The sequence below is a fragment of the Ixodes scapularis genome, unplaced genomic scaffold (assembly GCF_016920785.2).
Source record: "Ixodes scapularis isolate PalLabHiFi unplaced genomic scaffold, ASM1692078v2 PGA_scaffold4__175_contigs__length_147842914, whole genome shotgun sequence".
Lineage (NCBI taxonomy): Eukaryota > Metazoa > Arthropoda > Arachnida > Ixodida > Ixodidae > Ixodes > Ixodes scapularis.
Genome location: NW_024609879.1, coordinates 17455113 through 17520037, shown reverse-complemented (window position 1 = coordinate 17520037; position 64925 = coordinate 17455113). Strand labels below are relative to the sequence as shown.

The window sequence follows — 64925 nt, the reverse complement described above, 5'->3', positions numbered from 1 at the left end:
TAATTGCCCGTAGATCCATGTTTGGATATTTCTTCGAAACTCGTCTTGAAGAACAATAATCATATCTAAGACGACACCTACCTAGGCTACACACAGATCATTCTTAAAAAGTTTAACATCTCTACCATAAATAGCTTCGGCTATAGTGCGCTTCAAATATGGCACAAACGACAGTTGTCAAAAGCCCGTCGTCCTTCCTCGCACTTCGGAAATTTATTTCTTTTAAACCAAGCATGCCAGATGAGTGAAATAAACGGTATTGTCTTTCGCAAGGAGTACGACACCGCATGTAAAAAAGCGAGAAAAAAAAATTACGAATGTACCTCACTGCTTGAATCCAAATGAAACCGCCCGCCGGTCTTTCGAAGTTCAACGAACTTCGAACTTTTACTCTAAAAGGTCAAAGCATGTCGAACTTTTGACTTTTGAGGATTTGAAAGTTCGACAACTTTTGAATTCTTTAGATTAATAAGGTCGAAAGTTCGAAAATGAGCGAATTTTTTAGCGTAGAAAGTTCGAAAAGTCGAGAAGTCGAAAAGTTTCTAACTTTTAGTGCAAGAAAATCGAAAATTCGAAAATCATCGATTTTTTTGTTTACCAAGGTCAAAAGTTCGACAACCATCGAATTTTGCAGCGTAATAACTTCGAAATTTCGAAAAGCGTCGAACTTCTTAGATTAACAAGTTCAAAAATTCGACTTCTGCAGAATTTCTCCATATGAAAAGTTCGAAAATCGAATCTTCTGAACCTTTCGAACCGCTTGATTTGATCATCGACCTTCGGTTCGAAAAAAGTTCGCGGCATCCCTACATATAATCGGCTCCAGATCAAGTGGCCGTTTGTTCTGGCTTCGTGTTGAGGGGGTAACCGCTGCTCATTTTTCTTTAATTTTTTCTGCGACGTCGACTGCGTCTGGTGAGAGACGGAGGACTGTTTCACAGGTCATTAACATCAGGGGTTCGTTCTAAGCGGTATTTGCGCACAGTAGAAAAATTGTTGCGTCGCCCCTTTAGCCAGCTCAAAAATAAGTTTGTATCATAACTAAATTATCATTAATATACTTTGTGATTCATTATATTTCTAATGTCGCGTCATGAAAAACAATCTTTGAAAAAACAAACATTCTCGTATAGTTTACACCACGTAAAATTTCAACGTTTAGACATGTATCGTCTGCCGACTAAAGACCATTTCATTTAGCGGTCTCAGGGTGGCGAAATGTTAGACCGCAACGCCCTCTCGACACATCCGGGAAGTTCAGCAGGTTCGGCGGGGGTAAAAATGAGAGCGAGGGCACACGCCCGACTCGATAAACCGGGAGGTTGCCGTTCTCCATGTTTGGGCTGTACCGGCAGGCTGTTTTGAACATCGAACTCTCGCTCGTGGCTGCCGTTGTGATGTGGTTTGCGTTCCTAGAATATTTATGGCTACTCCGAAATCAGCCTTTAACGCTCTGTTGTTTTATTTCAGTAAATGATTAACTAGAGTATGTTTGTTCCGTTACTTCAATAGCAATGAAGCCAGCCGGCACCTCAACCACTGCGTCCATTGCACCAGGAGGGCACGTTTTTATTTATTATTCCAGACTCCCTCTCATTGTCGCTAAAGGCCTACACCAGTACGACCTTCGTACAGTAAAATAGCTACAGCAACTGGATTTACTTTTCGCCGGAGCGACCGGCCACTCTGACACAGTTTTTCCTTCTTTTCTTTTTATTCGCACGCATGTAACATGGACACTAGACTCGGTTAATCTTTTTGTTGAGCCTACCATTACACGATAACTTGCATATAAAAATACGCGCATCTGCGCTTGAAATTTCCAAAATGACGCGATTTTAAACCGAATTTTGACGTCAGCCGGGCGTTGGGTACAGCCCACTCGGCGGAGCAGACAACGCCCGAGTGGGAAAAGGAGGGCAATTTTTCTCTCTCCGCTCTTTCTAGTGGAACGGTCGATAGTTCGGAAAATACGTACGGCTCTAAATCTCGCGAACCTTCACACACTCTCTCTCTCTCTCTCTTTCTTTCTGTCTGTCTGTCTTCGCAGTTAGTACACTTCGCACCAAGCATCTCTTTCCACCGCGGAGCTGACAGCCAACGCCTCCTAGATAACAAGGCCGTAGGGCTGAATCTTTGACGTCAACTAAAGTAGCATACGGGAGGCACGGAGTGGATACACGTGCTCCGTCTGGCTTCGGCTCAGATTCGTCTCCTCACTGATTGGAGACGAGCCTAAGCCGAACTCTGACGCAGCACTCGTGCCAAATCAGTAACCTGCGTTGGTCTCTTTAGGTGATGTCGAAAATTTAGCCATAGGGCCTTGCTATCTAGAAAGTGTTGGTCCGGCTCTGTATATTTCAATGCGGTAAATGAGGAGTGAATGCCCGTACCATTATTTCGTCACCTTCAGGGTTTTCCTTTAAACAGAGTGACTAAAGCGTGGCACTGCTGTTTATCTATGACCTCTGCGAACCTCCAGGGTGCATGGTGGCGATGATATAAACGTGTGAAAGGAACCATGTTGAATTTAACCGAGATTGGGGTGGAAGAGAAACACAAAAACGTACAAGGGACAGAAAAAAACATATAACGACGTAGTTTTGGCCCGAAGGCCCTTTCGGGTTCTGTTGGTGGTATTAGGTATGAGAAGTGGGAACTGTGTTTAGATTAGAAGGGGAGAGTAATCGTTTTGTTCAAGTTTAAGAAAAGAGCCTGTAAGGTTCTCCCCATTCTTCCATTGCGTGATGGAGACTGGGCGCTTGAATTATATAGACTTCCTCCTGTGTTGGCGGTGATAACCATGAGTCTTGGACTTTATAAAGAGATGGACTAAATAAACTAGTCAGCTGTTTCAGACGCCGTCCCGTCTATTAACGTGGTAACGCTTAGAAGCTCGTGTCAAAACAATCTGGCGTCGGCGTCGGTGTGAACAAAAAATCCCATAATACAATGCGCGAAGTCACGTGCGACGTCACAGGTGTCTGTGACGTCATGACCCTATTGACCTTCCAAATTTGGTGGGAAACTTTTTTGCTAAAATCAGCGAGAAATTTTCCTGTCAAATTTAGCTAAAACTTTTCCCGCCAAACTTAGCGGAACCTTTTCCCGCAACTTTTGGGGGGAATCTTTTCCGCCAAATGTAGCGGAAAAATTTTGCTACCATAGCTAAACATTTTTCCACCAAAATTAGCAGAAATTCACCCCAAACTTTAGCGGAAAATTTTCTGCTACATTCAGCAGAAACTTTTCCCGCCAAATTGAGCGAAAATGTTTACCCGAAGATTTTACGGAAAGTTTACCCGCAAAGTTTCGCGAATTCTTTCCGCTAAATTCACGACACATTTTTCTGTCAAATTTTGCAGAAAATGTTTGCTAAATTTAGCAAATAATTTTTTTGCCAAATTTAGCGAAACGTATTCTGCTTTATATTTACCAGATCATTTTCCCGCCAAACTTAGCTGGAACTTTTCCCACGAGATTTAGCCGAAATATTTCCTGTAACATTTAGGGAAACAGTTTCCGCTGAATTTAACGGAAAAGTTTACCGCGAAATTAGATCTTTCCCTTAAAATTTAGAAGAAGAAATTCCCACCAAGTTTGAAAGGAAAGTTTTGTGATGACTTTTTCGAAAATCACATTTTCCTGTGATCTTTACGACCTTCAAGAAGCGCCTTAGCTGCTGAAATTGAAGTTTACTCTGAATTAAGTCGGGATATGCAACATAGTGCGTGACGAAATATTTTAGGAAAAAAAAGGTACTCATGTATTGTTGTAGACATGGCACCTGCCATCTTTAGATGGATGGTAGGCGCGGCTCATGACACATTCGACAATAAGTTCGTAATATGCCCCACCGCGATTCGAGGGACTTGACATATGTAGTCCGGCATTGCATATTCCTAACAGCCGTGCTAGAAGTTGATCAGGCAGCCAGACTGGATGATGAGTACGCGAGTGAACGACACACGTGCAAGTTCACGAGAAACATCTACTCGATGACAGCAGCCTCTGTCGCTGATTAACAACCAAGAGCTAATACTTAAACTCCCCCATCAAAAGTGACAAAAAACACCTGTACCTTTAACCTGCCAAGAAAAAACAAATAAAAAGGACACTAGGGAAACACAAGATAGTGTCCACAAGGCCGTTTCAAAAACCCCTTCCCCCGCCCCCTCCGGCGCCAGTCCAAACTATTGTTGCGCACTGAGTTTAAGATGGTCAAGATTTCAGAATCAGAACCCTCTGGCGGAAAACTGGTTTAGAGGATTTTTAGGACGAAACAGTGCACGCCATTGGAAGGAGATGAAAGAAACGCTTTTGAACGGCCTTTGGAGCAAACGTTAAGCAACATGGGCGCACTGGAGAAGCCCAATCTAGGCTGCTGCGGCTCAATAAAGCCAGCAGGATCTTGGTCTCTTGGCTGAGGGAGTGCCTGTGCTCGCATGGAAACGTCCTTGCGCTGTTTCATGCTAGGACCCCCTGAACCTGCGATTTCTGAAGATGATTTATTGCGATCGTACCGAGCTTTGCCGTCACAATTCTCCGCTGGCGGAACCACTCTGGCTCTAAACAAAAGGTGAGGTCTGAGTGTAAAACCCGGATGACGTCAACGTCATTTCGACAGTTCCAACTATGACGTGCCATTCATACACAGTTTGAAAAAAAAAAGTGCACAAGAAGACACCTAGAGGCGAACGTACCTCTGGGACTATCCGTTTTGTCTTTTGTTGGCATTTGACATATGCGTTTTGCTCGTACCTTGTTTTCTGTTTTGTGTTCGATCGTTTGACTCCAAGTTTGCATTCGGTTCAGCTTTTCCCGGGAGTCTGACCACCCCTAGTTCCGTAGATTGTTATGGCAAATTATTTTTTCCAAGGTTAAGAAATGTATTTGAGGAACTAAGTACAATATAATGAGACATGTAATGAAGATAGAGTAGCACATACTCTAGACTAAATGCATTTAAAAGGTACCAAAATACTACCAAACGTATTTAAAATACATTATCGGCACAAGTCCGGATGAAGCCTACACAAACCAATCGGTCACAGCGCCGGTACTTTATTCCGCGCACGAAGCTTGGTTCAAAGCTGTGCTACTTTCAGATGGGAAATTTTTTCAAGCATCGAGTGCACTTCTAGACATCCTCCGTGGCACCAAAACAGAAAGTAACAAAAAGAAAAGGGATGCTGGGGTGTTTTACCAGGACGCGGCAAAACACTGTAGTATTATTTATATATTTGCTTTCTTTCTTTTGGGAAAGGGGGAGGCGAGTGGGGAGGGTATTAAAATTAATTTTATTCTTATGCAAAGAAAGATACCTTAATATTCTTTACACGTGCTAATAAATAAATATAACTCTAATTTGAAATCAATCTGCTCAGCGTTTGAACAGATTTGACGCTGTTTTCTTACAACTGCAAAGAAAGAAAAAAAATCATTTGGGAACTAGAATTCGGCCTTACGGCTAAAACTCAATAAACTGATGTTGTGAACGCTGTTGCGCATTCGATTTACCCAAAATAATTATATAATTTGATGGGATTTAACTTGCAAATGTAAGCAGATAAAAATAAAGGTTTTAGATAGCGAATAATCAGTGGAGTATCATCTACAATATTTAAAGTAAGAATAGACGTAAAAGTCTAGAAGCTGGGAGTGAGTTTCATGAAAACTGCGAACGACTAACCTAACACCAATGAAAATTAATGTTTTACAATTCTTATTTTTTTTTTCAAACCCGATGACTATAATTATAAAGAAAATTACCCATAAAACAAATAAAAATAAGACTGACACTTGGGGTGTGGAATGCTGCACTTCGGTTCGGCCGAATCTCGAAAGCATTATCATTGGAGAAAAGCTTACCGAAGGAAAGCAGTCCCACTTTTGTGCCGGTCCGGAGAAATGTTGATCACCAGTCTTTTGACGCACACGGAGGAAAACTCACCTTGAATAAATGTTTCTGCAAGGTGGTCGTTATCAATTGAATGTTTATTTGATAAAGTGAAGAATTTGTTTCCAAATGCTAGGATCGGGTAGAACACTTTCAAGGCAGCAAACAAGCTACATGCGCGTCCGTCACAAGCAGGTATTTCAAAGAGAGCTCTGCTTCAGCCCTCATTCAATTCTTGCCTAGCCTGGTTGTAAGAAATATACCTTTTATTTGCCGATCAAAACAACTTAAAATTGAAAGAGTATACCTTCTTAAATAAATTGGTACATATTAATATTTTAGAATTTCATTTATTTATTCAGTGTGGGCTACTATATACGTAGGGTAATTTCACATATAATCATCTAGGAACAACTCAAGTTAACCATTCACTGGTTATATTCCTCAAGCCTATCCTCTATTTACAGGCAAATAGAAAACTTCATGTTTGTCGTGCAAGCCAAAAGTCTATGGTATACATAAATATTTCTTTGCTGGTAAAGTGCGTCACAACTCATGCCCTTATGGCACCCAAACATACTTCAGTTGGATTAACGTATTTTAGTCTGGTGAAGGCTAGATTCACAAACTCCGCACATGACGGTTCTGCGGTGAGCCTTTCTCCGGTGAGGATACCTCTGGTGAGCATTTCTCCGGTTAGCCTTTCTCTACCGCCCGATTCCGGCACCCATCGCCTGCAACATTTTTGTTTATATAGGCAAGAAAGCTTGATAACACGAGCGAATGCGCAGAACAAGGTCACCGACAGCAATTATGATCTGCCTAAAAGCCCAAATGAAATGTAGGGAAAAACAAGTACGGGTTTCTTAGAAAGACGGTGTCTTCTTTCGTATATAATGTAGATGTTAGTGTGTTTTTCGCGTTGTTGATTTCACTCAGTGAGTGAAAACGAAATTTATTTTTGTTGTTTTTAGCCGGTTAAAGCCAACACTCACAAAATAGACGTGTACATGTATGCACCTGTCCAAAAAGCGCTCCTAGGCAGCCCCAATGTTGCTGATACTGATGCGGTGGTTCGACTGTGGCGTACCCTATCAGCTAGAAATTTTCTGTCACTCTCTTCGACTGTGGAAACCTGCTCAGCTCGATTTTCTGCCTATCTTTTGCGGTTTTACATTCGACGTTTTCTGGCCCCTCTTGAAAGTTTCCACCTAATTTTTCTGATGCATGCTGCGTGTACCCTTTCTGTGTTATCTTCCATTCTGAGAAGTAAGGCTGGGAAGTGCCTGCCATTCAAGCTTTTCTGCTCACAAGAAACGAAGGAGGGGAAGGACGTCGAACGGCCCTCGACGCGATTTGGCGAATAATGACAGCTGCTCTCCCCCTTCCCAGAGATAATCCGCGTAGGGTCCTTCTCAGTCATAGCCGAAAATAGTTGTTCGGATTGGAGTCAATCGGGCCCGTCCCTTTGCCTTGGTGCAGGCTTGAAAAAAGGAAGCTCTGCTCAAAACGTACCCCAAAACGAAGTCATCTTGGACTCCGTCTGATCGTCAAGATGTGAATGTCGTCGACTGTGACTGTGTTATTTGAGATCTTTCTCAGATAAATTATTTTCAGATAACGCTGCACTGTCTGGCACGTACAATATATTCGTCGAATGTTAACACTTGCTAAATTGTATGTCTATGTCCTGTCCATCGGTAGACACGTTATTTGTGAGCGTAAAAAATGCATCCCTTTCGGCTATCTTCTGATGTAAACTTTTTATGACAGGTAAGTGCTTTGTCTTTTGACACGCGGCTAATCGGGTGGCGCCGTTAAAACTTAAAGTAAAAAAGACAAAAACGACAACGAACATTCCAGTCGCATTCATTCTCTCTGTCGCGCGCGTACCAAACAAAAAAAAAGTTTTCACTTTTGGTATTTTTTTTTTTAAATGTGCACAATGTCTTCTTTATGTCCTCGGGAAAATACATACACCATCAAAAACAAAATACCGCGGGAAAATACGAGAATTTAGCGCCAGCAGGGTTTGAAACTGTGCCTATCGTAATCACAGTCCACTCTGTTAAGGTTAGCAGGGACGCCGGTGAGTCCAGCCTCAAACCCAATGACTTGGCTCAAAAACAGTTTGTTGCCCCTGGAGTCAAGTGTTTCTTGGAAAGGTGTATAGGTGGTATTCACTGAGCCTGCAAGTTCGATTTTGCCAGGGTGCGCCACCGTCTATCCGCCATCTTCGAGGTCGCGGTCGCGGTTTGACTGGCTTGGATTGGCGGCGGTCGTCCGTTGGTAGTGTGTGCTGCTAATTTCACATCTTTAAAGAAGCTTCGTTAAACGGAGAGAAAACAAAATGTTTATCACGGGGGCGGGACGTTTTAATTTTCTTGTTGCCGCCGAGTACCGTGTATAAGGCCTGAACCGCATGTAAAAAATGTAGCGAGCGACGAGACGAGACGATCGACGGCGACCGCGATGAGACGACGACGGCCCGCTTCGCTGTCGCTCGGTCAGTCGCGCGACGAGGCAAAACGCATAAAAGCGAGGGGAGCAAACGACCAAGGCGATGAGCAACAATTTCTAGAAATCCAAAAACGGAGCGACGCGACGAGCGACCATGAGAAATCTCCGTCGCTCGTCGCCGACTCCTGTCGCTGTCGCCGTCGCTCGTCTCGTAGCTCGCTCAATCACTTACCACGGTTCACCCTTCATTGTCGCTCGTCGCGTGGTTCGGTTTTTGGATTTCTAGAAAACTTAGCTCATCGCCTTGGTCGTTTGCTTTCATCGCTTTCATGCGGTTTGCGTCGTCGCGCGAGTGACCGAGCGACAGCGAAGCGGGTCGCCGTCGCTTGTCTCATCGCTCACCAAATCGCTTACATGCGGTTTTTAAGTTGTTTGGGCTAATAAAAATGCGCCGCATCTTTCATTAGCTGCGCACTCGGTGCGCCGCGCTGCATGGTATGTTTCTGCACAGGAACGAACACCGAAGGCAGGATGTACGACACGGAGGCGATGGAGCAACGCGTGGTTATGTCCATAGTGCAGAAAATCCGCTAGAAAGAATAATAATAAAGAAAATAGCAAAACAAAACAAAGAGTAATCACACCGTGCTACAAAAGCACCAAAGTAAAAAACTCAGTTCTTGCAAAAGAGCTCTACCACCGTGGGCACGGTGCGCTACAGGGAGCGCTGCATGGAGCCGATGGAGCAACGCGGCCGCGGTGGACAAGTTCGATAGCGACAAAAACAAACTGAAACACACACAAAAAATATTCCTATGGCGCTTCAAAAGCACCAAAGTATAAAAATAACCCATAGTTTCACCCAAAAAGACCTTTCAAGTTGTAAAGTGCTGCTAAACCACGCTGAAAGGTCCGGCCAGACGACACCTGACACCTACGTGGGATGGAAAGAGACCTCGAAGATGGCGACCGTGGTGTTCGATGCCAGCGCACCTTGCGAGTGACGTCAAGTAAAAACGCGTGTCGGGAGTATTGAAGGTGACCTTGCCATTTGTAAATCAAAAATTAACGCAACAACGGAGATTGAGACAAGGGTAGAATCCGTTCTCTCAGACATAGCACTTCTTCAGCGTCGTTCGGACGATGCCGAAAGTCGTTCCCGTCGACCTAACCTACTTTTTTTTGGGCTAGAAGACGCGGCCAGGGAAACATGGGCGGAGTCGGAGAAACTTGTTTTGGACGTATGTAACGATGAACTTGGCATACAGACTAACCCCGATAAAATAGACAGGACTCATCGGATTGGCAGGTTTAACCCAGATAAGAAAAGACCTATCGTCGTAAAGTTTGCTTTCTTTAAACATAAAGAAGCTGTGCTACGGTCATCCTGCAAGCTAAAAAATACAAACATTTCTGTTGGCGAGGATATCCTGAGAAATGTACAGCTTGCGAGGAAGAAACTGCTAGACTTCACCCGTACACAGGAAGGTACTTACAAACTTCGCGTTGACAAACTGTTCGTAGGTGATAAACAATATCTTTTTAATTATGAAACTTGCCAAGTCTATGAAGCTACCACCTAACTATCCAGACATAGCTCTGATGAAACTGCAACTTCGAAGTTAAAGAAAATCAATGATAACAAAATACCAAGTTCACTGTCAGTTTTGTTTACCAATATAAGAAGTGTTATCCGCAATCGCGATGAGCTATCATCAGTTATTGATGCGTCATCCAGTGATGTTGTTGCTCTAATTGAAACATGGCTTTCCAGTGCTGTCCGCGATTATGAAATTTTTTATTGTACTGACAGTTATGGGTTTTTTCGTTCTGATCGAATTGATAGACGTAATCGCGGGGTTTTAATCGCAATACAAAGTAACCTTGAATGCCATCATGTAGATATAGCTACATCACTAGAACTGGTATGCGTGCGTTTGCAGTCTGTCTATAGATATGATATTAGAGAGTTTTAGTAATACGTATAGGAGCAAACGCACTCCCCATACGTTAACGTTAACGTTGCGTCGTCCACACTGCGCATGCGCCATACGTACGTACTGCGGCGAGCCTTGCGTACGTACGCTCGCTATCGATTTTTGCGAACGTACGTAGCAATCCCCTGCGTGCCATCTCGTTGCTTTCGTCGCGCACGGGAGAGCGCGAGACTAGTCCAGTTTGAAAAATGGCGGCGGTGAGGCAAACCAGAGGAAGTACTACGCGCATTGTACGGGTTCGTTTTACCATTGAAGATGACATCCTCCTCCTCGAAGAAGTCAACGCGTCGAATCCTTTCGAGTACCCACAAAGATGGGTGTCGATAGCCAAAAACGTTGGCGACGCCGTCGAACCCAAAAAGGTGTTTACCGTGCAGTCGGTACAAAAAAAAAAAAAAAAAAAAAAAAAGGACAAAACACGTACACAACAGGCACACGGAAACACGCACTTCCGTAACAAAGTGAGGAGAAACGGGGCTTTGCATTGGCTTGACCGAATACCCGCCTTGGATTGTTTGATGCAGTTTACAGGAGCACACCTATATGGCGCTACAAGTCTTTACGTATGCGTTCTTCTTCCGCTGTACTAGAAGTGCGTATTCGACGCGCTCCGTAACGTTCCGTCGACGCAACGTTAACGCTAACGTAGGGGGTTTGCGTTTGCCCCTATACGTATTACTAAAACTCTCCATTGTTGTGCGCGTGCTATCGTCCTCCCAACGCGACAGCGGAATTTTGCTCCAAGTTACACGATACTTTAAATACAATTTTGTGTAGATTTCATCTTGCGCCCATTTTAGTGCTGGCTGACTTTAACTTCCCCTTATTGATTGGACCGGTGCTTTCCCAACAACTACATGCCATTCGCCCGCTTACTCTGATTTTCTTGATATTTGTTCTGAGTTTTCTTTTTCTCAACTTGTTACTGAACCCACTCGCATTACCGATACTACAGCCACTGTGTTGGATCTAATTCTTTCCTCTGACCCTAGCCTCGTCTCTTCCATAACCCACTTACCAGGAATTAGTGATCATTGCATTCTACACTTCAACTTGCATAGTCCAATGCGTATTTCGAATAAAAGTACTAAGCAATTCCGTGATTATAGTAAGGCAAGTTTCGACGCAATGAATAACGAGTTAGCTGCCTTCATAGATGAATTCCTACTTTCTTTTTTAAAACGTTCGGTCGAAACTAAACGGAACATGTTTAAAATAAGGTATATTCTCTAATCACATTGTTCGTTCCATGTAGGTCTTTTGTTTCGAAACCACAGTCTCCTTGGTTTAATGTCACACTGAAACGTCTTTCTAATAAGAAGAAACGTTTTTCCGTGCTTCGAAGTCCTCTGCCCTTACTTCTCGTTGGGATTTTTACAGAGAAGTTTCGAACTTCTATAGGAATGCTGTGAAAGAGGCCAAAACAATTTTATTTTAATGTATCTTTACCTACCATGTTATCCAATAGCAACCAGCAATTTTGGTGTGTTGTGAACGGCCACCAAAATACTGTTCTCTCACTTACAGGGGATGACGGTCTAGATATTCCGAGCGAGCACTGTGCATCTGTACTAAGTCATATTTTTGTGAAAGCGTTTTCTAGTGATGTTGACTCTGATTGCGCCTCTTATCCTGTTTATAATTTCTTTCCAATGGACCCGCTTGTTTTTGATTATGACGAGATTGTAAAACAAATCGATGATCTTAAAGTGTCCTCGTCGCGTGGTGTTGATAACATGAGCTCTAAATTTCTTAAATCTACAAAAGTTTACATTTCAGTTTTTCTTCTAAAATTTTCGAACAATCACTTGACCTTGGAATTTCGCCGGAGGATCGGAAAATAGGAGAGGAGGTTCCACTTCATAAATCAGGTAACAAACATAGTCCTCTTAATTATCGACCCATTTCCTTTACTAGCACGCCCTGTAAAATTTTAGAACACGTCATTTACTCTAATCTAGTTAGTTTTTTAGATTCTAATTCTTTTTTTTTTCACCCTCGCAACATGGTTTCCGGAAATTCCTGTCATGTGAAACACAACTTCTAACTTTCACTAATGATCTCTTTTTCATCCTTGACCGTGGATCTCAGGTTGACTGCGTCTTTCTCGACTTTTGCAAGGCCTTTGATAAAGTATCTCACCAACTACTGTTCCTTAAGCTTGACAAATTTAATATTGGTCCTAAAGTCTTGTCCCGGATTAAATGTTTCCTAACTAATCGATCACAGTTTGTTACTACCAATGAGGCAAATTCTCGCCTCAGTGCCGTCACCTCTGGTGTTCCACAGGGGTCCGTTTTGGGAACCCTTCTGTTTCTTATTTTTATTAATGACTTACCAATGTGTGTATCACCCCATACTAACCTATTCGAAGATGATTGTTTTAATATATCGTGAAATTACTAACGAATCCGACGTGGCACTTCTTCAAGCAGATTTATGCGCGGTATCAGAATGGTGCAACTTATGGCAAATGACTCTGAATACTAACAAATGTAAAACTACGAGGGTGTCTCGTCGTAACACATCACCATCACCATACTCAATATGTAATATTCAGCTGGCATATGTAACCTCTTTCAAGTATTTCGGTGTTCACGTCACTTCTAACCTATCATGGAAAACTCATTCTGATCGTATAATCGCTAACGCAAATTCAATGCTTGGATATTTAAAAAGAAACTTTTCCTTAACTCCTATGTCCCTAGAAATTCTCTTGTATAAGACTTTAATACCTTCAAAGTTGGAATATGCCGCAGAAATCTGGGATCCAGGTCACTCAACGCTTATAACAAACATCGAAGCCCTGCAAAATCGCGCCGCACGATTCATAGTCTGCGACTATCATCGCACCGCAAGAGTCTCATTTATAAAAACCGCCCTAGCCCTGCCTCTTCTTTCCTCACGTCGGAAAATATCTCGTCTATGCCTCTTACATAAAAGGGAGTTGTAGTAGACCGTTTCCTCAGCCCGCTAAGCACCCGGATAGCGCTCCGTAATCCGCCACAAGACCTTGAACTATGCAGACAAGGCTAACGGAGCGCATGCGCAGCTGCGGCATTTTCTTCGGGGATACCGTAGCGGAGGAGAAAAACGATCTACTACAACTCCCTAAAATCTATCATTCCAACGCCTTACTGAAAAACAAACTATTCATTAGCCCCCCCCCCCCCTTCATTTCTCCCCGCAATGATCACAAACTTAAAGTTGGCATACCTCATTGTGAAACTTCTGCTTACATCAACTCTTTCACTCTTTCATCCCTAGAACGTCATCTGAATGGAACCACCTTCCCGCATCATAAGTAACTATTTCATCAACAGATTTATCTAGAAAAACTCTAACTACTCACTTTTGCTAGGATTGTGCCGTACTAACATTTATAACCAAGTCGCCTTGTTTGAATTTTATGGAGAGCGAATATTTTATGTCCACTCCCTCTGTAATGTCCCTGGGCCCTGAGGTGATTGAAATAAATAAATAAATAGGTGAATGTCACCTATAGTTTCGTCGAGTTTCTAATACCCTTGTATAGATTTCAATGGATGACAAGCATGCGCATCTTGGAACATTTTTGCAAAGTTATAGTTAATTAAGGCGGTGAGTTCATACATGCACACTTCAGACAGCAATGATAGATATATATATAGCGATGTTCTCGTACGAATGGTGGCTCAAAATTTGTCATTGAACGATTACTTTGAAGTACCCGATGTTTTTTCGGAATGTATGCTTTTTTTGACGACTCGTAAGATAATTCTTCACGAACACGGCAGCTAGTTTTATGATAAGTAAAAAAAGAAATTGCTCGCAAAATCTGCTGCTTAAACCTTCAAAGTAGTTTAAACCTTCATGTCGTCAGTAAGGAACCGTCCGGGCTTGTGGCGCAACCATAACGCGTCTGATTACGGATCAGAACATTCCATGTTCGAATCCTGGCAAGCTCATAGTTGCTTATCTTCTCGGTTGATCGATCAAAAGTTAATGCGATCGCGAAAACGTGATGAACATGCCACATCTGGAAGTCCATAGACTTTATGGCTCCGAAGTGCGTCGATTTTTACATGTTTTCTGAAGGAGCAGGTGATCTGAATTCTTCTGACTCTTTATGTCTGTTCTCTCATTTTCGCTGTTTTATTTCGTCGCAGGACTTCGTAAAGAATCGCCCGGCTGCTTTTCTTTTTTTTAAATATTTTTTAGTTCTCCTTTATGCTTTGTCACCTGACGTCACTGTCACGTGACGTCAGAGTGTGACCCGACGGCACGCGATTATCTGAAAGTCACGTGGTACGGTCACCTTACGTCACTCCGCGTCGCGGTATTGCGTGACGAGAGGTCAAGGTGTGACTTGACACCACGTGACCATCAGGAAGGCGTGCGGTCCGGTAACCTTACGCCACTTGACGTAACGCCAGGCCACATGGCGTCAGAGTATCACGTGACGTAATGTTGCGATGTCACGTTACGCTATCGCCTGTGGCTACAGTGTCCCGTAACTTGCGTCACGCGACTACTTGACATAACGTGACGACATCACGTGACGTCACACTGCTGTCACCGGAGGCCACATTATCCCGAGAGATCCAATAACCTGAGAGTTTCCTCTTTTGGGACTCATCATCGTTCCAGAGCAACGGTCAAACATCGACGTCAAGGTGGACAGCGTGACGCCACCATCTAGACACCGCCGTTGAGGCTACATCCGAGGCTCGGGCTCAGAAAACCTCACGGCTGGAACTATAAATGCTACGCATTGCCACTTGCGCCACGCTAGTGTTAAGCTCAAAGTACCCTACTCAGTAATCAACGATTTTCTAACGTTCCGTTGCGGATTCAGATAGGTCGCGCCCTCATGGCCTGACGGCTAAGAGATCGTTATGCAAAACCTGGTATTGCAGCTGGGTAGTAAACTCGTAAATATAGGGACCAATGACACAAAACCCGATTAGATTGTTCTTTAACAAAAAAGGTATCAATATCGTGTTATTAAAAAATGCGGTTTAATACCCCTGGTGTGATTTGTTAATTTACGCAGTCGACCCTCGAAATAATAGCTCACGAAGATGTTCGTTTTTTGTTCTTGTAAATAAAAAAAAAAAGAACTGCAAACAAAAACAAAAAATTCTGGTAAACACTTTTACAAATGCATACATAGTTGCATCTTATGCCTAACTGTCAACTGGGCTTGTGGCGCAACGGATAACGCGTCTGACTACGGATCAGAAGATTCCAGGTTCAAATCCTGGCAAGCTCGTTGTTACTTTTGCAGTCGTTTGGCCGATCACAAATTGATGTAAAATAGTCCTCATTCAAAATTTGAAAAGGCTGTTGTACGCGTCTGGAATATGTTGCTCTTTAAATGATTTCTAGATGCGCAGACGCATTGTCCTTATGACCCTTTGTCTGTTGGCCCCAGTTTGCTTTACGAAAATAAAATATCAGCAGCTCCCTTCTTTTGTTTTATTATTTGAGTTGCCTAGCACGCTTTTTTATGGTGCTGTGCTCTAAAACAAAAACGCCGCCTGGTTTTGAAACTTCACCTTGTTCAGATATGTGGGAGTCATGGTTAGCTACAAGGGTGTTTCTTCCGAATTCATCATAGACAAACGAATACCAAGCTAATATAGCATATGTTATTCTAAAACATATACCAGCGTATAGGCCGGAGCATGAGCCGCCTACCCACAATCTTTATTTCAAAATAACCCTGCAGGCATTGCATTATATTACATATCATTACGTTTAATTCTATCGCATTGCATTGCACTTCACATCATTGCGTTCTGTTGTATCCTATTGCGTTATATAACATATCACTTCTTTGCATTGTACCGCATTGCATTACATTACATAATATCATTTCAAGTTGTATCGCATTGCACTACATTGTATACAATTGAGCCGCTGGTCTCTAGTGGTAGATGTGGTAGAGCTTATTATTCTATTTCTCTGTGCCTTCTTGCTCTAAAAGGAACCCTTCCGGACCTGGAATGTCAGGGTCATTTTAGCCGCAGTAATGTTTCTCAAATATTATTTTACGATTGCTGCGAGAGACTTGATTTTCGGGATAACATCATTTTCGAGATTTTACTACTACCGCGAGAAACTGATCAGGAGAATACATCACTTTATGATAACGTATGTATAGCGTTCCACTTCCAACCGCAAAATGTTGAGATCGTACAATATTCCCGAAACCCCCGCAGACTTCACAAAATTTGCGAAATACCAAGCCAACAAAAATTAAGTTGTTTTCAGCAACCGCGAACCCCACCCCCGTTCTCAACGGAAAGTTGGTACGCTTGCGATATGAATTCAGGCGAAGAGGTATCATACCGGAATGACATCTCGAAAAAAAATTAATAAATATGAGACTGGCGGGCACAAAAATGCAACAAACACCGTGCCTTGAGTATTTCGTAATTTCCGGAAATTAAGAAAGCAACCAGGACGTGATATCTAAGCAAAGGGCGTGCTTGAGGTGAGCTTGCACAGTGTAGATTGGCCTTGCAATCATGGCCGCAATTGTGTGGAATTGTCTGTAGCTTGCACCAGACATGTAGTCTACGATCTCTGTCGTTGTGCATCAACTGTTTATGTATGCAACGCATAGATACCCCGGCCTGGCAACCAGCGCCACTGGAAGAACTGGGTGTGATCAGGGAAGTGGCTGGCATTGAGGCAGCCACTTCCCTGATCGGAACGGCGTTCCAATGAACGGCGTTCCTGGAACGCGTTCCTTTTAGGAGGAACGAAGGAATGCCGCCGTTCCAATTTTCATCCGTGGAACTGGAACGAGAACGCGTTACATTTTTACTGGGACGGAAAAGGGAACGGCGCTCCTTTTTTTCGTCCAATGGGGTAATTTGTATTTTATTTCTAAGAGGGCAATTCTATAAGTATAAAAACCATATCTTTACAAAGTGCAGAGTCTCGTTAAATTTTTGGTTACTTGGGGCTTATTTTGTGTAGTCCTCGCTTGGTAACAGCCAGGTGCAGGGGAGCTAGTGGACCTTGATTATTTTTGCAGTGCCGGAGAGTGCGGTACGAAACGCAAAACGTTTAGTCGAAGGAAAAGACACAGAAAGAGGGACGTTTCTAGACTTAGCCGTTTTCTTTTCTTCCACGAATACTCATCCACCCAGAAATCTAAGGCCCGACTACAGCCATCACTGAACTTCCACAAACAGACCTACAGTTACAATAAAAGGACAGGTTAACTGACATCAAACGCACCCTTGTATCCCGAATATTCGTCACTTAAATGATACAAAAAAAATTGGTCTTTACTTCTCCCCTTGTCCCCAATCTTCACACAGAACAGCGAATGTACACTTCATGCAGAAGGACTTGTATTTTTCAAGACTGACCTTCAAAAGCCGTACCCCTTCTTTACCTGCTCGTCTTGCGGACGCCAACATCGAGAAGCAACCGTTGTTAAGTTCGAACAAGGTACTTTGTTAGATTGAAACGTGTGAGGTTGTGGTCAAAAGCTCGTGCATTGTGGGGTAACAGTACATTTGGCTCGTCTGAATCGCCCATTCCAAACAGGAATAAGGTAAAACGCTGAGATTTTTGAAGGTGAATATATCAACAAAAAGAACCCTGCTGTCGTGTGTCTTCTTCTCCTGTTGCCCTGCCATCACTGCATTTAAATTTGTATGTTGTTAATTAATGAGAAAGATAAAAAAACTTTGCTGGATCCAACTAATTATGGTAATCAGAAAAATGCAAATGTAATGTAGATGTAACGATACGTTCCATTTTTTTAACTGTAACGGGAACGAGTTCCTTTCTCACAGAAGGAACTTGTAACGGGAACGCATTCCAAAAATCATAAGGAACGAGGAACGAGGTTTCGTTTCCTTTTTTGAGGAACGTGTACAACACTGCATTGAGGCATACCAAATGTCCCATGTCTGGCTGCTCAAACTTCATACCGACGTGGCCAAGCTCAAGTTGGTCGAAGCGGGGCGGCTCGTGGTCAAGGGCCGCACATGCCTCGTCGTCGACCCAACTAGGCAGGAAGTTCGAGTGAAACATTTACTGGGTGTCGTTCGACGTCTCAAACGAGAACATTCGAAAGGCCTTCGCGGATTACGGCAAAGCAAAGGACGTTTCCTACGACCGGTGGAAGGTAGCTGGTTTCGAAGGCGCCGAGTCCACCACCCGGATTGTACGCGTCGTACTCCGGGAGGGAGTCACCATCGAGCGCCTTCCGCATTAGTTGCGTTTCGGAAGCGGCACGGTCCTAGTCGTGGTGCCTGGACGAGCTCCGATCTGCCTCCGGTGCCGCAAAACTGGGCATATCCGGCGGGAGTGCCGGGCTCCTCGGTGTTCTGAATGTCGCTCCTACGGGCACGAGCAGCAGGACTGTGTACGCTCGTACGGACGAGCTGTGGTACGTGATGCGGGCCCTCCTCATGGACGAGGAGGAGGCAGAGAGAGCGGCGGCTTTCACTGCGACTTCGACGAAGCATCCCACCCCGGTTGACAAGGGCGGCCGGCCAGACACCGGCCCGGAGGAGGCGAGCGTCGTGGGAGCGAAGCAGCTGGAGACTGCAGCCCCTGCTCCAGCTGTTGAAGACTCGTCGACGTCTTCTGCGCCAGAAAGCGATGCAAGGGACGTTGCCGCGACGGACAGCGAGCCCGCCGTCTCTGGAATGGACCTTGACAAGACTGCCGTGAAGCGTCGCCATGAAGGAGGTGCTGAGTTATCTCAAGAACGGCGGCAACGACAGCTCGAACGGAAGTGGAGGGTGGTGGCGGGGTGGAAGGGCGTCGACAGTCCGCCGCGGTCTTCGTCACCGCATTCCCACGAGAAGCTGTCCTAATAGGCCACCACTGTCCGAGAGGACTGCCGTGTATGAAGACGCGCCAAAAGGGTAAGCTCCGTACGCTGAGCCTGGTCCCACTTCACGATAATCACGTTTGAAAAGCCGGTACGCATAGCGACCTTAAGTGTACGGGGGCTCGCTGAGAGACGAAAGCAAAGACAGTTGTATCGTCTAGTTATAGAGCAGGACCTCGACATCGTCGCTTTGCAAGAACCGAAGGTCGAAAGGGAGGTCCAGACAGAGCGTATGGTGTGGCCTTTTAGTGCAAACTATGACGTGTGCGTCAGTCATGCGGTAGGAACATCAGCAAGGTGTCTGTTGTTAGTTTGCGCGAGCCTGGGAGCGGATGTACAAAAGGTTACGGCCTCAGAATCGGTTCGACTAAAAGTCTGTGATCTGGCCTTTTTGTCGCACGAGTGGCGAGTCATTTGCATTTACGCGCAGAACACAGCCGAAGAACGGAAAACTTTTCTGAAGATATATGGTCTTTTTTTTTAACGGAGCGTATAGTCATCATTGTTGGCGACTTTAACTATGTGCTTTCGGCACGAAATAAAACGAGTACACTTCCGTTTAAGGATGCAAGCACGGTTGTTTTAAATGAATTCTAAATTACTGTGGGTTAGACGATGTTGGGGACTGTTTGGGGGACACTAGAAATGTACGTTATACTCACTTCCAAGGGTCAAGTCAAGCCCGTTACGATAGGGCATATATTTCATTAAAACTTCTTCCTCAGTGTAGTGAAGATCGTGTGACGCCCGTGTCATCTAGTGATCACTGTTTAGTTTTGTTTACACTTGCTAGCTCCAAGGAAAAAAAAAAAGATTTCTGTTGGGAGCTTTGGAAATTAAATAGTGAACTCATGAGTGACGATGATATCATGGCCGCTGTCAAGGATAGCTTAAGAGGAATCTTCAAAGGGGAAGCGAATGACTACGCTTTAAATGGGAACAGTTTAAGCAAGAAATAAAATTAAAGCAATGGATAGAGCGAGCGCGATAAAGTATAGAGAAATGAAGAAAACTAGAATTTCTTCTGCCCAGTAATCTGGAGTTACTTATCAGCGAAGAGAGTCGTTCGCCTGGTGTTTATAACGATGGCATAAGTACTTTGAAATCTAAGTTGGAAGTTCCTGATAAGGAGCGGTACCACGGAGCACTCTTTAGAGCGCGAGCAGGAAAGTTGTTCTGTGGGGAAGCGCCGACGAAAATACCACTAGTGGCTGAGAAAAGGTACGCTGGCCGCAACGAGATTGCCGAAATTGAATATCGTGGGGCCGTTACATGAGACCGCGCAGAAATAAAAAAGGCTTCTTGTGAATTCTACAAAATTTGTTTTCTCACCGAACCTTTGATTTAGCGAACTTTAAAGCGAGTTTTTTTTTTTCCTATTACCGCGGTTAAACAGTGAAACAACTTCCTTTGTAGAAGCTGAGATTACCGTTTCGAAAACGCTACTGAGCATTTGAATCCTGGAAAGTCGCCCGGCCCCGACGGCCTAACCGCGGCCTTTTACAAGGTGATTAAGCATGAAGTTAGTCCGGTATTGTGGAGGGCAGTGGTTCTCAAATGGGGGTCCGCGGACCCTTTGGGGCCCGCGAGGGCATTTTAGGGGTCCGCGAAGCTCTGCCTCATCAGTCAAGCCTGGTAATAGAAGTTCTTTTTTTTTTTTTCAAATTGAGAAGAAACGTTCTAATTTTGGTGAATTTTCTCGTGTGTATGTCGATGATAGAAGTCTACTTCACAGCAGCCCTTAGTTATATCCATTTATTAGATCATTATTATACTTAACCTACACCTTTCCCTTCCCCTCAAAACGAACGGGGTCCTCCATCATCTCAGCCGATCTACAAGTGATCCGCGAAACATCAACGATTGAGAACCACTGGTGTAGAGTTTACGCTGAAGCATATGAGCGTAAATTACTACCGCCTAGTGGCTTCACAAGGGAGGGGGGAGGGGGGGGGGAGGGGCGGACCGCCCCGGGTGCAGGGCTCAGGGGGTGTCCCGGTGGGCAACGAGAGCGGGGACGGGGGGTGTCGCGGTGGGTCACGCAAGACCGGGGCGGGGCGGGGGGGGGGGGGGGGGGGGGGCGTTGCGGCGGGTCACCGCTCCGGGTGCCACTGACCCTCGTGACGCCACTGCTACCGCCGTCCTTTTGTCGTTCCCGAACAATACTCATTTCCAAAATCGAGGACAAGATAAGACTTAGGCAGGTGTCGGCGTACAGTCCCATCAGTCTAACAAACGTTGATTATAAAATGTTTATGGAAATTCTAGCTAAAGGGTTGCAATCAGTGATAACAGACATAGTAGGGCCTCACCAAACATGCGGAATTAGAGGACGGACCATAGTAATTAATATTCATGTCGCCACAAGTGTTCTTGAGTGCTCTGACTGTATGCAACGCGTGGTTGCTATGCTCCAGATTGATCTGGAAAAAAGCGTTTGACCAGGTGTCACACGAACTTTTGTTCAAGGTGCTAGAACACGTAAATGTCAGCACAGTTCGGTTCGAGGATGTACATATGGCGTAAAAAAGTGCTCCACGAGTCTCATTATCGACAAAGTTGTCAGTGAACGCACTGAAGTGTCCCGTTCTCTCCGTCAAGGTTGTCCCTTATCACCCCTCCTTTTTGTATCTAGGTAGAGTCTTTTTGTTTAAGTATTATTAGATGCGAAAGTAGTAGTGGGTTTAAACTGCAATCGTGCGAGGTAAGATTGTCATTTTACGCCGATGATACCGCACTATTTTGTGTCGATAGAGGTGGCATAAGCGAGGCAGTGAAGCTGTTGAAAAACTTTGCAAATTTAGCGGTCGTGCTGTAAATTGGCACAAGTGTTTAGGTTTTTGGCATGGAGATTGTAAAGCAAAGCCTAGTATTTTCGAAAACGTGAACTTGGTAACTACACCAGCCAAATAATTAGGAATACCGTTAGAAAATTATCGCCACAGTGACCCATACTGGCAAGCGTAGGCTCTGCATCTTCGAGAAAAAAACGGAAAAGCGGAAAGGGAGGGATTTGTCGATGTTTGCTCGTGGCACGGTGTGCAATTTGTTCTTTGTCTGCAAACTATGGTATGTGCTTCAGGTCATGCACTGCTTGAGTATCAACGTGGAGAGATTACATCGTGTTTTTGCTGTTTTCACCTGGGAATCCACCTGGGTAAGAACAAGCCGCTCGATCCTTTTCAGGCGCGTGCGCGTTGAGGGACTCTCCTTGGCGCACCGACTTTTGCGACAGGTTGTAAACCGCTATATTTTTCCTCGTGACGTGAATACACCTTTTCTGCGCGCAGTGTGTCAGGTGCGCCTGGCCAGCTCATTTCCAGAGTTTGTCGTTTCTTCTGTTAGTTCATGTGAAGGGGGAAGTTAATGCTATTTCTGTGAAGTGGTGCAAACGACTCGTTTTTTTTTTTTCTGTACACGTTTTTCCTTAGAATATCTGAGCGGTGTGTCTCGGAAACAATTGTACAGAGACGTTGTTGATGTTGTCCTCCAGTTCCACTGTATAGGTCTTTATATGTCTTTGGGGAGGGGCAAGATGTCCTTTAGCGAGTTAAGAAGATGACAGTTTCGCCGAGTGTTAAAACGTTTTTCTTCAAATCACATACTTGTGTCCTGCCGGTGAAGACATGGATGGATGATACGGGTCTGTTTGTACCGTGGGGGGTAAATTGTTTACTGTGTCGAAAACCGGGACTGTAGAACACGTCTTTCTATATTGTTGGGATGGGATTTTCTTTTGGGCGTGCTGCAACGCACATTGAAAAAGGAGTTTCCGTGGGATCCACAGGGTATCCGGTATATAAGCAGAGAAAATGATAATATTGTTCCTTACGGTCCGGTTATGCTTTTGGAACTACACAGCATCTGGAAATCGCGCACAGCAGTTCGTCATGCAGAAGTTGATGCTAGGCCGGTTTCTGATTACTTTTGTGTTTGCGCAACGTCACTGAGGTGTGGAGAGCGCAGGAGTGTTGCCCGGATCGGGTGCCTGTTCTAGAAGAAGCACTGCCTTTGAAACCTTTTTAACTTTCTGTATGTAGTTTTTGTTTAACCATCGTGTCTGCTTTTATCATTCTGTACCTAATTTTGTTGACACCTATGCCTGGCAATAAAGAAAAAAAAAAGAGCTTGTGGTGCAACGGCTAACGCGCCTGACTATAGATTAGAAGATTCCAGCTTCGAATCAAGCTCGTAGTTGCTTTTCTTTTCGCTTGATCGATTAGCAATTAATTCGCGCAAAAAACTTCTATGGACCTGCCAGATCTATATGTGTTAATGAAATTTATGGCTCTAAAGTGTGTCGATCTATACATGATTTCTGAATGCGCAGGTGATTTGAATTATTCCGACTCATCGTGTCTTCTTTCATTTTTTTCTGTTCTATTTCGTCAGAGAACTTCGCGAAGATCCCCCGGTTGCTTCTATTATTGTTTAGTAATAGTTTTATTTGTTTAGCATGTTTTTGCCACCTGACATCAGGGCGTCCCGTGACGTCATAAAGTTGCCTGACGTCACGGGACTATCTGAAAAGCACCTGGTCCAGTCGCCTTACGTCACTTCGCGTCACAAAATCACGGACGTGACGTCGCAGTGTGACTGGACACCACGTGGCCATCAGGAAAGCACGTGGTCCGGTAACCTTACGCCACGTGACGTGACGTCAGATCACATTGCGCCAGGGTATTAGGTGACGTGACGTTGCGATGTCACGTCATGGTATCCCTTGACGCTACGGTGTCATGTAAGTTACATCACGTGACTTATAGGCGCCGACTACGGGGGGTTCGAGGGCCTCCCCACCCCCGCCCCCCTCCCCTCCTGAGTGTTTCGGAAAAGCAAGTACCATCGCCTCCGGAACCTATGGGTGCACCTCTTTAATCTCATTCGTGCGCCCTGGTGCCCGCACATATCGATAGCTGGCGTCCAGTCGATAAATAAAACTGTATCCATTCACCAGCCTTGGTAACTAAGTGACCAGAGCTGGTGAGTGCATACATTTTTTAAACTATTCTCTCAGTCCTGTTCGGAGACCCTACGTAGTATTATCAAATACGATAAAGGGCAGTGCTGAAAATTCCTCCGAAAGCCATTGGAAGTAGTCGTGAATGACAACAGTGGCACCTCTAGCGGACCTGCAGGATACGGAAGTAGAAGACATAATACGTTTTGTAAGCTCCATTTTGTTTTCCCAAACGCTGAAACAATTCATTACGGTCAGTGCGCGTGAACCACGGAATTCACTCATCACAACTGCAATGACAGATAAATTATAGGTTCACAAAAGGAGACATTTCTTTAGGTATCATGCAGTCAGCATGCTTATCATACGTTATCCAGGGGATTACGCAAGTTGGGGGAGGCCCCCCTCCCCCCTGGCAAAATAAGAACTTTCCGCCCATCGTGACTAGTTGACATAACGTGACGATATCACGGGATGTCGCACCGCTGTAACGAGATGTCACATTATCCCGGAAAATCCAATGACCTAAGAGTTTCCTCTCTTAGGAGTCATCATCGTTCCAGCGCAACGATCAGACACCGATGTCACGGTGGACACTGTGACGCCACCATCTGGACACCGCCATCAAAACTACATTCGAGGCTCGGGCTCAAAGATCCTTACAGCTGGTCCTATCAATGCTACGCATTTAAAGGGGCCCTGCAATTATATTTATGCGTCTACCTTTTTTGCGGTTTCCACGTCCCTCGGGGTTCGGGCAAGTCAGCGGGCACGGAGAGATAACTAAATATCAGTGCGTCATATTTTAACTGGACGACGCGGAAACCTCCTCCACCTGCGGGGGCGTCCCGCGGTGCCGAAAGCGCGCGAAATGTGACGTCTTTGGTCCTGGGCTTACTACTACTCAGAGCCGCTAAAAACTCCTCTTTAATCGAAATTCAAAATATAAGTGGCGCGAACCGTTTTAATTATTTGCGGAGGAAAAGGCAGCGCATACTAGATAGGGGTAGTGGGATCAGGCGTCGACGCGATCCGACCGGTTTAGAGCGTTCCCAAGGCTTGCGCCGAGCAGCTATGGCTTGCCGTTTAGCCTATTAGCGGCATGGTAGCGTCAAGTGCCCCCTGTTCTGAACTGATCTTTACCCCGTGTTTGCTGTCGTTTGTGGCCAATGAAGTGCCATGTGGAATTAGAGTTTACCCGCGCAGCAAATGCAATGCGAGCCCCCCTGGCTGCCCGCTTCATACAGCCTAGCCAGAACAAGCTTTAGTGGCGCCCTCTCGTGCCATCGACACGGAGTGCGGCAGCCGTTACCGCTCGCTGTGCTCACTAACCCTCCGCCAGTTCACGGCCACTCAAGAAACCAAGGACGTCATGAAGGAGGCTTCTTTTTCCTTGTTTGTAATTTCAATTTGCCTATATTTTTTTTAAATAAAGCTAAATTCAAGGAAAGGAAAGTTTAATGAAGGTACTACGTCCAGTGCGCTCAGGTTCGGCTCAAATTAAAAACCAGTAAAAAGGTCCTTGCAGGGCCCCTTTAAGGAACATATTTTGCTGTCACTTGTACCACGCTACTCTTAACCTCATAATACCCTGCCAACTAATCAAATATTTTCTGATTATTATGTGATTAATGCAAAGGTGCAATCGAGCTGGACAAATATTACGATAATCCCTAGAGAAGGGGAACAAAGGACAAACACAAGGGAGAAACATAAACTCATTTCTGCTTGTCCTTGGTTCCCCGACTCCAGCGATTCTTATCGCTGGAGTGCAAACAGGAGTTAGCATAGTAGACACCTTCAAATGGAGATACATAGTTGTATCTTATGCCGGACTCTCAACCGGGCTTGTGGCGCAACGGATAACGCGTCTGACTACGGATCAGAAGATTCCAGGTTCGAATCCTGGCAAGCTCGTTGTTAGTTTTGCTGCCACTTGATCGATCACAAATTAATGTGACCGCGAATAGATGATCAACCTTAAAATTTTGAAAGAGCTCATAAACGCGCCTGGAATCTGTTGCTTTAAAATATTTCCTGAAAGCAAACGCGCAGGTTTATTGTTCTTGTGACCCTTTGTGTGTTCGCCCAGTTTGCTTTGTGAAAATAAACGATCAGTCCCTCGCTTCTTTCGTTTTATTATTTGAGTTGTCAAGCACGTTTTTTTGCGCTGCTGTGCTCAGAAACAAAAAAAAAAAAAAAACGCAGCCTAGTTTTGAAACTACATCTTCTTGTTCAGACATCTGGGAGCCAAGGTTAGCTACAGGGTATCTCCTGCGAATTCATCATAGAAAACAAGAATACTAAGCTAATGAAGCCCCTACTGAAAAAAACCATTTGGCGCCTGTATGAAAATAAACGGGTCCATACCGTTAGCAGTTTAACCATACTGGTCACCAGTTTGTCAAAGGGGTCGCCCGTATGGCTCAAAGGGGTCCCCCGTATGAGCCATAACGGTCACCTATTTGGACAAACTGGTCACTCGTTTGGCAAACGGGTCGCTCGTCTGGGCGAATGGGCGACTCGTTTGGGCAAATGGGTGACTCGTTTGGGCAAAGTTGTCGCACGTTTGCTCAAACCGGTGACCATGTTGCAAGCTGTACCGGTTTAATCAAACGGCTCTCCGGAGCCCGTTTGATATTGAACGTACAGATCAGCGGCGTGGGCACGCCTAGCGTTTCAGCCGTGGCAGCCAATGTTTCCGGAAGGCTGGGAGCGCCGGTTCATCGATTTCAGATCGTCCGCGTAATGCAAGTAATTATATTTCAATTGCGCTGATTTTCCATTATACTGCAACTAAAACTAACACCTTTTTTTTTTTTTTTTTTACGTAAACGCGCGACGTTGGTGAGCCGATGTTTTTGACAGTACTTTAAAACTTTGCCCATCTTTGTTGCCTCAGTTTACTTATTCAGCTCGAATCTCTCTCGCAGAAGACGCGACCGCGTGAAAGAATGTACGTCTAGACTCCATTTCACTTTAATTCAAGACGTAGCGAAGGTAGCACGCGTACACGCGGCTGCAAGAACATAGAGCATTGCGACAGCACGCCCGCCGTTTCAGCACTTAAACTACGAGCTCGCGCTGGGCACTTTCTTCGCTCGGGCGCAAGCCGAGCTTCTGGCCGCCCCGCCGCCATTTCCAAGGTTCGAGCGTGCTAAAATGCGCGCGCGCGCTCGTCTGTTTTTTCGAGGCTACAAAAACAAATCTCACTGGAATGCCTGGGGAGAGGGAGAGGGGCTGTCCCGGTGGTCCAAGCGCCTTGACCTCGCCCCCTCCCTCCTCCCTTGTCACCCCTGTCACGTGACCCACAGCAGCGCGCGAGCTACACGCTGATAAGCATCGAGATCCGGAAGGGCGCGCTTTGCAGTCGCTTTTTTCTTTGTCTGCTTGTTGTCAGTTGCTGCTCGAAGTTCGCTCGTCCTACCTGCTTTAATCTGTCACCTAACCCTGCGGTCTTATTGGGATGTTTCTCGACAACGTATTGGATGTGCATTATAGCTATCAGTGATCGAAAAGTCGCACGTGTATATCGGCAACGAGCGATTCTTCAAAGAAGTCGCAAATTCTCGCGGTTTGGCTGGGTTCGGCAAATGACAGCTTGTGCGCCGCATCGTGTTGAAACTTCCAAGGAGCCGTTCCCTCTCGTTTGTGTTTGTGTGGTTGTCTTGCTTTGACCGTGTCGACAAATATCACGGATTACATCTTTCAAGTCCGCTATTGTTATTGTAAGTGCACTGCAACCTACGTGTTGGCAACGATTGACCGTTCTTCTATGCGTACTCTTCCAGATTATCCATAGAATTATGCAGCGCCTATTTGCGCGGCAGCCGGGAAAATAATTTCCCCGAAAGTCTACCTGTATAGTCTTCACAGATCGCTCGCACGTTTGTACTTGTCTACAGAAGAGGTAATAAACTTCAAGGAGAATTGAAAACAATCCTTTGTGTCGGTTTTCCTGTCCATTTACAAGCACCTAGGCGAGCTCATTTGCTCTACGTGTTTTCTCCATGTTATAAATACGTTTATGAGTTTCGAGACGTCTTAAATATGTTTAAGATAACCAACCTCCCAGACGATACCCATTTAGGGCTAGCGCGTAATTTGCCAATTCGAATGGCACGTTCAAACGTGTGGTCACGTGCCAGGTCAAACGGGTACTCCTATCATACGGGCGCCCGTATAAAACGGGCACCTGTATCAAACGGGTACCGTTTCGAACGGGTACCCGTATCCCATAATCACGTTTGATCCAAACGGATCGACAAGTTTGATTCAAACGGGCGACCAGTTTGCCACCCGTTTGAATTTCAAATGTTTTTTTTCAGTAGGGGCATATTTTAATCCAAAACATATGCCAACGTTTAAGCCGGAGCACAAGCCCCCTACCCCCGATCTCTATTTCAGAATCACCCTACCATGGCATTGCATTCATTACATATCATTACTTTACATTTTATCGCATTGCATTACATTACATATTACGTTAAGTTGTATCCCATTGCATTACATTACATTACATATCATTACTTTGCATTGTATCGCATTGCATTGTATTACGTATCATTCCTTTACGTTGTATCGCATTGCATTACATTGCATACTATTGAGCCGCTGGTCTCTAGTGGTAGATGTGACAGAGCCTTCTATTTTATTTCTCTGTGACTTCCGGAAAAACTCTTCCGGACCTGAAATGTCCGGGTTGTGTTAACAGCAGTAATCTGATTTAAAAATTATTTTAGAAATAACTGCGAAAGATTTGACTTTTGCGATAACTCCACTTTCGAGAATTTCGCGATTTCAGAACTACCGCGAAAAACTGATCACGAGAATGCATGCCTTGATGGTGACGTACGTAAAGCGTTCCATTTCCCAGCGCGAAATGTGGGGGGGTCGTACAATGTTCCCGAAACCAGTGTTGGATCAAATACTCAATAAAAGTACTGTAAACGACTTATTTTTCGCGGGCTCAATATTTCGCGATTTAGGCCAAAGCTGAAGTTTTGTAATAATTCGCGGGTTATAATTTTCGCGCCGCGCTGGGACCTCAATATAGATTTCAATGTGTTCACATTTTACTGCAATTGTTGGCAGGACTTATTTTTTGGGAATTGCAGCAATTCGCGAAAATTATGTCCTCGTGAAAATTAAGTCGTTTACAGTATTTAAGTTACTAAATACCTGCTTCATAAAGTGTTCGAAATACTACTGAAGATACTATGACTGTAACGAATTTGAGTAGAGTAGAAATACTTAGAAATGTAATGCAATTGCTTTTGAAGATGTTTCCGCATTGTGTAACTCGTACCGACGGCAGTGACAAACACAGATATACAGTTGCCGAAATATGGTTTATTAGCATAGGCAACAACACAAAACGGAAAAAAACATCTTAGGTTTTTTTATGCAGTCAAAGCATACGGAGCAGAATACCACTGATACATGTTACAAAACATTTCTGGAACAAAAAAAAAAAATAGGTCGCTTTAGCTATTCGCAACTTTAACGACCTATAAGAGGCGCGCTGGTGCCTATCGAAATGGGTTTCATTTTGATGACCGTCGTAGAACAGCAGTAAGAGGCGGGGTCTGCGACGCGTAATTAAATCTAGTTTTGGTTTATACGAGCAGCCTTAGTTTATATTTTCCGAGCGAGGAAGATGTAGGCAAGCACCTTTCTTATGAAGACGATCATCCAGCAGCTAGGGAGCGCGATTCTCACACCGTTGTACCACCATCGCTGAAAGTTAGGAATAGTGATATCGCTGAATATCACGCCCTGCGGCAGACCTTAGACGCATCGTTTAACTACAATCCATATTCTCTATATGGGGAGTTCACTATAAACGAACTTAGGATACGGAAATGAGTGAATAGATAACAGAGATATCCCGGATAATAGCCACGGCACTCGTTGCACCTTCTCCAAGTAGACTGCGTTCAAAAAGGCACTCAACGTTGGGAGACGCGTTGTTGGCATTTTGAGAGGTTACCCTGCTTGTAGTTAGTTTTCTGTCATGGTCTCTGCTTATCAATGTTCGCTTACAGGCAGTGTTTGCGAGAGCAATAAGTGCCAGACTGACGGCAAAAAGAAAAGAAACAAAAAAAAAGCTCGACATTTTGTCAAATATACAACAACAAAAAAGTGTCTTCTCTTTGTGCCCACTTTTCATTTTCTTCTATTTGTTATTTTCTTGTCAATGAAGTCTGCATTGTTGCGAGTCGTTTCCCGTTCTGTGTTGCGCCTAAGTGTAGCAATTTTTACTTCCGTAAAACCACCCCTTTTGTTTGAGGATTTTTGCGGGAAACTTTTCCAAAAAAAAGGGCTTTAGGAGGGCGAAGGGGAAAACCTTTATTGTACAAATTGTCGTGTGAAATATGAGTTACACCCGGCACGAAGAGATGTTCTCACGAGGTCAATCTAAGTCATCGGAGCTTATCGGAGCTAGCAACAAGATTTGGTTGCTCAAAAGAGTGTTCAAGTTTGCCCGTGCCACGCCCACGACACTTCACAGCGCTTCATACTGAAAAACTGGAAAAATGGTGGAATGTCAAAAAAGTCTTTGAGATAATGAGTATAAGATACTCAGAAATGTAATTAAAATACAGTATCAAATACTCTCGATCAAAGGTATTTGCAAGATACCAAGATACTTAAAAAATATTTTAGATACAGTATCTTCACTAGAATATTTGAGATAGGAACTAATCAGAACCGATGGAGACTTCGCGAAATTTGCGAAATGCCAAGCCCACGAAAATGGAGTTGTGTTCAGCAACCCCGAACCCCACACCGTTCTCGAAGGAGAGCTGGTACGGTTGGGATATGAATTCAGGCCAAAACAGCCTGCCGGAATGACATCGTGAAAAACAAATATACTAATGGGACTGGTGGACACGAAAATGCGACAAACAATGATTTATATTATTTCCTAATTTCCGGGAATTAAGGAAACAGCCAGGCTGTGATATCATAGCGAAGGGTTTGGATGAGGTGCGCTTGCACAGGGTAGACTGGCCTTGCAATCATGGCCGTAGTCTTGTGGAATCGTCTGTAGCAGAGATCGTAGACGTTCAGTCTACGATCTCTGACGCGCGGTCACGTCACGTGACAGGGTGTTACTTCACCTGACATGACGCGAAGCGGTCGCGCGGCGTGACGTTGGACCCCGGCCTGGCACCCAACGTTACTAGATCAAGTAACGTTGTCGACATCGTGACGTCACGGGGCACCGCGACTTCGCACCATGAATCATGTGACGCCGTGATGTAAAATAACGGCACGACGTCACACTTCGATGTCACGTGTCCTGGCATGGCCTAGGGCACTTCACGTAGTCACGTGACCGGTAGTGCCACCAGCCACCTGACCATTCGACGAAGAGTGACGCCAGCTATGCTACCACGAGACTCACTGTGTCGCGCCGCTAAACTTAGCAAGACGTTAGCACCCTATATTTGGCCGACGACGGCACGGGTCGGCGACGGCGACGCGGCAGAAATCCCCAATTAGATTTGATTAAAATACATTTCTAAGAAAAAGACAAAAACATAGACGAACATAAAAAAGATAAGCTTATGATTCTAGATTCTAGAAATAGCGGTGAAGATGGACGTGCTCTCTAAAAAATGTTTGTGCGTCTACTTTCACGCACATAACACGGAGAGCCAATCACCGTAACCTACGGAGGCAGCTCAGCAAATGACAATGCCAAAGCATATGTTTAGACAAAATACGCAGTCTGAGTTGTGACATTAAGCAATGCAAAACGTCACGCGTGCATTGCTTCATGTCACAATTCAGACTGCGTTTTTTGGTGTAAACATATGTTTCAGCATTGTCATTCGCTGAGCTGCCTCCGTAAGTTGCGGTGATTGGCTCTCACGGTGTTGTGCGGGAAAGCAGACTCACGGGCTTTTTTTTAGAGTGTGGGCTGATGAACTTACAACATCGTCTCGGGTGTTCACGATGTTGTTATTCTGTTGTCGTCAGCACCCTGCTGCCGAAACTCATAATATAGTAGGATGGAATCAAATGTAAAAAGTTTCTGATGGCCAAACACAGCATAAAATACAACGTAGCATAATAAAAAAAAAAGAAAAAAAAGAAAACCTGAGTAGTTGATGCCAAGGCACGGTTGCAGACTCTCAGCGCCCTCGTGGCCTAACGGATAAGGCATCGGTCTCCTAAACCGGGGATTGTGGGTTCGAATCCCACCGAGGGTAGCTTTTTTGCGTTTTCTATGAGCTGTGTCCGTTGGAAATCAAATTATTTTGTGACGCAATTCTGGTCTGGCTCCGAAGTTTAAAGAACAACTAGCTACACTATCTGCATTCAAAGTTTTATACCACTCAATAGTAAGCTTTTCTTATTATTTTTTGTAGAAGCTCCACTAGAGATCACAAATACAGGGTGTCGAACCGGAACCGAACCGTAAGTTTTAGTCGAACCAGAACTGAACCCAAAACTTCGCCGCCATTTTGAAACTGAATCGGAACCGAACCGGAAAAATATAACGGTAACCGGTTCAAAACGGTTCAAGAATAATGTTTTTTTTTTTTTATTTTGTTAGTATCCCAAAACGAATATTTGTGAATAAAAAAACTGGCAGCTCTATTTCTATGTATTGATTAAATCGCCATATTGCCGCGCGCGCAGCTGGCCAACTAGGCAGCGCGCGCGTGGCCTAACGGTTATCGCGCTTGCCTCCCACGCGAAAAGCTAGGGTTCGAATCCTGGGAGTGACGTGTCTTTTGTTTATTCCTGCAATTTAGTGTTCTGGAGAATTCGAGAATCATGTTGCTTGTTCCAGGCCCGAATGTTCTACGCGTCGAAGTTTCTGCGCCGATTATTCCAGAAGACCACTCATGTACATAAGGGGCTCCGCGTGGCGAGCCACAGTGAGTCTCGCCCCAGCGCTCGATCCTGCGGTTTCGCCGACTTCGACGCCCGCGACGCTTTGTTATTATCTTTTGTACTCTTTTATTTTTGGCACAAGTTCGCCACATTAAACATTTATTTCTTCCTGTTCATCTATTGTTTTTGGTCACCACCCGTGAGATATTGGTGGAGGTGCGGGGTAACGCATGCCCGTGCAGCGTTCCCCTCCGAGGGTTCGCAGTGCAAGTCCGACGCCAAGCCCACGAAGAACCGACGAAGGCACTACCGAGATCCGGTTCAGTCGTCGCACTCAAGGCCTACACCCGGAATTCGGACTTCTGCCGCCCAGGACCAAGCAGCCAACGAAGCCGACGATGGCCGACCAGTCGCCGACCCCCGCCGCTCCTGCCGTCGTCTACCTGCCCGCCGCTCCCCGTACGCCGACTCCCTTCCACGGTGAGATCCATGAGGATGTCGAAGACTGGATCAAGCACTACGAGCGTGTGGCGCGGCACAACGGATGGAGTGCGGAGCAGTGCCTCCAGAACCTCTACTTTTCGCTGGAGGGTACTGCGAGGCATTGGTTCGAGAATCACGAGGCTTCGCTTACGTCGTGGGACATCTGTGTGGCCGAGTTGCAGCGGACGTTCGCCACCCTACACCGACGGGAGAAGGCAGAAGATCTCCTCCGAATTCGAACGCAGGGCCCCGACGAAAGCGTCACAAGCTTCGTAGAAGATGTCCTCCGCCTGAGCGCCCGTGCCGACCCACGAGCCACAGACGACAAGAAGCTGCGGGTCCTCATGCGCGGGGTGAGAGACGACATCTTTGGAGGCCTCGTGCGCAACCCGCCGGGCACCGTCGAAGCCTTCGTCACCGAGGCGACAAACATCGAGCGCGCCCTCCAAGCGCGCGCTTCCCACTACCAGCGACATCCAAGTGTCGCTGCAACCGCGCTGCTTGGCGGCGAGAACGCTCCCGGCACGGACATCCGCGAAATTATCCGGGAAGTCGTCCGGGAAGAAATCCGCAAGATGCTCCCCGCTATGGATCGCCCGTCCTCCCTGTCGCTCGCCGAGGTCGTGCGAGATGAAGTTCACCGGGCCTTCCAACCTGAGGTTCCGATCAACATGACGACGCCAGAGGAACCGACGTTGAGCTACGCTGCCATAGCCCGACGACCGCCGCAAGCTCCCAGCCAAGCCGCAGCGCCATCCCGAAGAGACGCCCCAACGCCGCAGTATCCCCGACGACAGGAACATCAGGCGCACGTTCACCCAGACCGACCTGCGCCGAGGAAGACAGACGTCTGGAGGACGGCCGACCGACGCCCGCTGTGTTACCACTGCGGGGAAGCTGATCATGTGTACCGCCGATGCCCATACCGACGACTCGGGCTGCGCGGATTCCACCCAAGCGACCCGCGCCCCAGGTATGGTGAACGCCCTCGGGAGATCGACGAGTACTTGCGACGACCCCAGTCCCCCGAGCCTGCGTCCCGCCGAGAGTTCCGATCGCCTTCACCACGACGTCCAGCTTCGCCGATGCACCGACCCCGACGTGAAAGCCTGTCGCCCCTCGCTCCACGCCGGGGAAACTAGGCGCGGCAACCCCTGGAGGTGGAGTTGCCGAAGACGACCGACGCCAAGATCCTCCACGAACGTCGGAGGGCCCCCACTCGAACGCTACCGGAGACCGAAACGACGCTCCTGAAACGGTGTCCAACAACCTAAACGTCATCATCGACGGCCACGACGCATCGGCACTCGTGGACACCGGAGCAGACTACTCAGTCTTGAGTGGGAGGCTCTCTCGCCGCCTGCGAAAAGTGACAACGCCGTGGGAAGGCCCTCAAATACGAACCGCCGGTGGGCACCTCATCACACCAGTCGGGCGATGCACTGCTCGCGTCGAGATCCACGGTGAGACGTGCCCTGTGAAGTTCGTCGTTCTGCAAGACTGTTCCAGGGACGTTATCCTCGGAATGGACTTCCTCTGCGAGTATGGCGCCGTCATCGACCTCGGAGCAAACCGGTTAACACTACGAAAACCTGTATCACCACCGGAGGAACCCATAGCGACGTCGTCTGCGGTACGAGTCCTCGCAAGCCACGTGAACTTACCGCCGCGGTCGAGTGTTTTCGTACCCGTCGGGATCACCGAAGCTTTCTGCGGCGAAGTTCTGCTCGAAGGAAGCCTCCCGTTGCTTCTTGGAAGAGGAATAGGCGTCGCAAGAGGAGTTGCTGAACTTCAGGATGGCCGCACTGTGGTCCTCGTGACGAACTTCCGAAATGAAGCGCAACACCTCACAAAAGGTACAGCCGTGGGCCAGGTCGAGGAACTCCGAAACTCCGCCGCTATCGCCGCCATTACTGACGAATCCTCGCCACCTCAGCAACACAGTACGTCGCCAGCGCAGCTCGACATTGACCCTAAGCTTCTGGGCCTGAAACGACGACAGCTCAGTGACCTCCTCACCGAATACCGCGACTGCTTTGCCACGTCGTCAAAGGTGCGCCAAACCACCGTTGCGAAGCACCGCATCGTTACCGAGGACGACGCGCGGCCTGTGCATCGGTCACCGTACAGAGTCTCCGCTAAAGAAAGGGAAGTGATCCAGGAGCAAGTTCAAGAGATGCTGAACGACGACATAATCCAACCTTCAAGCAGTCCCTGGGCCTCTCCAGTCGTACTGGTTAAGAAGAAGGACGGAACACTTAGGTTCTGCGTGGACTACCGGCAACTGAACGCGGTGACGAAGAAAGACGTCTATCCACTCCCCCGCATCGACGACACGTTAGACCGGCTGCGCCACTCCCGATACTTTTCATCGATGGACCTGAAGAGCGGCTACTGGCAGATCGAAGTCGACGAACGGGACCGAGAGAAGACAGCTTTCGTCACGCCGGATGGGCTGTACGAGTTCAAGGTGATGCCCTTCGGACTGTGCACGGCGCCAGCAACTTTCCAGCGTGTCATGGACACCGTACTGGCAGGACTGAAGTGGCAGAGCTGTCTCGTCTACCTCGACGACGTCGTAGTGTTTTCCAGCAACTTCGACGAGCACCTGCGACGACTACAAGCTGTTCTCCAAGCCATACGAACCGCCGGACTCACCCTGAAGCCGTCAAAATGTCGGTTCGCCTATGACGAGCTGAAGTTCCTAGGTCACGTGGTCAGTAACGAAGGCGTTCGCCCCGACCCAGAGAAGACTCGCGCCGTCGCAGCATTTCCAGCGCCGACGGACAAGAAGGCCGTGCGAAGGTTCCTTGGGCTATGTGCCTACTATCGGCGCTTCGTTCGAGACTTCGCAAGGATTTCCGCACCGCTCACAAGCCTCACGAAGGACGCCGAGAAGTTCGAATGGGCCGAGGAGCAGCAGCAGGCATTTGACGAGCTGAAGCGACGACTGCAGGCGCCTCCTGTTCTTGGACATTTCGACCAGGATGCGGAAACCGAGATTCACACGGACGCAAGTAACGCAGGACTTGGCGCGGTACTGGTTCAAGTACAAGAGGGCACCGAGCGAGTCATCGCCTACGCAAGTCGGACATTGTCCAAGGCGGAGCGAAATTACTCCACGACTGAAAAAGAATGCCTTGCGGTCGTCTGGGCGATCACGAAGTTTCGTCCGTACTTATACGGAAGCCCGTTCCGTGTAGTCACAGACCACCATTCGCTCTGCTGGCTTGCGAAAATCAAGGACCCGTCAGGACGCCTTGCGCGATGGAGTCTCCGAGTACAAGAGTTCAACATGACCGTAGTCTACAAGTCGGGCCGCAAGCACAGCGACGCCGACTGCCTGTCCAGAGCTCCCGTCGAAACACCCTCCGACAGCAGCGACGACGATGACGACGAGTGTTTCCTGGGCGCAGTGAACAGCGACGACATGGCACGACGTCAACGAGACGATCCTGAGCTGCGTGCACTAATAGAGCACCTGGAAGGGCGTGGGAGTGCCATACCACGCGTTTTTTCACGAGCCCTGCCGACCTTCGCCATTAGACAAGGAGTTCTCTACAAAGAGAACTTCGGCAACAACAACTCCACGTGGCTGCTGGTAATCCCAACCGACCTTCGAGAGGAGATCTTCCAAGCCTGCCACGACGACCCGACGTCCGGACACCTTGGTTACAGCCGGACACTGGCCCGTATTCGTGAAAAGTATTACTGGCCCAAGCTCCCCAAAACCGTCCACCTATACGCACGATCATGCCATGAATGCCAGCGACGAAAGAAACCTCCAACAAGGCCGGCCGGACTCTTGCAGTCAATTCCTCCGCCAACGGCACCTTTCCAGCAGATCGGAATGGATCTACTTGGCCCTTTTCCGCCGTCGACGTCAGGAAATCGCTGGATCATCGTCGCCACAGATTATCTCACGCGGTACGCCGAAACGAAAGCCCTTCCTTTCGGAACTGCTGTGGAAGTTGCCAAGTTTTTCATTGAATCCATTGTCCTCCGGCACGGCGCTCCCGAAGTCCTGATCTCAGACCGTGGATCCTCGTTCATGGCCCAGCTGACACAAGAAGTCCTTCGTCTCAGCCACACCAGCCATCGTCGCACCACGGCGTACCACCCTCAGACCAACGGGCTGACGGAAAGACTCAACAAGACCATCGCCGACATGATTTCCATGTACGTCGACGTGGAGCACAAGACATGGGACGAGGTGTTGCCGTATGTCACCTTTGCCTACAACACGGCCGTACAAGAAACCACCGGAGTGACACCCTTTCAACTGGTGCATGGGCGCAAGGTAACGACAATGCTGGACGCTATGTTACCCCACGAACCGGCTGTCGAAGCAAGCGACGACGCCCAGGTGGTTGCCCAAAGGGCAGAAGAAGTCCGTCAGCTCGCCAGACTCCGGATTCAAGCCCAACAACGTATCGACACTGGCCGCTACAACCTTCGTCGTCGGGACGTCCACTTCCAGCCCGGAGACAGGGTGTGGGTGTGGACACCGATTCGCCGCCGCGGTCTCAGCGAGAAACTCCTGAAACGTTACTTTGGACCTTACAAAGTGCTTCGTCGACTCGGGGACCTGAACTACGAGGTGATGCCCGACGGAACAAGAACATCATCACGCCGCCCACCACGACCGGAAGTCGTCCACGTCGTGCGACTGAAGCCGTATTACGCTCGATAGGACTGTGGACCTTATGTGTTCCAAATGACCTTTTAGTTTACCGTTCTGTTTTATTTGGTTCGTTTTGTTTTTGGGTTGCATCGGGACGATGCACTTTTTAAAGGGGGGAGTAATGCCGCGCGCGCAGCTGGCCAAGTAGGCAGCGCGCGCGTGGCCTAACGGAGTCTGTGGCCGACCACCGAAGTGTTCGGACGCACGATGACGAGCTCCCAAGGAGCGGTATCAGCGGCCGTATCTGGCCGTGGCTTATCTGATGTTGAAGGCTCCGCTGACTATAAGATTATTTTGCCACCCCTGCCCAACGGATACATCGCTAAAAATTCTGTTTTTTTACATTGCGACGTCCGCAACCGGCCGTATCGCATTCAAGATTTTCGAGAGGAACTTCTGCGTTTGAAGGTGCTTCCTGAGTTGGCGTCGGCGGGTGCCCACCAGATGAACCACGTGTGGATGCTTCGCATGCACACGTTGGCAGCGAAGCAGTGCCTACTCGACGCCAAGGAGCTGCGAGTGAAAGGTGGGCGGTGCCTGGTCCTTGACCCCGCCAACACCGAGGTCAAGTTGCGGCTTCACTGGGTCCCTTACGACGTGTCCAGTTGCCAGGTACGTCGAGAACTCGAGCGCTACGGGAAGGTCTCGGACGTCAGCCGGGAACACTTCCGCGAGAGGGGCTTCGAGGGCGTCGAGACCAACACGAGGGTCGTCCAGATGACCCTAAAAGACGGCGTCACGGTGGATGACATCCCTCATGAGATTCGTCTCGAGGGGTGCAAAGTCCTCGTGCTAGTTCCCGGACGAGCTCCTCTGTGCCTCCGCTGTCGACGCAAGGGGCACATCAGGAGAGACTGCCACGTCCCCCGGTGCACGGAGTGCCACCGGTTTGGCCACGAGAGTGCAGACTGCGTCCGCACTTACGCTACCATAGCGCAAAAACGGGTGGACGACGATACGAGCGACCTGCAAATGGACGAGGCGGAGGCGGAAGACGCGGCCGGAGGAATCACACCCCCCACCGGAGATCCCAAGGACACGAGCCCGGACGTCCGCCCGGCCACTCAGGTCGAGGCATCCACCCGAGTGCAACGCCTACCACTAGCGTCGACCGCTGAGTCTGGGAGAAATGCGGCTAGCACCACCCAGCCCTCCTCCCGGACGACGGAGAGTCCGGTAACGTCCGGGGCCAACGCCGGGGACGACCAGCAGCCCCAGGAAGACGACAGCAGAACAACGGAAGCCATGGATGCCGAAGCCATCCTGGCTGGCAAGCGGCAGCTGGACGATGCTCTCGCCGAGACCGCTCCCGAAGACGAAGGCGGGGGCGAACTGCCCTGGCACCACATGGGACCCAAGAAGCACCGAAGAGCACCGCCCAAGCCCCGCATCCCCGCGGATGGTCGCCAGCGCAAGGACTCGTTGTGAGTGAATGACACTCAGGCCCTTTCGTATGTGCTTAGTTATAAAACTGGTTTAAACGGGTGAACCTTTCCTTTTGGCAAAAGATCGTTTAAAGGCCTTTTTTCTTAAATGACACCTGAACGTTACCAACCTTTTCGTTGCGCCACATTAAATGTGCGAGGGTTTAACTCTAGAAAAAAACAATACCAGGTGCAAAGGCTTTTAAACGAGGAAAACATCGATATCCTTGCCGTCCAAGAAACAAAAATGCACGAGGACGATCAAATTGCACTCGCATTAAGACCATTTTTAAGCGCGTACGAAGTGTGTGTCAGCCATGCTGTCGGTACATCCGCGGGATGTTTTTTGTTTCTTTCGAAGCGTATTGCGCTTACTGACCTTAAGGTCACTACATATAGTGGGGGTCGCCTGATTTTCTGTGACTTTTTGCTGGGGGGTTTGCAGTGGCGTGTATTGTGTATTTACGCCCCAAACAGAAACTGTGAGAGAGAGCTTTTTTTTCGTCAGATAACAGAATATATTAATTGCGAAAAATATATGATTTTTTTAGGAGATTTTAATTGTGTATGTAATGTCCGAGATAGGGCATCAGCGAAATCGCCTAGCGATAGTAGTAGTACCTTGTTAAGAGATATTTTGGATGAGTATTTGTTGACCGACGTTGCGGATATGCACGTCGAACGTGAGGAACTTCGTTTCACACACTTTCAGCAGTCATCGCATGCACGATTAGATCGCATATATGTGTCCGCGGAATTAGGCCCTATTACAGTGGCATACTCTGTCAAACCTGTGTTTTTCAGCGATCACTGTCTCGTAGGCGTAACGGTTGGAAAAAAAAGTAAATCGTCACGAAAATTTAGCTGGGGTCTCTGGAAATTTAATGTCAACCTCCTCAAGGATAAAAGCTTTACTGATGGAGTGATTAATATTTTAGATAAATTAGGCGAAAATAAATACTTAAGTTTCACTGAGAAGTGGGAATTATTTAAAGAGGAGGTTAAACTGTTAGCTATAGAAAAGTCGTCCATCGCCAACTACGTATCAAAGAAAGAAGAAAATGGTTTGCAGCAGTACTTGCTCGCGCTTCTCAAAGACGATAGCGAGTGCCCTGGTAGATACGCTGAAGAGATAAAGGTAGTTAAGCGTGAATTGCAACTTTTTCAAAATAATCGGTATCGTGGTGCGGTTGTGCGGGCGAGGGCGGAAAAGTTTTTGCTCGGCGAACAGCCCACAAAGCGAGCACTGGCGGATGAAAGATGCTTTGCGCTGGCCAAAGAGATAACCGTTTTGGACCATGAAGGTGTCATCTGCAATGACAAAGACGGCATTCAAAGAGCATTTGTTGCACATTACACGAACCTCTTTGGAGACAAAGGTGAGCCGAAAGAAACAGCCGCCTTGAAAGGTCTTCTCCAGATAGCACCTGAGCTATCCACAGAAACAAAGGACTGGATGGAACAACCCATCACAAAGTCGGAGATTGACCGAGCCATTGAGAGCCTCGCTGCTCATAAAACGCCAGGTCCAGACGGCCTCTGCGCTGAATTCTATCAGCATTTCAGAGACCAGTTGTCGGTCTTCCTTTTCGAAGTAATCCGTGAGGCTTATCGACGTCAAGCGCTTCCGCCCTCGTTCCTACAATCGCACACGATACTGATCCCCAAGTCTAAAGACGAAGCTCAGAGACGTAAGGTATCGAGCTATCGTCCTATTGCGTTGAGCAACGTAGACTATAAGATCTTTGCGAAGGTGTTGGCGAGACGACTTCAGCACGTTATATGCCAGTTAGTTGGGGACCATCAGACCTGTGGAATTAAAGGGAGGGCAATTCAAACGAACATTCATGTCGCGAGGACTTTTCTCGAAAACTCTCGAGCAGAGGGAAGCCAGGTAGCGATGATTCAAATTGACCTGGAAAAGGCGTTTGACAGAGTATGCCACCGGGTGCTGTGGGAGGTTCTAAATAAAGCCAATGTAGGTAACATTGTTTTTGAAGGAGTCAAGATGGCGTACTCAGGTTGTACGACGCGTCTTGTCATTAACAATTCCTTGTCAGAAAAGATTAATGTCCTATCTTCTGTGCGACAGGGGTGTCCCATGTCTTCTTTATTATTTTGTCTCTACCTTGAGCCGCTCTGTCTAAGTGTTATCAGAAGCGAGCACGTTGAGGGGTACACAATGGGGAACGTGGAAGTGAAAGTACTGGCATATGCTGATGATGTTGCTTTTTTCTGTCAGGACAAGACTAGCATTTCAAAAGTTTTAGATTTGTGCAAAAGTTTCTGTGATGCTACAGGTGCTAGTATTAACAAAAATAAATGTCTCGGGATATGGTACGGGCAGGGGGGCGATGCGCCGGTTTTTTTTGAAGGGATTCATTGGACATGTTCCCCGGGTAGATACCTGGGAGCTCCTCTGGATCACATGGAAAAGAGTTCGCCTTACTGGGAAGGTGTGATAGAGGATTTGAAGGAACGCACGAGGAAATGGAGGGGTCGTAACATGTCTATTTTCACCAGGGCTTCTGCTTGTAATATTTTTTTAACCGCGAAGCTTTGGTACGTTTTGCAAGTGCTATACTGTGCGCGCTGCAATATTCAAAAAATGCATAGAGTTTTTGCGCTGTTCATTTGGCAATGTGCTGGAGAACCGATGCGACGAGATAACCTTTTTCTTCGTCCGCTCAAAGGCGGTCTTGGGCTGTCTCATTTGTTTCTTAGGCAGTTAGTATCGCGTTTTATTTTTATGAGAGACCAGAGACACCCATTATTACAAGTCATGTTTCAAACGAAACTTACCAGTCATTTGCCAGAATTTTTTGTATCGTCCGTTATCGGTTCCCCAGCAAAGATGGTTGGGTTTGTTAAGGAAGTAGTTGCCGCCTTTCGTTTTTTGAGTGTACGGTACTCTTTGGAATACTTGGCCACCGTTAAAAGGCGGACCCTGTACCGACACCTACTTGAAAGTGTTTTTCCTGTACCTGTTTATCGTTCACTATATGAAAACGGACCTGGAAATGATGTGTTATGTCGAGTTAAGAAGATGAGAATACCTCCATCCGCAAAATCTTTTTTCTTTCGCCTACATTCTGAAACGCTGCCGGTAAAAACCTGGCTTTGGGAAAGAGGTTTGCCTGTTCCTGGGGGCGTTAACTGCCCACTATGTAAAGTCCCGGAGACAGTAGAGCACTCCTTTTTGTACTGCTGGGACGCTGTTTTTCTATGGGATGTTCTCAAGAGGACTTTGAAGAAAGAATTTGTCATAACATCCTATAATATACGTTTTCTGGCTGTTGAATGTGAAGATAATGTTCCCTATGATCTTTTTATGCTGCTAGCAATATTCAGTCTCTGGAAATCTCGCATGTCGGTTAGACATGCCGAGCACCCACCGAAAGGAGCAAGAGCATTTTTGATTGAACTGGTAACCCAGGTGAAGAGTGTCTATGAATACAGTGAGAGTTTGCCGGAATGGGCAAACCTATTTGATGATGTGATGAAAATGAAAGAATTTTAATTGTACGTCTGCCTACAAGTGCTGGGTAGTCGTTTTTATTGTTTTAAAACGCTGAATAAAGAAAAAAAAAAAAAAGCGCGCGTGGCCTAACGGTTATCGCGCTTGCCTCACGCGAAAAGCTAGGGTTCGAATCCTGGGAGTGACGTGTCTTTTGTTTATTCCTGCAATTTAGTGTTCTGGAGAATTCGAGAATCATGTTGCTTGTTCCAGGCCCGAATGTTCTACGCGTCGAAGTTTCTGCGCCGATTATTCCAGAAGACCACTCATGTACATAAGGGGCTCCGCGTGGCGAGCCACAGTGAGTCTCGCCCCAGCGCTCGATCCTGCGGTTTCGCCTACTTCGACGCCCGCGACGCTTTGTTATTATCTTTTGTACTCTTTTATTTTTGGCACAAGTTCGCCACATTAAACATTTATTTCTTCCTGTTCATCTATTGTTTTTGGTCACCACCCGTGACAATATGCAGAATTGCAATGCATAATAAATTGTGGATTTTCGTGGCGCTTTCGCGTTGGCACTATGATCAACCATGTGTCACGTCAGGGTGTAAATACATGCTGTCAAGTAATATCACGTCACCCCGTGACGTCACATGACTCACTGCGTCAGGTAGACTTAATTTAAGGAAGTCACAAGATTTATTAACCTTGTTGACAACGTGATGTAACATAACATCACGACTTTGCACTGAGAGTCATGTGACACCGTGACGTAAGCGATTTTCAAGCACAGAGTCGAGTGCTAGGGTTCATGACAATCAACATGGCCAAACATTCGGGTAATGGCTCGTGCACAATTAAAGATGATAAGAGCTCAACTGAAACAATGTGTGATGCTCAGCCCAAGTTCTTAGCATTCCAAACCCTAGCGCATGACTATGATGAACACTGACGGTATATAATTAGTGTCAGATCACGTGGTCGCTTGTTCTAATAGCGAGTGGAGGAGGGGACAGCTGTTGCTTTCCTTTTTATTTTTTTCTGCATTTGCTATGGCTCAGGGGGGGAACTAATGGATGTTTTCGCAAGATATCTACGTCAGGGATTTCTTCTTAACGTTATTCACTGAAATTACGAAAAATGTTGCGCGACCCATTTTACATCATTGAGGCGCCCAAACATGGTTTCGTTGTTGCTGAACTGCCTCGGGAAAGATGTCCCTGAGAGTATAAGTACTGAAAGGACTAAATGTGACTTATTAATATGACGTTACATAGAACTACATGTGTGTACGGGAGGGGTACCTGAAAAAAAAAAAAGACCATAGCGGCCTTTAGAGAGACATCCGAACGTCGGCAACCGCTCTAAGTGTCACACGAGCGTCGTTCTCAAGTTATTTCCCGAAGTTTAGACCACCTATGTATTTTGTTTAAAGAAGCTATGAAACGATTTTTCTGTCTTAAAGGGACACTGATAGGGTACTTATGCTCGCCGAGGGTTTTAGTTGTACGTGACATATGAGAGCCCAAGTACCCAGAACCCAATTTGTGGCTCGAAATTAGGTTTCTTTCCGCCCGAAAGCCGCCCATCGAGAACTGGACGGTTTGAGTCGCGCTCACTCTCTTCTCCGTGGTCACGGGCCGTTGTCTAAGGTTTCGACACGACCATCAAATTCAATCAAAGTCGTGGGTCATTGAAGGCACAGAGTTAATACTAAAAATAGAAAAAAAAATTATGAAACCCATTTTTTTTTTGTGGCTTCCAAAAAGCTGGAAATACGTTCATTGAGAGAGAAAAAAAAAAAGGTTGCTCAGCCAACCGGAAGCATTCTGTGCGTTCACTGCATAATTTTCAACATGGCGTCGTTTCGCCTTTCGTGGGACTCGCGGGTGGCAGCGGACAACGGGCGTGGGACCTCAACTTCAGAACGGTTATTCACGGTACCGGCGAATTCTGTCTTCCTTCAAAAGATAATTTTTGGACCGATCAAAGGAATTGATATTCATCCCGTACGACACGCCCGACCAGCAAGACGATTGCACGAAGACGCCGCCGAGCCGCCGTCCCTTCTCGTAGCTGAAGACATGGCTCGCTCAAACGTCAAGCACGAAGTGTGTACTCCGAGTTGAATACGCACGCGAACGGTTTCTTTACTTGGTCCGAATGTGGCCAATGCGTGGTGCTGCCCGACTTCAAGCCAGGAGTGTATGTACTGGAGGAAAATCGGCAACAAACTTTCCGACATACACTCGACCGGATGCATTACCAGCATTACTACAAACCAAAGAGTTCCTTCAGTAGCTCAGTGGAAAGACTTCCACTTCACACGCAGCGGGCACGGGTTCCATCCCTAGTGTAGGTTACCATTTTTGTTTTCAAACATTTTGTGATATTTACATTTCTTTCTTTCTTTTTTTTTTACAATTATCACTTTAAAAAAAGAAAACAATTGTTGTGGACGATACGTCGCTGAACTAAATGGTATGGGATTCCATTTTGACACCTCCGGCTCTCAATGCCACTTTCAGATGTGAAGCAGCTCTTCACGCAACATCTTGGGAGTATTCCTTTCGGAGCCGATCACGGGAATTCCCCACGGGCACTCACTACTAATTGCCAACACTTAAAGGTACAAAACAACTTATCTTAAAGTACAGAACAGCGAGCGGAACAAACATAGCTTGCAAAGGAATCGCACGGCGAACAGATCCCGAACGCATTTCGCATGCTGCACCCCAAAAAAAAAGAAAAAACAAATCGCGCCGTCGTGTGTAGCTACGTGACTTCAGCCACTCACTCTCTCCTCTCCACATCTCCGTTCGGTGTGCGGGTGTCGGTTTCAGTTTTGAGCAGTTGCGTTTTTTGGCATTATTAAAAAAATACGTGCCTATGTAGCAAAATACTAATTGGGTAGTATTCCGACGCTATAATAAATCGCCTGGCAAAAAATTAAAACAAATTTTTGGAGGGTGTCAGTGTCCCTTTAACTAAATACTATTTAGAATCACTCCCTAACGCTTACAACCGGATAAAGTTGCTTTGGCTCCTCTTTCTAGGCAATGGTACACGCTGAGCAAACAAGAGAAACATGAGCATCGTTCATCCCCTCAACTCGGAGCCCGACCACGTGGCCTGGTGCCTATCCTATGCCGCAAACGTTAATCATAGCCACGTGCTGGGCTTGACAAAGCAGAAAACGTGTGCTGAGATCCTGGCCTTGTTAGAGTTGAATTATTTACATAACCCAAGTGGTTGGACACGAGACACTACTTAAGTGTCCGCCGAGGCATGGATTGTTACGAGCCGAAGTCCAATGCTCACGCAGTTCTCGTGTCTAATTCATGAGCCGAACTCGACTGTCATCAGGCAGCTGGTTTCGATCCTACAATTACGTCATCAATCTTTGCGAAGGCAAGACTGAAAGAAATAGTCTCATATTATTATCGCCATTTCACCGCGACAAAAGCTTCTGAATCAGTGGCGGTCTTTGCGAGTATACTTTGGCCAGACTAGAACCAGTACGCCTCTGTAAAGTCATGAGCGTTCCGACCCGATATCGTTTTGTGACCCCTTTATACCTCACGGTGTGCAAAATAAAAGCAATGGAGAGCTGCTGCTAAAAGATGACAAATATAATTGTCGAATTAACACACCCAAACGGAGGAGGCAATTGCCTAGGAATGCAAAACATCCTTTGGAGACACAGCAAAAAAAAAAAAAAAAAAACAATGAAGAAGGGGGAGGAGCTATTTTTAAAAACATACTGCGTTGTAAAGGTTCCTTTGCCCCGCATCTTCTGCGCAAACGAGAAAGCGTAAACTACATTATTTGCGAGAACACTCTTGCCAAAATGTGCGTGTTCGTCGTACCAGACACGCCGTTCCTCACGACGATATACTATAGTTGGTTGCAAGCTAAGAAAAAACCGGAAATGCCTCTCAAAGGAAAATGTAATCCTACGCCGAGAAACGCCAGCCAATCGTTTTCATGACGTCACGATTCCGTGTACCAATTGCGATCCTTTTGAAAAAAAAGAAAAAAGAAGCTCAACATGGCTGCTGGCCTTAGCAACGCGACGCTAGTTTCTCGTGACAATTATTCTGCTTTTTGCACCGTATTTTACGTGCCCGAGGTTACGCCACGAAATCTTAATGGTATCAGCTTGCGATTGCAGCAGTTTTTGCGCAAAAACGTGAGAATCCAGCGACGCTATCGCCAACAAAAATTTCGAAGCGGGCGCGAGGCTTAGCACTGCTGAGAGGTATGTTAGACGGTATGTCAGACAGTATCTTGGACAGAAAATGAATTGGGAAGACGGTACATTGGACATGACTTTCTTTCTTTACTAAACAGCTATTTCGTTGACAAAAACGTATTCTAACTTATTTAAATGTCCTGAATGAATTAATTAAATATTGTAGTAGTTTAAGACACGTTTCCTGGAGGAAGAAAAAGCAACGTTGCTAGCGAACTACTTTCTCGACGGCGGAGGCACTTCAAATGGGCGCAATGCGCTTGTGGGTGGAGCTAAAAGATTGTTCTTAGGTTGCATCTGACTATAATAATAATAATTCGTGCCTCTCAAAAACTTGGCTTTCACTGAGCGCGAACCTCATGCAGTGGGCATTTTGCACCATCGATTAATTTCAATTTCTCAGCAACAACAAATCGCACTGGCCACCAGCATATAGTGTGATGACGTCCCGTCCGTACCATGTTAAACAGTTCAGCTTTCTGGCGAGATGTGGTGTTCGCCACACAAGCAATAGATGTTCAAATCGTAAAGTTGTAGAGTATTTATAGCAGTCTCGCGATGATATACGGCAGCCTAGAGAAATGTTAGAAGCCATGACTGATAAAGCACAGTGTTGTAAACTGAGGAACCAAAACAAGTGCACGTAAAACCAAATGGTGGTGGTTTTATCTCAAATCGGGCAGGCTAAAAGGGCCTAATTTTTTATTTTGACGAAAAAAAAATATGTTTTGGAGGCTTTTCTCAAATGAAGGAGGGTGCAAACCTCATGTTTTCCGGATTTTTTGTTCTCGAGTTATGAACAGTAGAAGCCGCAGTGGTCGAAACTAGTATTTTTGTCTGCCGTCGCAGGTCGCGTGTTTGACACTCTGCTGGCGCTAGATTTTTCCTCCGCCATTTTAACCGTTTCCCATCATTATAATAGGCACTATAAAGATACCTTGACGTATTGAAATATTTTTAGAAAATGTATTGCTTTCTAGAAGTAATGTCAAACTGGTCACTGAGGTCGATTTTTGGTCAACTTTGACAGGTCATTACTTTGTCTGTAATTAAGTTAATTTTTTTCTTTAGCTCTATAGAAAGCCCTAAGCAAGCTCATTGTGGATATATTAACATCATTATGATATGCTGAGTGGCCGCACCGCTACCTTCACGGAAACGGTGTGAAAAATAGCAAATGTTGAAAGTTTGAGGTCGAATTTCTAGAAAACCTCCTTTTGTAAACTTTCATTTTTTAAAATATTTTAGATATAATAGTCGACTACAAGAAAAAAAATCTAGTAATGTAATATTTTGGTTTCATGTCCTCTATTTGAGCCGCAATCGCGTGAAATGTGTGCTCATTTGACTAAAATACAGCAACCTTACCGACATTGTACGCCTCTACAATTTCAATAATGGGATTTTTAATTTTCTTTACGTTTTCAAAAAAGAACGTAAAGTAGGCGAACTTTTGATATGAATTATATTTTAAAACTTGAAACAAGTGAGAAACCACATAAGCACACTACAAAACAGTGAGTAACAAGTATATACAAATCAAAAGGCAACGCTACAAGTCAAAAATTGTTTCTATATACAGCGTGATTCAAGGAGACGCCAGGCTCTTTAAATCGACCGCAAAATTCGGTTTCTTACCTATCGCGCTCCGACCTTGTGCAGCGTTGCCCACAGATGGTGCATTTTTTTTTGGTAAAATTTGCGAAGAGCGAACTTACCTGAGGAAAAAGTAAAGAAAGGAAAGGCTTATATCCCATGGAAACGCAGCGACGTCACCGGTCTTCAAACAACACGGCACCGTTTCGCGCGGGAGACAAGAGATGGCGCAACGAATGCCGCCAACGAACGAGCATACGGCGCCGAGAGCCAGCGTCTTTAGCAGACAATCTTTTCGACTCAAAAGCGGCGCGCGTTTCGCAGGCGGCGACAGTCCAAGAAACAAAAACAGGCACGGTAACAGCAAGGAAGTGCAGTTCCTTGTCTGCTAAAGACGCCGGCTCTCGGCGTCGTATGCTCATTCGTTGGTGGCAGTTGGCGTCGCGACCGCTTGCGCCATCTCTTGTCTCCCGTGCGAAACGGCGCCGTGTTGTTTGAAGACCGGTGGCGTCGCTGCGTTTCCATAGGAGCTAAGCCTTTTTCTTTCCTTACTTTTTCCTCACGTAAGTTCGCTCTTTGCAAATTTTATTTAAAAAAATGAAACATCTGTGGGCAACGCTGCCCAAAGTCCTAGCGCGATAGGTTAAGAAACCGAATTTTGCGGTCGATTTAAAGAGCCTGACTTCTCCTTGAATCACCTTATAGAATGGTTCAAACTAAGCGAGGGTGGCTTGTCTACTCACTACCCAGCCTCTTCAGATTGAACGATACATTCTCACACAGTTAATGTTTTGCACGTAAATCTTCGGGAAATATGCGCCGGGTTTTGTTATTCTCCCATCTTGCTGATCGCCGACGGTTGACGGCGTAGTTCGTGCACCTTAGTGATGTAGAAAAGCGCGCGCAGAATCAGTAAAAACGCACAAAAACATCGATGGTACATTTTCCGAAGTCACTAAATTTTTTTTACTAGTTCGACGTAACGGTGAATAAGATTTCACACTGTGTCAACGCCACGCAGTCCACAATTTTCAGTTTTGAACGTACCGGCACGCACTCACTGATGATTTTCTAAATTTCGGGACACCAAGCGGTACGTCCATGCTTTGAAACGTGTATACAGCTACTCTGTGCTTTCACAAATCTTTTCTAGGCCAACGTTCGAGGTTTCTTCCTCCAGTGTCCTCCTCCACACGTGTGAAGATCGGATGCCCCTTGGGTGGTTTACCTTCTCCCACTCTTCATCCTTGAGCTCCCGGAAACGCGCGAGCTTCTCTTTGGCGATTGAGAGTAGAACGATCCCTTTGACTTTCTTTCTGAGAGCCTCAGCGAAGCTTTGCGCGTTCGTTATGGAGTACAATTCTGTAGTTGTCAAGTCAAACATGGATGCCTCGTGCTTGAGCATGTTGCCCACTCCATCACGCGAGCTTTTCACGTGCCCTGAGGCGAAGAATACCCACGTGGCGACGACATTCTTGAATTCGTACACCGGGTGCCTGCTTTTGAAGTGGATTGGAGCACCGTCTGAAATATGAACGAGTTGCGTGAAAATAGGCAGTACTTCCTACAACCGCCCTTCGTCGACGTCGAGCGCAAAGAGCGTATGGGACGAGTCATGGACGATGTCGTCGCTCACTACGCCGAAGCTTGGCGTTCCCTGTTCGGCTGTAGCAACGCAGGTAAAGATGGAAACCAACTTGCTCTTCCAGGGATGTCCTTGCACCGCGCGCTAGATCACGACTCCCCAGTTTTCAGCAGAATCGAAGTGCAAGATGACGGTACGTTTACTTCACATGCGGTTTCTTGAGTCATATGGCTCTTCGCTGGGCGCGTCTGATGAAGAAGGGGGGAATGTGTTTTTGGCCACTCTGAAACTCGTCGAAAAAATTCCAGAAGACTTATGCACGAGATTTGAATGGTGTGAAAATTTATTATCCAATCGTAATAGGCTGTATAGTGGGTAGCCACTCTCGTTTACTTTGAACCGTTTTATATAGAAACAATTCTTGTCAACTTCTTAGTGAGCGCGTTGGTAATGATGTAGGTTTAGAAAGAGTTATATACGTAAAAACAGGGGACGGGACAACACATCTTTCAACTTTCAACAAACAAATGAATTTATTGCCGGACGCTTCGCCTTCGGAGCTCCACTATAGGAGAGGGAAAGTTAAAAGGAGGGGGAAGGGGAAGGAGGGCGGGGGGGGGGGGGGGCAAGACAAGGACCCGGGAGAGAACTGTGGGAAAGTAAAGAGCAGAGACAGCGGAAAGGAGAGGAAGGAAGGAAGCATCCCGATTTCCCTCTCAGGAGCAAGGGGCGCTCGCCCGGCCCGCCAAGGCCGTCAACTCCGGTCTCAGGAATGTAACCTCTCTCTCGGACAGCGACAACGAGGCCGAGGAAATGTTCTTCGGCGCCTCTTTTATGGCGAACGCCTCCACGATCTCGCGCCCGTAGCGGTTCTTGTTGGCCCCCAGAACACGCGCGGACGGGAACTCGGGGGCGCATGGAGCGCAAACCTTGAGGTGATTGACCATGGGGTGTTGGGAGTCCTCGTCGTTTTTTTCTATTTCTCTCTCATGTTCGCGCAGGCGGTCGTTGAGGCAGCGGCCCGTCTGTCCGATGTACTCTGCCCCGCACGAGAAGGGCACTGAATACACCCGTCCGACCGCGCAGGGAACAAAGGGGGCCGCATGCCTCTTGGCGCAGCTGATCTTGGGAGGAGGGGGAGAGTTTACCAGGCGGCACATGGCGCTCAACTTCAAGGGGCACGAAAAAGCAACGTCCATGTCGAAACGTCGAGCCACTGTTTTTAGTCGGTGGGCGGTGTTGTGGAAATAGGGGATGGTTGTATACCTCTGCCGGGCAGGCTTCCGAGCGGCGGCTTTTTCAACTATTAGTTTTCTGAGCGTGGAGGCCAGCAGGTCGCGCGGGTATCCGGCGTTTGTGAGGCGGCTGAGCTGTCCCTCCAGGCTAGATGAGGAGAGGTGTTGACAGGACTTTGTGCGGGTGGAGGAGATGAGATTTTTTGCGATGCCTGCTTTTACTGTCTTTGAATGGTGGCTAGTAAATGGTAGCACCGGCTTCTGCGTCCGCTGCTGGAAGCGCCAGCAAGTGCCTCCCTGGGTGGCCACAAGGCGTACGTCCAGGAACTGGAGACCCTCCGCCGAGGGGTCCTCCCTGGTGAAGCTCAGGCCATTTGCGTTATCCGTGAAGGCTTTCTGGATGGCGGCGGTGGGCGCGCCGGAGTCGTGGAGCACCAGATAGTCATCCACATATCTGAACACCTGGGTTCCTGGGGCGACGCTGTCCAGTTGCTCCTTCACGGCCTGATCCACGAAGGAAAGGTAGACTTCGCTGAGCGAAGGTGCCAGGCAGGACCCGATGCAGACACCCGATTTTTGTAAATATATTTTCCCGTCATGCTCCACCATGGTCGACCGAAGATATACCCTGATTAATTGCAGGAACGCGCTGAGGGGGATGCCGGAAGAGTTTTGGAATTTGACGATACCCTGTGTGGTGATGGCTTTTTCTACCGCATCCAGGAGGATGTTGAAGTCGAGGCTGTAGTACATGTCGGTGATGTCTAGGGAGAAGAAGGTGGTACCTGGGCCTGATGTGTGGAGAAGCTGGAGGGCTGGGAGGAGTTCCTGAGAGCTGCCCACGCGGAAAGGCTGGTCCAGGGGGACGGCTGCCAGGTGCTTCTGCAGGTAGAGAGCCAGAGGCTTTTGCCAGCATCCATTTTCTGATACGATGCTCCTCAGCGGGATCTCCGGCTTGTGGGTCTTGGCGGTGAAAAAAACTTTTAGATACTGGTTCGCAGGGGCTGACACTCTCGTGAGAAGCGACGAAAGGTTGTTCGACCTGCAGATGTCTTTGACTTCCGAACGGAGGGTGCCGGACGGTCTTTTGTTAACGAGGACGAAGTTTTTCTTGATGGCGAGTTCAACCTTTTCACCGAAGTTAGACTCGTTCATAACCACAAACACTCCCGTCTTGTCTGCCTCCAAAAGCCGCAGGTCAGACCCCCTGAGTTCATTCACCACTTGGGGGAATTCTGGTTTGGTTGGGTGGGCTGCTCCATGCATGCACACCAAACGGGAACCAACGCCGAGGAACTCTTGTCGGGCCGGCTCCGGAATTCTCGACGCGATCTGGTGTACCGCTGCGAGCTGATCCACTCTTGACGGTGTGACAGGGGGAGCGAATTTGGGTCCCTTTGAGAGCAGTGCCTCGGCTTGCGGTGATAGTTTCGAGCCCGAGAGGTTCAGCGGAGGCTGAAGCTTGGGACACTGGTTCGCTCGTTTTTCTGTGGATGCAGTCGCAATGACGACCTTCCAAGATGAATCCAGGAGGTCTTGTCCTGACTTGGTTAGAAATATGTACGAAGGGTGAACTGTAAAGCGGGCACCGAAGATGCCCGTCATGAGACCGGGAAGTGACCTCTGCATGACAAGGATTTCCTGCGAGAGCTCACTGCGTGCTATCTGCATGACTCTGTAGTTGGCAGTCCAGCTGGCAGAGTTGAATCCAAATACCTGGTGGACGGCGGGGTGAGGGATGGTCTTCCTGAGGTAGAGTCCAAAGGATCGCAGGCGCAGGCGAAGCAGATACAGTCTCGAGATAAAGAGGGCGGCACGGAGAAAGGGGCCTGGCTGGAAACCCGAAGGTCCGACGCACGGCAGTTGTGGACGTGACAAACACATAGCTCTCGTAAATAATAAACTTCTTAGTGAGCGCGTTGGTAATGATGTAGGTTTAGAAAGAGTTATATACGTAAAAACAGGGGACGGGACAACACATCTTTCAACTTTCAACAAACAAATTAATTTATTGCCGGACGCTTCGCCTTCGGAGCTCCACTATAGGAGAGGGAAAGTTAAAAGGAGGGGGAAGGGGAAGGAGGGCGGGGGGGGGGGGGGGGGGCAAGACAAGGACCCGGGAGAGAACTGTGGGAAAGTAAAGAGCAGAGACAGCGGAAAGGAGAGGAAGGAAGGAAGCATTCCGATTTCCCTCTCAGGAGCAAGGGGCGCTCGCCCGGCCCGCCAAGGCCGTCAACTCCGGTCTCAGGAATGTAACCTCTCTCTCGGACAGCGACAACGAGGCCGAGGAAATGTTCTTCGGCGCCTCTTTTATGGCGAACGCCTCCACGATCTCGCGCCCGTAGCGGTTCTTGTTGGCCCCCAGAACACGCGCGGACGGGAACTCGGGGGCGCATGGAGCGCAAACCTTGAGGTGATTGACCATGGGGTGTTGGGAGTCCTCGTCGTTTTTTTCTATTTCTCTCTCATGTTCGCGCAGGCGGTCGTTGAGGCAGCGGCCCGTCTGTCCGATGTACTCTGCCCCGCACGAGAAGGGCACTGAATACACCCGTCCGACCGCGCAGGGAACAAAGGGGGCCGCATGCCTCTTGGCGCAGACGGGCCGCTGCCTCAACGACCGCCTGCGCGAACATGAGAGAGAAATAGCAAAAAACGACGAGGACTCCCAACACCCCATGGTCAATCACCTCAAGGTTTGCGCTCCATGCGCCCCCGAGTTCCCGTCCGCGCGTGTTCTGGGGGCCAACAAGAACCGCTACGGGCGCGAGATCGTGGAGGCGTTCGCCATAAAAGAGGCGCCGAAGAACATTTCCTCGGCCTCGTTGTCGCTGTCCGAGAGAGAGGTTACATTCCTGAGACCGGAGTTGACGGCCTTGGCGGGCCGGGCGAGCGCCCCTTGCTCCTGAGAGGGAAATCGGGATGCTTCCTTCCTTCCTCTCCTTTCCGCTGTCTCTGCTCTTTACTTTCCCATCGGACCTTCGGGTTTCCAGCCAGGCCCCTTTCTCCGTGCTGCCCTCTTTATCTCGAGACTGTATCTGCTTCGCCTGCGCCTGCGATCCTTTGGACTCTACCTCAGGAAGACCATCCCTCACCCCGCCGTCCACCAGGTATTTGGATTCAACTCTGCCAGCTGGACTGCCAACTACAGAGTCATGCAGATAGCACGCAGTGAGCTCTCGCAGGAAATCCTTGTCATGCAGAGGTCACTTCCCGGTCTCATGACGGGCATCTTCGGTGCCCGCTTTACAGTTCACCCTTCGTACATATTTCAAACCAAGTCAGGACAAGACCTCCTGGATTCATCTTGGAAGGTCGTCATTGCGACTGCATCCACAGAAAAACGAGCGAACCAGTGTCCCAAGCTTCAGCCTCCGCTGAACCTCTCGGGCTCGAAACTATCACCGCAAGCCGAGGCACTGCTCTCAAAGGGACCCAAATTCGCTCCCCCTGTCACACCGTCAAGAGTGGATCAGCTCGCAGCGGTACACCAGATCGCGTCGAGAATTCCGGAGCCGGCCCGACAAGAGTTCCTCGGCGTTGGTTCCCGTTTGGTGTGCATGCATGGAGCAGCCCACCCAACCAAACCAGAATTCCCCCAAGTGGTGAATGAACTCAGGGGGTCTGACCTGCGGCTTTTGGAGGCAGACAAGACGGGAGTATTTGTGGTTATAAACGAGTCTAACTTCGGTGAAAAGGTTGAACTCGCCATCAAGAAAAACTTCGTCCTCGTTAACAAAAGACCGTCCGGCACCCTCCGTTCGGAAGTCAAAGACATCTGCAGGTCGAACAACCTTTCGTCGCTTCTCACGAGAGTGTCAGCCCCTGCGAACCAGTATCTAAAAGTTTTTTTCACCGCCAAGACCCACAAGCCGGAGATCCCGCTGAGGAGCATCGTATCAGAAAATGGATGCTGGCAAAAGCCTCTGGCTCTCTACCTGCAGAAGCACCTGGCAGCCGTCCCCCTGGACCAGCCTTTCCGCGTGGGCAGCTCTCAGGAACTCCTCCCAGCCCTCCAGCTTCTCCACACATCAGGCCCAGGTACCACCTTCTTCTCCCTAGACATCACCGACATGTACTACAGCCTCGACTTCAACATCCTCCTGGATGCGGTAGAAAAAGCCATCACCACACAGGGTATCGTCAAATTCCAAAACTCTTCCGGCATCCCCCTCAGCGCGTTCCTGCAATTAATCAGGGTATATCTTCGGTCGACCATGGTGGAGCATGACGGGAAAATATATTTACAAAAATCGGGTGTCTGCATCGGGTCCTGCCTGGCACCTTCGCTCAGCGAAGTCTACCTTTCCTTCGTGGATCAGGCCGTGAAGGAGCAACTGGACAGCGTCGCCCCAGGAACCCAGGTGTTCAGATATGTGGATGACTATCTGGTGCTCCACGACTCCGGCGCGCCCACCGCCGCCATCCAGAAAGCCTTCACGGATAACGCAAATGGCCTGAGCTTCACCAGGGAGGACCCCTCGGCGGAGGGTCTCCAGTTCCTGGACGTACGCCTTGTGGCCACCCAGGGAGGCACTTGCTGGCGCTTCCAGCAGCGGACGCAGAAGCCGGTGCTACCATTTACTAGCCACCATTCAAAGACAGTAAAAGCAGGCATCGCAAAAAATCTCATCTCCTCCACCCGCACAAAGTCCTGTCAACACCTCTCCTCATCTAGCCTGGAGGGACAGCTCAGCCGCCTCACAAACGCCGGATACCCGCGCGACCTGCTGGCCTCCACGCTCAGAAAACTAATAGTTGAAAAAGCCGCCGCTCGGAAGCCTGCCCGGCAGAGGTATACAACCATCCCCTATTTCCACAACACCGCCCACCGACTAAAAACAGTGGCTCGACGTTTCGACATGGACGTTGCTTTTTCGTGCCCCTTCAAGTTGAGCGCCATGTGCCGCCTGGTAAACTCTCCCCCTCCTCCCAAGATCAGCTGCGCCAAGAGGCATGCGGCCCCCTTTGTTCCCTGCGCGGTCGGACGGGTGTATTCAGTGCCCTTCTCGTGCGGGGCAGAGTACATCGGACAGACGGGCCGCTGCCTCAACGACCGCCTGCGCGAACATGAGAGAGAAATAGAAAAAAACGACGAGGACTCCCAACACCCCATGGTCAATCACCTCAAGGTTTGCGCTCCATGCGCCCCCGAGTTCCCGTCCGCGCGTGTTCTGGGGGCCAACAAGAACCGCTACGGGCGCGAGATCGTGGAGGCGTTCGCCATAAAAGAGGCGCCGAAGAACATTTCCTCGGCCTCGTTGTCGCTGTCCGAGAGAGAGGTTACATTCCTGAGACCGGAGTTGACGGCCTTGGCGGGCCGGGCGAGCGCCCCTTGCTCCTGAGAGGGAAATCGGGATGCTTCCTTCCTTCCTCTCCTTTCCGCTGTCTCTGCTCTTTACTTTCCCACAGTTCTCTCCCGGGTCCTTGTCTTGCCCCCCCCCCCCCCCGCCCTCCTTCCCCTTCCCCCTCCTTTTAACTTTCCCTCTCCTATAGTGGAGCTCCGAAGGCGAAGCGTCCGGCAATAAATTCATTTGTTTGTTGAAAGTTGAAAGATGTGTTGTCCCGTCCCCTGTTTTTACGTATATAACTATTTCTAAACCTACAATTCTTGTCATGTTGCGTTGCCTTTTGATTTGTATATACTTGTTACTCATTGTTTTGTAGTGGGCTTATGTGGTTTCTCTCTTATTTCAGTTTTTAAATTACAATGAATATCACAAAAATTAAAACATGTTTTCTGAATGCGCAGGTGACCTGAATTCTTCCGACACTTCGTGTTTTCTTTCATTTTTGCTGTTTTATTTCGTCACAGAACTTCGCGAGGGACCCCGGCTGCTTCTTTTTATAATTTTTTATTCATATATTTTTTTTGTAGAGCATGTTTTTGTGATGTGACGTCTGGATGTCACGTGATGTCATAGAGTGACTGACGTCACAAGACTATCTGAAAAGCACGTGGTCCAGGCAGCTTACGTCACTTCGCGTCACAGAATCACGTGACGTCACGTCACAGTGTGACTTGACACCACGGGACCATCAGGAAAGCGCGTGGTCCGGTAACTTTATGCCACGTGATGTGACGACAGGTCATGTGGCGTCAGAGTATCGCGGGACGTGATGTTGCGATGTCACGTCGTGGTGTCCCCTGGCGCTACGATGTCACGTAAATTACGTCAACTGACTTCTTCAAATAACGTGGCGATATCACGTGACGTCACACTGCTGTAACGAAATTTCACATCATCCAGTAAAATCCAATTATCAAATAGTTTCCTCTCTTAGGGCTCGGCATTGTTTCAACGCAACGGTCAGACGCCGATGTCACGGTGGACACCGTGACGCTAGCATCTGGACACCGCCGTCGAGGCTGCATCCGAGGCTCGGGCTCAAAAATCCTCGTAGCTGATTCTATAAATGCTACACCTTTAAACAACGTATTTTGCTGTCACTTGTAACACGGTATTTTTGACCTCACAATACCCTACAAAGTAATCAAAGATTTTCTGACGTTCAGTTCCGGATTCAGATAGGCCACGCCCTCGTGGCTTAATGGATAAGACACGGTCTCCTAAATTCGGTATTGCAGCTTTGCAGTAAACTCAGAAATATGGTGCAATTATTCAAAGCATGATTAGATTGTTCTTTTACAAAAAGGGTAACAAATACGTGGCATCAAACTACGCGGTTCAATAACCTTGACATGATAAATTAATTAATGCAGTCGACCTTCAAAGTAATGCCTCAGGAAGATGTTAGATTTGCTTCCTTGCAAATAAATGCAAAAAAAAAACGGCTAACAAAAGTTAGTGGTAAACACCTTCACATTCGCATACACGATTGCATCTTTTTGCTCAACTCACATCTGGGCTTGTGGCGCAACGGATAACGCGTCTGACTACGGATCAGAAGATTCCAGGTTCGAATCCTGGCAAGCTCGCTGTTACTTTTGCGGTCGTTTGACCGATCAAACATTGATGTGATCGCGAATAGATGGTCCACCTTCCCTATTCAAATTTTGAAAAGGCTGTTTTACGCGTCTGGAATATGTTGCTCTTCAAATGTCTTCTTAATGCAAACGCGGAGGCGCATTGTTCTTATGACCCTTTGTCTATTGGCCCAGTTTACTTTATGAAAATAAAATATGAGCAGCTCCCTTCTTTCGTTTTATTATCGGAGTTGTTCAGCACGCTTTTTATGCTGCTGTACTCTAAAACAAAAACGCCGCCCGGTTTTGAAACTTCATCACCTTGTTCAGATATCTGGTAACCAAGGTTAGATACAAGCACATCTTTTACAGATTCATCATCGACGAAAGAATACCAAGCTAAAGTAGCATAGTTTATTCTAAAACACATGCCAACGTATAAGCCGGAGTATAATCCGCCTACCCCCGATCTCCATTTTAGAATAACCCTATAGATTTTATTAAATACATTTCGATTAAAAATACAAAAACATACATGAACATTAAAAAAAAGAAAGGTTACTGTTCTAGAACAACGTTCCCAAACACGCGGCTCGCGACTCGCTTGGACGTGGCCCGCAAGCAACTGGCTGCAAGCCCTCGTTCCCATGTCTCGAACGCTAAAACTTCCATGCGCCATAATGATCTCGTCACCGATTCACTTCCGCTCAAAACGTAGCTCTAGTATTATATCGTATTCAAAGAATTTGTACTTCTTTGTTTATATTTGTTTTGTGCTTCGTTTTAATTTTTGTTCCCAGATTTTTGTCCCCTCTGCTGAACGAAATCTCACTAAGCTGGAGCAAGTGCCAAAAAGGAACTATGAACTTTCCGAGCAAATAGTTTCTTGTTTAAAAAAAAAGAAAAAAAAACATTAAAAATATATAATACAAATATTTTGTTTCATACTGGAGCTATAAAATTGTAAAAGAAAACAAAAATTGTCGTATGAAGCTTTTTTTTTTTCTTTTTGGTGGAGGGGGGGGGGGGGGACATCTTGAGCTTGACTAATTCCAAAATGAGTTGAGCAACGGGAGCTACAGTGTGCTTGCTCTCTTGGTCTATTAAAAATGTCACCACGGTGACGAGGTGGTATCATTTTACAGCTTGTTATAGCCTTAATCAAGGGCCTAAAGTAGTCCCATAAACGATTCAAACCTAGCGATGCCACAAGCAGAAAGCACAAGGTCCATTTTGTATAAAATTTCCAGCCAACTTCTGAAGTTGGTTGCCAACAATCTGAACAAAGTGGCAAGTATACGATGTGCCCGTACCTTTCTCTGCCCCAAAGAAGCTGGCTCGGTTGTGCTCCAGAATTTCCAATAAGGAAACGAAACAATCATGTGAAAAGAAACACATGACTGCTTACGTGGACTGCACAGTTAGTGAAGTGTATGGAATTCCACTGAGTTGTGGGAAAGTCTACATCAACCAGACGGGCGATGCGTTAAAGATGGAGCACGGGAACACGCACTCTCAGTAAAAACTATATATGGCTCGCATTCGCCGATACACTGCAACACTTGTGGCTGTATTCCGCGACTGCAGCAGATAAGTATTCTGGGGAGAAGCCGTGAGACTGTTGCTCGTGAACTCTTAAGGCGTTTTTTATCAAGAAAAGTGGGCGGCATGTGCAAGGGGCACGTCAACTCTGCTGCACGGAAATGAATTTCAGTTTTTCATGATCAAATATCACCTTCATAGCTTGCCGCTTTGCTCATGCGTATATGCTTCGCTTTTTCGTGGGTAAATATATTTCAAAGTTAGCGCTTGCCCTGTTTACTCTGCGTCCCTGTCTTTTTTGGCGCCATTTAATATGTTTAACCAATATGCTGAAGTTCTTTCCAAACTACAACGATTGTCATTTTACTGGTTCTAACAGTCTGCTAACATTTTAGTTCCGAACCTTTTTCTTTTTCCTTTTTACTAGTTTGGAGTCTGTTCCTCTTAATAATCCTTTCTGTGGCCGGAAAATAAAAGCTTATTGGCTCCATTTTTACAATTCTTTATTAGAAAAAGGAAATATTTGAATCTAACATCATATTCCAGAGAGAATAAATCGGTAATTTTTATAGTTGCGAATTTCCTTTGGCTGACATCCCATTCACCAATTGAGGGCCCATGGATACAAAACGCTGTGGAAGTATAGACCAGCTCCCTTTCATGGCTTCCCGATCCTGACTGCAAGGGAGGGGGGCATTTAATGTATGTTTCGGTGATGTTCACTCTTCAGTGATTGACGTGAACCACTCGGAGTCATTCGAAGAATGTTGACCACGAAAATTTACAATCGAAAACCGATTTCTTAAGGCTGCGGTACCACGGCGGCCATCTTGAACAAAACATTAGTTGAACCACCAGGGCGGCGTTGGCTGTCCGTATGAGCTAGAGTTCCTGTATATGCTACCTACGGTAGCAGAGTTGCGCATTCAGCCTCGGCGCGTGGCCGTAGCACCGGCTTTCCCGCACGAGATGGATGCTTTGCTCCTCACGTGACTAAATGTGGCGAATAGCGGCGCCGCGCGCGCCGCCGCGCATGGAAAACAGGAGAGGAGGAAAAGGAGGCGGAAAGCAGGGAAACATACGCCGGGGCAAGAGGAACGTCGGCGGAGCGACCGTAAAGGTGGCTTTCTTGCACGCCAGCGGATGCTTTGCTCCTCACGTGATGGATCTCGGCGAATAGCGGCGTGGCGGCGCGGGGAAAACAAATGCGCAACTCTGGCTCCCGTAGGGAGCCTATACAGGAACTCTAGTATGAGCAAATGCTGCAAAACCTGCGCGCCAATTTCGAAACCCTTTTTCCCGTCGCTTGCGACCTTGAGTTTCCTTCTCCACTCTTACGCCCCTCCTTTCACGCGTTCACCCTCTGGCGCGTCGCGCCCACGTTCATTGTTGGGAGGACAATGTACCGGATAATCCCCAACTTGAGGCCCCCTGCCAAAATTGTCCGGCTGCCAAGTGATTTGAGCGAGATGGGGTTTTGAAGCGGTATGGAAAAGTGGGACCGTCAATTTTGAACTATGCCTTTTCGATACTGCATAAGTTGTGTACGGGGCTGGCCAAGGCACGGGCGCGAGGACGTAACTGTATACAATGCTTGGGTTGCAGGAGCACTCGCGCGTAGAAATGGTAGGACGCGCTTTCTGAAATCACACGCCTACATTCCGCAGCGTTGCAATCCTACGAGTAAAACAGAGTACATCTTCGGACAGTGCGTGAGTTGATGCCGGCCGTACGAAAGACACACCTCGCGCTTCCTGTGACCACTGCCTCTGCTTGCACGCGCTGCCGATTGGCGGTCCTTTCTTTATTTTGTTTCGTCGCTCTTTTGAAAATACTGAAACTAATATTTTCTCAGACCCTGCTCATCGTACCTCTGCACTACAGTTGTGTAAACACGTTGTGATGTAATTTGAGATATGGGACGGAGTGTCTACATTCTTATTTCGTGTGTAATGCCGGCATAATATTCCTTTGCTGCCAGAGGGTCAAAATAATGGTAGGGTCGGCAGCAAAAACTATTTCATTGACCGAATTATGATCAAACACCAGTAAGAACATAAAAAAGAAATCACATGGGGACAATAAAAATATTGCTGCAAGAGGATGGTGCGTGGGGCACAAACAATATTCGGAGTGACGTTGAGGGAACGCGACAAGCCAGATCTTTCCTGATGGCAGCCGTAAAAGTTGATCTGGTGCCTCGTTTTGATCGGCTTTGCACGGAAACTCGTAAAATACCGACTATCTTGTCAGTGGTGAACATAGTGAGCATGAACTGGATGATTTTTTTGTTGTTGTTTTTGTTTCTGTAGTTAAATGAGAGTATGGAAATATGAGACGTCCGCTGACGCTTGCGTCGGCTAACGGAACCTCAATCGCCGATCGCGGCCGATGTCATGGGCGTATACAAATACATCAAGTCGTCTGGGCGGGAGCAGTTGAAGCGCCGCACTTTTTTGGCCGGTCAGTAGAGACTCCGCGAATTCTGACTCGAGGCTACTCTGTGCGGAGGGAGCCGCTACTGAGCGCGACCAATCGGAAACCAAGGATGGCTGAAATTTCCTAATTGCCATGAGATTTGCAAATTCGTTCTTCCCGCCGTAGTAAATTCGTCCGAATCGCTATTCGATTTACTAATCGATTATTTGGATGAAAAGATATATTTCAAAATTCGTACGTGGCTCACCAAATGGCAATAAAATTGGTATAGGATTTCAAACCTATATAGTGTCGCCCTAATTTACAAACTTGTTTCACTTGAAATTAGAGTTCACGCGCAAGCGAGCTGGTGGAAGCCTATACAAAAAAGGCCAGAAACAAGAGAAACAAAAAATAAATAAATAAGAGCGGGATAAGCGCAACACAGTCTCAAATCACAGCTGAAAATGGTTACTTGGTAAGTGTAAATGTCCAGACATTGTATTAGTAAAATGTATATATATATATATATATATATAAAGTCAAAAATGCGTACTGTCGGAGTTATTAATTCGAAGTTTATTCCGACGTTTCGAGCGGGGACCGTTCTTCATTAGGTGATGAAGAGTGGTCCCCGCTCGAAACGTCGTAGTAAACTTCGAATTAGTAACTCTGACAGTACGCATTTTTGCCTTTGTATATATATATATATATATATATATATATATACATACATAGAGAGAGAGAGAGAGAGAGAGATTTTTCACTATTTGCTGACGGCCGAAACTAACTATGCAACACAACAAGGGATACGGTCCATTCGTCACATGAACACTCGTCACAAAACGATTGGTCACAGGACGATTCGTCACACAGGAACATTCGTCATAGGATGACTCGTCACGCGGCCAACCGGTCCCACAATAGTTCGTCCCCCAAAAAAATGTATTGCTCAATTTGGTTCGGGCGGACAAAGTGGCTCACCTCATATCTTAGTATGTGCTTGGCTTCTGAAAGGCGAAGAATTTGTAACAAACGTTTTAGCTTCTGGTTCGGTCCCGAACATTGAATGTTGGTTCGGCCTGAGAAAGTGGGTCACCTCTTATCTTAGCATGTCTTTCGCTTCTCAAGGTCAAAGAATTTGTAACAGACGTCTTAGTTTCTGGGTCCGTCCCAAACAGTGAATGCGGAGGCCATATAAGAGCGACTATTTTTTAACTCTGACTACATTCAAATGGATTGAGGTGATCGCAACAGAGAGAGGTGGAGCCATGCAGCTGCACGAGGGGTACTCGTACACATGCAGCAGAAAGAATTCCGACACTTATTGATTTTGTCGAATAGGGGTATACAAGGCACAAGTAACAACTGATTTGGCTGAGTCGGATTATTGCTCGTTCAAGCCAGCAACTGAGATCAACCTGCTGAAGCCTCGTAATATAATGAAAGTAAAAGCGGAGTATTGTAAGATTAGTTTTCCTAACCATTGGTTTATGTGACAGTGGGAAGTCGTGAAACTCCTCATCAGCGAATGTGGGTAGTTGTTGAAATTTGTGATTTACTATCGTCCCCTGCCCGATCGATGTGACCAGTTGCCCGCATGACGAGTCATCCTATGACGAATGCTCCTATGCGACGAATCGTCCTGTGACCAATCGTCCTGTGACGAGTGCGCATGTGACGAATCGTCCTCATCCCACACAACAAGTAAAACCACAGAGCTGCCCCGCCTCATATCACCCTCAGTTGGAGCTCGACTGACACATTGCGCCGATCAAGCATCACCAACAGCTCAACACCTAAACGCCACGGCGTTCACTATCTTTGTTTGGGTGATTCCGCCCACTAATATAACAACTCATACAATGCGCCGTGATAAAGTGCTTTTTGTCTTTGTGTATGTGTTTTCGTGACATCTAACCTCTGTTTGCGCTCTGACTAAGAATGAAACCATGTATACTAAAACATCGATAGTGGTCTCTATTTTTAGCGACGCTCGCACACGTCTTGCCTTTGACGCAGTGGCATTCTCATCTCCCATACACGGACATTTGGACAAAATAGGTTGGTCGGCCTTCACTCATTAGCTGCGGAACGTTTTGACCGTGACGTATGTATAATTCAAAGAAGCACCGACAGGCGGGTGCCCCTTTGAAAACAAATCATGTTCGCGTAGAGATATTTAGCGGCTATAGTATAGTCCGTGGGTATTTATTTCTAGGCCAACTCGTCGGCGTCAGTCGGTACAGGCGCTGGAGGCGTGATGAAAATGCTGGCAGATGTCGGCTTGACGAG

The 64925-nt window shown here is 47.2% G+C and overlaps 2 protein-coding genes and 4 non-coding genes across 6 annotated transcripts; 5 read left to right on the top strand and 1 right to left on the bottom strand.

Annotated features, from left to right (window-relative positions):
• The first annotated feature begins 15537 nt into the window (after nt 1-15537).
• Nucleotides 15538-15610, top strand: Trnar-acg. The gene has a single exon. It is a non-coding gene; the product is annotated as a tRNA-Arg (tRNA).
• A 10401-nt stretch (nt 15611-26011) lies between these two features.
• Trnar-acg lies at nt 26012-26084 on the top strand. The gene has a single exon. It is a non-coding gene; the product is annotated as a tRNA-Arg (tRNA).
• Nucleotides 26085-32319: 6235 nt separating this feature from the next.
• Nucleotides 32320-32392, top strand: Trnar-ccu. The gene has a single exon. It is a non-coding gene; the product is annotated as a tRNA-Arg (tRNA).
• Nucleotides 32393-51183: 18791 nt separating this feature from the next.
• LOC120849447 lies at nt 51184-53629 on the bottom strand. The gene has a single exon (XM_040221662.1). The coding sequence runs from the start codon at nt 53627-53629 to the stop codon at nt 51227-51229; it is 2403 nt and encodes an 800-aa protein (XP_040077596.1). The 3' UTR covers nt 51184-51226.
• A 1121-nt stretch (nt 53630-54750) lies between these two features.
• LOC115322514 lies at nt 54751-57130 on the top strand (the record flags this gene model as incomplete). The annotated part of the gene is made up of 1 exon (XM_040221670.1): nt 54751-57130. A coding segment is annotated over one exon (2337 nt), but the record flags the coding sequence as incomplete, so codon positions are not given.
• A 1479-nt stretch (nt 57131-58609) lies between these two features.
• Trnar-acg lies at nt 58610-58682 on the top strand. Its single transcript has one exon. It is a non-coding gene; the product is annotated as a tRNA-Arg (tRNA).
• The last annotated feature ends 6243 nt before the right edge of the window (nt 58683-64925 follow it).

Coding starts and splice junctions, on each gene's coding strand:
- LOC120849447 (XM_040221662.1), bottom strand. CDS start 53,629: ATGTGTTTGTCACGTCCACAACTGCCGTGCGTCGGACCTTCGGGTTTC.